General features: G+C 31.7%; 1 protein-coding gene and 1 pseudogene across 2 annotated transcripts; both read right to left on the bottom strand.

Moving 5' to 3' along the window:
* Positions 1 to 24,877: 24,877 nt before the first annotated feature.
* On the bottom strand, positions 24,878 to 48,947 carry LOC120090609 (annotated as a pseudogene).
* A 14,102-nt stretch (positions 48,948 to 63,049) lies between these two features.
* On the bottom strand, positions 63,050 to 67,894 carry LOC120091502 (probable sodium/metabolite cotransporter BASS1, chloroplastic). Of its 2 annotated transcripts, none has more exons than XM_039049570.1 (7): positions 67,379 to 67,894; positions 66,931 to 67,071; positions 65,743 to 65,898; positions 64,957 to 65,078; positions 64,695 to 64,856; positions 63,669 to 63,729; positions 63,050 to 63,580 (listed from the first exon to the last, which is right to left on the bottom strand). In XM_039049570.1, the coding sequence occupies exons 1-7, from the start codon at positions 67,787 to 67,789 to the stop codon at positions 63,392 to 63,394; spliced, it is 1,242 nt and encodes a 413-aa protein (XP_038905498.1). In that variant the 5' UTR covers positions 67,790 to 67,894; the 3' UTR covers positions 63,050 to 63,391. The 2 variants fall into 2 exon arrangements, with proteins under 2 accessions (XP_038905498.1, XP_038905499.1); XM_039049571.1 differs by having other exon boundaries at positions 66,931 to 67,047.
* Between the last annotated feature and the right edge of the window lie 4,195 nt (positions 67,895 to 72,089).

Genomic DNA, 72,089 nt, shown 5'->3' with positions numbered 1-72,089 from the left:
AAATTTCAAAATTAAATGGAGAGAGCTACAACTCCCTCCCCTTAATTTTCTCTCATCAGACGTGCGCGGTGGATTGATTTAGTTTTTTGGAGTTTTTTCATCATCTTCTTCACCGAAGATTGATAGAGCCCTCTCCCTAATGTGTGCTTCTTTTTCCCCGAGAAAATTCCCTCTCAAATTCACGCCCTCTCCCAAAAAGATCTCAGAGCCCACACACGCTTGAGGATTCTCTTCCCCTACAGAGAATAAGAGGGAACATTTGTGGTAGTGTCCTCTTTCACGACCTTTTGGTTCGTGGTAGATCAACTTAGAAAGGAGGATTTCGTGAACAAAGGTTTTGATTTCTTCAAGGGTAAGAATGATCCAAACTTTTCCTCTATAAATTAGCATGTTGTAATTTTAGTGTTTAATGCATAATTTTTCTGTACTGTAAATTTCTGATTCTAAGAAAAATATAAAATTGGGACAATCTCGCTTCTACTATGAACCTCGGTGTTCTTTCAGCAATGAGTTTACATAAGACCGGACTGCGAAACAATGACCACTAGATGTAACACTGTTGACTAGTTAGGTTTCTATTTCAATAAGATAACCTGGGAAATATAGTCTTAGTCCTGACTATATTATGAACTCCTATTCATGAGGGATTTACCTTGGATTTATATAGGTGAGAGTGGTCAGTTCGCCGACTCAATATGCCTACCATTTTAGAGATAAAATCAATTGGGGGAGTTACGAATATTGTAATACATGATAGATTTCACTTCTTCCCGACTTTATGGTAAGTAGATGAGTGTTCTCTTAAGTGGTGTCTCTGGGACTTGAACAAAGGGTCTTACCCTCTCACTGGCCCGAGAGGGGTTTCTATTTAATGGTTGGACCATAAACGAGTATCATTAGAGGAGCACTGGTACTTAAGGATATAGAGGTAATCTATGGGTAAAATGAAAATCGGATCCAGCTTGTGTTACAAACACTGATGAAGGATTAACTTGCTGTTATTGGTCTATATTGTGGAAACAGAAATATGTCTGCAGTGAGAAGAGTGCAATTGTGGGACTTTAGTAGAGTGTACCCATAATTAACGAATATTGATTAATTTGGTTAATGAGTTTAGTCAATTAAACTCATAATGTTGGAGCTTCTGATCTATAGGTCCATGAGGTCCTCTTCCTAGCTCATAAAGAGAATTGAGGTAACTATGTCTTGAATTGAGTTTAAAATTTTTAAATTCACTAGAAATAATATAATGTATATTGATATATTATAACATAAAGTTATTTAAACTTTATAATATAAATTTGATTTTGGATATGATTCAAAATTAATTATGGAAGAATTAAACATTTGAAGGAACTCAAATATTAATTTAATGTGAATTGAATTCATATTAAACTATAGGTTAAAATTAATGTGTATTTGATGCACATTAAAACTATAGGTTATGAGAGAAATACAATTGAATATGATTCAAATGGAGGTTAACTTAAATATTTGATATTTAATTTAGTAATTATTTACTTTGACAATTAAATAAGTATTTAGTTTGATTTAATTTAATCAAAGTGGGTCATACTCGTAGTGTCACCAGGATAAGGTACCCAGCCTTATCCATATACTACAGACCATTTAGGTTATCACTTAAAAATGATCCACCTATATGTCTCCATTACAACGATAACCTTGGATGTTAGTTTATTGGTTTGTGGTTAATGCAACTAAAATAACACATATTTCATAAACAAAATGAATAAAATATCAAATATTACTAATCACATAAGATTTTGTTCATACAAAGTTTACAAACTATAAGACCCTACGAGATTTAGGGCATCAACTCCAACAAGTTTATATATAGTTCCCAAAATTAAGAGGAACCTTATATCTATTTTTGTCTAATTGAACAATCATATTCCATTACTTATTTAATGAAGCGTTTATTATGAAAAATGGTGTGACTATTTGTTTAGCTAAACTAAAAAACTACTTATATGTGTTAAGACCAATTGAATCAAAAGCACTTTTAAATCATGAGATGTTTAAAACTGCAAATACTCAAACTAAAAGACAAAGAACTTCTCCAAGTAACAATAATACGTATCTTTGGCATTTGAGATTAGGTCACATAAAATCTCGATAGGATCGGGAGACTGGTAAAGAATGGACTTCTAAGCAAGTTAGAAGATGTTTCATTACTTCCATGTGAATCCTGTCTTGAAGGAAAAATGACTAAAAGACCTTTTAGTGGAAAAAGATTATAGAGCCAAAGAGCCCTTAGAACTCATACAATCAAACCTTTGTGATCCAATGAATGTAAAAGCTCGAGAAGGGTACAAATACTTCATCTCTTTCATAGATGATTATTCGAGGTATAATTACTTATACCTAAAAAGTTCAAGGAGTATAAAGCTGAAATTAAAACTGTTAGGCAAAACAATTAAAACACTTCAATCAGTTCGGGGTGGAGAATATATAGATTTAGCATTCCAAGACTATATGATAGAACATGGAATCCAATCCAAACTTCCGGCACCTTGTACGCCTCAGCAAAATGGTGTATCAAAAAGAAGAAATAGAATCTTGTTAGACATGATTCGTTCTATGATGAGCTATGCTTAATTGCCTAGCTCGTTTTTGGGGTATGCAGTAGAGATTTTAGTTCACATTTTGAATAGTGTTCTCTCAAAGAGTGTTTCTGAAACATGTTTCAAGTTATAGATGGGGTGTAAACCTAGTTTACGTTACTTCAGAATCTTAGATTGTCCTACACACGTGCTAGTGACAAATCCTAAGAAGTTGAAACTGAAGGGATCGAATCTCAAGTAGAAGCGTGTGATCGTCTTGCAATTTTATTTTCAATTTTATGTAAAAAAAAGGTATGGTATTAATATAATGGATAAACAATCAAGATTAGCATGCATTTAAAGGGAAGAAAATAGGGAAAAGTTAAACCTTACCTTTGTAGATTCCCAAATTCTTCACAATTCCCTCCACATCTTCTCTGTAATGTCTCTTCAATGATCAAAGGATATCACCGTAAATGAAAACTTGTTATTTTCTAGGATCCCAAGAATTGGATGTGTGGTCTCAAAGACTTGGAAGAGGAGAAAGAAGTAGAGAAAAGAATAAAGATTTTGAAAGAAGTAATAGGATACTAGGATTAAGAATTCCCAATTCAATTGTATCACAAACATGGGCCATGAAGACCTATTTATAGAGAGGAGAGGTGACCCCCTTCTCCTAATCTTTTCTGTTCCTACTCTAGTTCTAATTTTATTAAATAACTTTTATTAATTAATTAGTCCAATAATTATATATATCAAATCCAATTTAATATATATAATTAGTTAATTAATAAATAAACATCACATGTTTATTTATCTCTACTTCTAAAAAATTAATTGATTTATTAATCATTAATTAATCAATTAAACAGCTTAAATCATATTTAATATAGAATTAACCAACATATAATTATCACATATTCATATGTATACATCTCTTTAATATTTGAATCTTATTCAAATATTCTTCTCTCTTAATTATAGATCACATCTATAATTAACCATGTTATATTAATCTCATTAATATGCAACTGATTTGAACAATTCAAACCATTCCTCTCATATATCCTTTACTGAGCTAACAAGAAGACCTAATGGACCTACAGATTAGAAGCTCCAATTATATCAGATTAATTAATTAAACTCTTTAATTAAATTAATCAATTTTCATTAACTATCGGTCACTCCACTAAATAGCGATAGTTGCACTCTTTGTACTATGGATTTATTTCTGTGTCCACGGATATGACCAATCAATAATGAGTCGACCCTTCACAAATTGCTCATAACTATAGTTGCGTCAAAATTTTCATTTTACTCCTATAGTTACATATAACTCCTTAAAGACTACTGATCCTTCTAATGAGAAAACAGTTCAGGGTCCAACTATAAACTAACACCTCTCGGCCAGTGAGAGGTTGAGGCCTCAATGTTCAAGACTCAGGATCAGCTATTAAGGGAGTAAATTATCTACTTTCCCTAAGGTCGGAAAATGAGTGAATTCCATCTTGTGTAGTTGTATTCCCAACTCCCTACTCGAACAAGTCCCCAAAATGGTAAACTTGTTGAGTCGGCTAACAAAGCCACTTTCACTCATACAAATCAAAGGATTACCCTCATTGATAGGAATACACAACTCACTTAGGATTAAGGTCAAGTCACCTATGGTCATCCTAGTGACATGTAAATCTCTTCTAGCAAAGGTGTTATATAGAGAGTCTATTCATTTCACAATCTAGTCTTATACAAACTCTTTATACCTTCGCTCACATGTCTCCACATGGACGATCAAGATCAGATCATCTATAGCATTTTACAATAATTGTAACATTTATAAAGTCGGTCATATTCGTAGTATCACTAGAATAAAGTACCCAACCTTATCTATCTACTACAGACCATTTTGGTTATTACTTAAAAATGATTCACATGTATGTCTCTACATACATGTTTAAGTTGCTTAAAATAACCTTGGATCTTAGTTTATTGGATTCAATTAATGCAGTCTAAACATTTATAAAATAAATCTTATTTTATTAGGTATATAATTGGTCTTAACTACAGACCAAGGTGTTTGTATCAACAAACGTTACATTCGTGGAGGAAGACCACATGAGAGATCATAAACCATCGAGCAAATTAGTATTAAATGAAGCTACCAAAGAATCAACAGTTGTTGATGCAATTGGTCATTCATCAAGAGTTAATGAAAAATCCAACACATCAAGTCAGACTCGTCCTTCTCAATCGTGGAGAGTTCCTCGACGCAGTGGGAGGGTTATATCACAACCTAACCGTTACTTCGGTTTAACTTAAACTCAGGTTGTTGTTCCAGATGATAGCATTGAAGATCTATTGTCCTATAAATAGGCAATGAATGACGTAAACAAAGACCAATGAGTCAAAGCCATGGACCTCAAAATAGAGTCTATATACTTTAATTCAATATGAGAACATGTAGATCTACCTGAAAGGGTTAAACCCATAGAGTGTAAATGGATCTATAAAAGAATGAGAGATGTTACTGGGAAGGTATAGACCTTCAAAGCTAGACTTGTAGAAAGGATTATAGCCAGAAGAAAGGGGTTGAATATAAGGAAAATTTTTCTCCTATTGCTATGCTTAAGTCTATAAGAATTCTCTTATCTATAGCCACATATTATGAATATGAGATATGGCAAATGGATGTCAAGACTACCTTTTTGAATGAAAATCTTGAAGAGAACATCTTTATGTCTCAGTCTGAGGGGTTTATAGCCTAAGATCAGGAGCAAAAAGTTTGCAAGATGAATTGATCCATTTATGGGTTGAAGCAAGCGTCCATATCTTGGAACAATAGATTGGATACTATGATCAAATCTTATGGTTTTAATCAATGTTGATGAACCCTGTTTCTACAAGAAAATCATCAACTGTAAAGTAGCTTTTTTAGTACTTTATGTGGACGGTATCCTACTCATTATGACTAATGTAAAGTACCTTATTGATATTAAGAATTGGCTGGTAGCCCAATTCCAAATGAAAGATTCGAAAGAGGCACAATATGTACTTGGGATCCAAATTATTAGAGATCGCAATAATAGAACGATGGCTTTGTCTCAAGCAACTTATATCGAAAAAATGTTGAGTCAATGTTCTATGCAGAACTCTAAGAATGGTTTATTACCTTTCAGGCACGAAGTTCACTTATCTGAGAAACAATATCCTAAGATGTCTTAAGAAGTTGGGGATATGAGACGTATTCCCTATTCCTCAACTGTGGGCAGCTTAATGTATCATATGCTTTGCACTAGGCTAGACATTTGTTATGCAGTGGGAATAGTCAGTAGGTAGTAGTCCAATCCAGGGTTAGACCACTAGACAGCGGTTAAGAATATCCTCAAGTATCTTAGAAGAATGAAGGACTACAAGCTGGTGTATGGGTCTAAGGATTTGATCTTTATGGGATACACCAACTCTTATTTCCAAACAGACAAGGATTCTAGAAAATCCATGTCAGGATCAGTGGTTACCTCGAACGAGGGAGCTGTAGTATGGCATAGCATCAAGCAATGATGCATTGCAAACTCTACTATGGAGGCTGAATATGTAGTTGCTTGTGAAGCAGCAAAGGAAGCAATTTGGCCAAGGAAGTTCCTAGGTGATTTGGAAGTGATTCCAAACATGGACTTACCTATCACCTTATACTGTGACAACAGTGGGGCAGTAACCAACTCTGGAGAGCCTCGAAGCCACAAAAATGGAAAACATATTGAGAGAAAGTATCATTTGATACGAGAGATTGTGCAATGAGAAGATGTGATCACCACAAAGATCCTTCAGAGTACAACATTGTCGATCCATTTACGAAGGCTCTCTCGGCTGAAACTTTCGAGAGTCATTTAGAAAATCTAGATCTGCGAAACATGTACATTGTATAATCTAGTGCAAGTGGGAGATATGTAATGGGTATATGGATGCCCTAGTTTATTGTATTTGTTTACCATTCCTGTTGTTTTGAATAGTGATGTTAGGTACATCTCCACTAACTAAAGTTTTAGTTTAAGTGAGAGTTTGTTGGGTTTTATGCCCTAAAACTCCTAGATAGTAAATATAAATAATTGACCGTCATCAATAAAGAGTTATCAATGTTATTTCAAAAAGTGTTATTGATTGTGTTGTATTCTATTTTGTCTTCATAAACGTAAATTCAATAAACTAACATCCTATGTTATTTGATGAGTCTTGAATTTTATGTGGAGACATACAGGGATCAATGTTCAAGATACAACCTAAAGGGTCTATAGTATGGGGATAATGTTGGATATCTCATCTTGGTGATACTATGGATACGATTCCCTTTGTATTCGATACAAACACAATGATTCAATGTGTTTGTGTATGTGACATACGAGTCAAGGCATCCTATGCAATGCGTTTGCATAAGATCGGACTGCAAAATAGTGACTACTAGATGTAATATTGTTGACTAGTTGGGTTTCTATTTCAATCGAATAACCTAAACAACTTAATCAGAATCTTGAGTATATTATGAACTCATATTCACGAGGGATTGACCTTTGATTTGTATGGGTATGAGTGGCTAGTTCACTGACTCAATAAGCCTACCATTTTCAGGACAAGACCGTGAGGGGAGCTAAAAACATAATAATACAAGATGAATTTCACTTCTTCCTGACTTTAGAGTTAGTAGACGAGTGTTCCCTTAAGTGATATCTTCGAGACTTGAACAAAAGGCCCTACCCTCTCACTAGCCTGAAAGGGATTTCTGTTGAATGAGTGGACATTGAACAAATTGTTCATTAGAGGAGCACTGATGCTTAGGATACGAAGGTAATCCAAGGGTAAAATAGTAATTTGACCCAATTGGTATTACGAACACTCGTGAAGAACTAAATTATTGTTATTGGTCTATATTTGTGGACACAAAAATATGTTTGCAGTGAGAATAGTGCAGCTATAGACCTTTACTGAAGTGTATCCATAGTTAACGAAGATTGATTAGTTTTGTTGATGAGTTTAGCCAATTAATCTCATATCGTCAGAGCTTTTGATCTTTAGGTCCATAAGGTCTCCTTCCTAGCTCTTAAAGAGTATTGACGTAACTATGTCTTGAATTGAGTTTGAAATGTTCAAATTCATTAAGGAAAATGATATAATGTATAATGATACATTATAATATAAAGTTTATATTTTATTTAAACTTTATAATATAAATTTAATTTGGATATGATTCAAAATTAATTTATGGGAGAATTAAACATTTGAAGGAGTTCAAATATTAATTTAATGTGGATTAGATTAGATTCATATTAAAACTATAGGTTAAAATTAATGTGTATTTAAAGTACATTAAAATTATGGGTTATGAAAGAAATACAATTGAATATGATTCAAATGAGGTTAAATTAAATATTTGATATTTAATTTAGTAATTATTTAATTGGAGAATTAAATAATTATTTGATTTGATTTGATTTAATTAAATCATTGAATTAAAACCATAGGTTATGTGAGAGATGTTTTACTTAAATATGATTTAAATGAAATCATTAATAAATAAGATTTAATTTAATATTAATTTAATTTAATTTAATTTAATTTAATTTTAATTTTAAGTAAACTCTCATGTAGGGAGTAGCAGAAACATGGATTGTCTCCCACATTTCTCTCTCTCTCACTTCTTTGATAATAGACCTGTAAATCGTATGCAAGAGGTGTGGTTGATAAATCTGGAAAAAAAAAAAAAAAACACACACACACACACAAAAAGGTTCTGCGAATTTTACTCTCAAATTTCTTCATCTCTTTTCTCTAATTAATTTTGGTTTCCATAAAGTCACACCTCAAGTTTCTCAGAGGATAGGGAGGTAGCTTCTTGATGGTGTTAATTTCGATCCAAAGGACTTCTACAATTGGTTTTACAAAGGTAAAGGTTCCTCTTCCTTTCTTTGTAGAAATAATTTATGCATACTTAACCTAGGGCAATATTACAGTAGGCTAAACTTTGTTTATTTTGGTCTCTGTAATTTTTTCTACATTTGCCCAGTGTATGGGTATTTCAGAATTCCTAAATTAATAACGAGTTAGGATCTGTGTTTTCCACTATAATTGGGGCTTTCATCCCTACAAAGAGTATATGGATTTAAGTTTTCAGGACTATATGATAGATCATGGATTGCATCCCAACTCTCGACACCTGGTACACCTCAGCAAAATGGTGTATCAGAAAAGAGAAATAGAACCTTGTTGGGCACAGTTCGGTCTATAATGAGTTATGCTCAATTACCTTATTCATTTTGGGATTATGCAGTAGTGACTGCAGCTTATATTTTGAATAATCTTCCGTCCAAGAGTGTTTCTAAAACACCTTTGTAATTATGAAGAGGTTGTAAAGATAGTTTACATCACTTCAAAATTTACGGTTGTCCAGCACATATGCTTGAGACAAATCCTAAGAAATTGGAACCTCGTTCAAAATTGTGCCTATTTGTAGGCTATCCCAAAGAAACGAGGAGTGGTTACTTCTATGATCCTAAAGAAAATAAAGTATTTATGTCGACAAATATTATTTTTTTGGAAAATGACCACATCAGAGAGCATAAGCCACGTAGTAAGATTGTATTGAATGAACTTTCCAATGAAACTACTAAAACTTCAACCAGAGTATTTGAACATAATCGACTCATAAAGAGTTGAGAATAACAATGGCAAGTCAGAAAAGGGCAAGAAAATATGTTAAGTGTGGAATGTTGAGACTCGAGTGAAGTAGGAAGAAGTTAATGCTCAGAGAAACTAGAGGACTCCATGCATTGGAGCTATGAGGCATTATGCAGCCAGCTCTGTCGAACTGTGGGGCAGAAGATTATGCATTGAAAAGAGAAGACTTAAGTGACCACAAAGCCATACGATGAAGTTAAGTTGAGGAATTCAGCTTAATTAACAAGTAAGTAAGCCAGGTGGCAGACTTAACGTCGATGAAAGGATAAGCATGTAAGGTGACAATTAACTAAGCAAATATTCATGCACACTCAAGTATAAATCGGCTTAGCAATGAAAGAGACTCTTTTGCTTAATGTTTTCTAATGCCTAAGTGAGGAGTGTTTCTGCCATCTAAAAATTTTGAAAGTTGAAGAATTCTCAACAAATTAAAGGAAAATTTGAGGAATCTTCGATCAATTCCAGAGGAAAATAATGCTCAAATTCTAAGGTAAGTAAAAGTTAAGGTGTCTTTGAGCAATTTTCTTAAAGGGAGTTTAGTTTTTATGAATTATTGAATTAAGTTAAGAAATCTGGAAGATTAAATTTGAAAATGATGTTGTGGATGAATAAATAGACAACTGTATAAGAAGAACAAGCAAACAGCTGACCCAGTGATGTTATTCGTTGATGCATACAACATAGTCAATCCACAAAGAAGGTGCTTTGACTACGTTGTATAATAGACGTACGTCACATAGGCCAAAAATGTGTTTCAACACTTGTTTGATTGCATAAGGATTTTCAATTATTAGCCAAGTTATAAGGTAAGATGGTTAAGGATAGCTGATGCGGTGAAGATAATTTGATGCATCAAACTTGTTGTGATACGATGACTATTAATATGCAGTGAAGTTAAGTTATGCGTTAAGCTCAAAAGGGAGGTAAGTATACTGACCAAGGGACCTTTCCTTTTCAGGACAATTACAAATAGGAGATACGTACAACCGCTTGGATAAGTAGCTTAAGACAGTGAGTGACAAGTTTTAATAACTGTTTTTTCAATGTTAGATTTATGAATGGTTTTAATGCATAGGAATTTTACATGAGGTTTTTATACCATGATTTTCTTCAATGCATCCTTAAAATGAATGTTGATTGCATGATCCATGCTTTTCAATGATGAACTTATTTATGAGTTCAACATCATTTTTCAATAAGTCTATGCCATGTTTTACCGCATGATGAAATTGATCAAGGAAATGACACAAGTATACTCCATACAAGGCACTATGCATTGATATGAAACCATGAAGTATGATTATTTCAAATATGTATAATGTATATATTTCTATATGTTTAAATATTAGTGCCTTGTACAAACCTTACTCTAATGTTGGTATTGAAGGTATGGTAAGGTGCCCAGACTTCAGTGATGTTAGGGATCCTTGACACCGAAGGTATGGTAAGGTGATCAGCTTTGTGTGCACGTATGACTATATTAACAACGCTGATGAGATCGATTAAAAGAGCCCTCTCTCAACTAAGGTTATTAGAGATTGAGAAAAAAGGCTCTCTCACATGTTCGAGCAGTGGAGTAGTGGGGTTTTTCAAAAAGATGCTAATGAGTTTATTTCGATGTTTTCTTTTTATAAGATATATATATATTTTTAAGATTTCAATTCCATTTCCAAAACCCTAACCATGATTTTATAACTGTTTCCTTAATAAGCAATTTCATGTTATTTATGATTTAAAGTATGTTTTATTTAAGATAGTCACTCAGTAGGCTTTCCAGCTCACTCTTTAAAAATGTTTTCCTCCTCAGGTAGCGGTCGATGTTTCGAGGCCTAGCAGTTCTGCCAGTCAATCAGTTCTCAGACCCACAGAGAGCGGAAATTAGATGGCTCATCATGTTCTGTTATTTAGTTTTATGTCCATGATAGTGGAAAAGGGTAGAGTTGCATTGAACAAATGTTATGTATGGTTGTGGTTTATAAAAACTATTATGTATGTTGATGTTGATATTTCTGATTAACAGTAAATTATATGCTTAAGGTTGTTGCTGAAACTGTGTGTTAAGTTCTAGAGGATTATAAACTGCTAATCAGGTGCAACAAGTGCCAAGGATACAAGTATTCAGGAGTATGTTGGGCAATAGTTGTCATAAGAGGGTTGACAATTGCTATCTTCACATCCCTTCTCGGATTAAGAGGGTAATCTAGGGAGGGGTGAAAAAACACCACTCTCTCTCTCTTCAGATCCTTTGTCGCACCAGCAGCCCGCCACCCATCACGTCTACCTTGTTCCAGTCACCGGTTTGGTGATTTTCTTTTTAGTGAGTTTTGGGTTTTAGTGTTATTTATTTTTTTTTTTTTTTTGTTACCAATTGGGTATGGGTTTAAATTCAAGGTTTTATGGTAATCTTGAAGGTTGGATTAGAAGATTTGAGGTCAAAGGTCTACTGTTCAGCGGTATTGAAGGTTGATTTTTGCAAGATTTGATAAGTTCTATGCCTTGATGACCCTTTTGTAGATTAATTTTGGTTGCTGAAAAATTTGGGTAAAGGCATTTAGAGTGGTTTGGGTGAATTGATACATGAAATTAGGCTCAAATGTCTAACTTAACTTTTTGATCATGGCTTAGGTTTGCGTTCAAAGTTGTGAAGTTAGATAGAGGAGGTTATTTGTTTGCAGAATTATTATTTCAGCTTCATATTGAAGTAAGTGTCTTACTATCGGTTTACCCTTGAGCCACACACCCTAATCAAGTTGTTGATGATAACTAGAGATGTCCAATTTCCCCATGGGGCGGGGAATGGGAGAGAATGTGGGAGAAAAAATTCTTCGTGAGCTAAACGGGGTTCCCTGTCCCCTGCCTCGCCCCGATTTGCCTTTACATATTTATTTAGTATAGTTATTTAATGTTATTTATTATTATTATTATATAAATATTACATTTAAATTTCAAATTTGATTATTTATTGGGAAAGATAATGAATAGGTTTAAATTGAATGTTTAAATTTAGATTTAATATGTAAATAATTTGATTTATATTTATTTCTTTTTACTAAAAAATTAATTAGCTTTTTTAGGCCAAAATTTGAGTAATTTATCTTTAAATTCAAATTGGCATCTAAAACTAACCATAATAAACAATTTAGTGATAAAGTTAATTATTAATTAAAATTTGCTCGCACTAATGATTTAAATTAATTGACTTTTTGTAAAAAAAAAAAAAAAAAAAAAAAAAAAAAAAAAAAAAAACGGGAAAAAATTTCTCGCGGGGAACTCAATCCCTACGAATTTCCTGCAGAAAATCTCCACCCCGATCCCCGTGGGGAATTTCACGGGGATGGAGAATGAAATGGGGAACGAGGACGGGGATGGGGAATGACATCCCCGGCCCTGCCCCGCCCCACCCCATGGACATCTCTAATGATAACATTGAGCATATAAATGTTATGGAATGATTTTCCATGCTTCGATGATGTAAGGATTATGTGGGCATTCTGTTAATCTATGAGCTATGTTGTTATGAACATGACACAAGTTCTTATGTTTACAATCTGCATGCCAGAGGTCTATTGATTGATGCATGCATGCTAGATTAGATGGTGACTGTTAGCTTCCCTATTGGTTGTGTACATCTTATGCTTGTGAACCTTCGGGTTAACCACTAATGAATTATTTGTGTTCCTTCGAGTTCACCACTTATGACTGATTTGTGATCCTTCGGGTTCACCATTTATGACTGATTTGTATTCCTTCGGATTCACCACTCATGACTAACTTGTATTCATTTGGGATTCACCACTTATTGAGTAATTTGTGTTCCTTCAAATTCACCACTTATAACTGATTTGTATTTCTGCAGGTTCGCCAATTATGATTGATTTTTATTCCTTCGAGATCACCACGACTTTCATGTTATAAAATGTATACCGGTGTCCGGATAGGAAGGTTAACATGTTCACCTAGTGGATGCATTAGTGGATCATTTATTGAATATTTAATACTCATCATTTCTTATGATATGTTTTTCAGATTGGCACATGACAGGAAGAATCTATAACCATGCCAAGGGACTGCATATGACATTGGTTTTCCATGGTTATCATGTTTCTTTTAATCCAATTGTCTTTTGGATGAGATTTGTAATTATTATTAATTTTTTATTTCAACTTAAGTTTTTAAAGGGATCCAGAAAAGGTGTTTTTGTTATTGACCTTATGATTTTGGTTCTTTACCGGTACTAATAAAACTTTTGAAAGTTTAGAAGTATTTTTATTTTTATTTTTATTTACAAAGGTATTGTAATTAAAGTGTGGGGTGGGGGAATCAAACCTTTTAACTTTGAGGTTGATAGTACGAGCACTATGCCAATTAAACAAATCATTAACGGTTTTCATAAATAATTAAAGGTAGTTGTATTTTTTTCTATAAAATTTTAAGAGAATTAATAAAACTTTTGAAAATTCAAAACTATTTTTTAAACTTATTTTATATAATTTAGTCTTTCCAAAAGGGTATAATTGAAATATTTCCAAATTCATGGTAATTTGTATATGACCTATTGATTCTTTTTTGAAGATAACTTAGTTTTATTTTTTTAAAAGGAAATTTGTTTTTTTAAAAAAATGTTTAAAATTTTATTTCCTTATTTTATTTCTCACTTTTTTCTGCTTCAAATTTGTCTCCCTTTCTGAAGTTTTTTCACCATTTTTTTTCCATTTCAAGTTCACAAATATTCCGGACTAAATATATATTACAAAAAGAGATATCCAATGCATAGTCTTCTAAAAGTCATTTGTCACTCTTTCATCTCCTCGTGTCATTTTTCGTATTGTCCATGTGCCTTGTAATTATTCATGTTTGGTGTCCATGTAAGACCACATCTTAGTTACCAAATGGCCTATAAATAGTAGCATTTGATGGAATTTAAATAGCACACACATTGGTGAGAAATTTTCATAATTTTCTTTTCTAATTTCCTATAATTATTTTATTTTAGTTATTTATTTTAATATTATATTTTCTCCATATCCATGTTTCTGTTGTGTGCCGCTTTGCTCTCCATTTTTCACAATACATTATTAGCACGAGCTCCTATCATTTCTCCCGCTGAAGGTAAGTCCTTAAGATAGGTCTGGTTTTTTTCTCTTTATTTTAATTAATAAATTAAATGTTATTTTGCATATTTGGTACATGTTAAATTTTAAATATAAATACAATGTTTTGTGATAGTATTACCATGATAAACTTTACAAAATTAAAAGATACAACCCTTGACATTAATGATAATAATTATTTGTCATGGGTACTTGATGCTACAATTCACTAGAATGCTATGAACCTTGGATAGACTATTCAAAAAGGGAATACGACAAGGCAAAGCAAAAACTATGATATTCCTTCGTCATCATCTCCATGAGGGATTAAAAATGGAGTATCTTAAAATAAAAGATCCTCGTATCTTGTGGAATAATTTGAAAGAGAGGTATGATCACAATAATATATATATATATATATATTCTTCCTAAAGCTCGTTATGAATGGATGCACTTGAAGCTATAAGCTTTTAAATCAGTAAGTGATACAATTCCGAATTATTTAAAATCAGTTCAAAATTGTTGTTATACGGAGAAAAAATTATTGATCCCAATATGTTAGAGAAGACATTTTCTATTATTCATGTCTCCAATATGTTAAAAAATATTCTTAACTCATCTCATGTCTTCTTGTAGTCAAACAAAGTAATGAGTTATTGATGAAGAACCAAAAATCTCGATCAACCGGAGCAACATCATTCCCTGAAGTGAATGCTTGAATTTTAATAATCGTGGTCAGGGTCAGGGTCTTGGTCAAAGGTCGTGAAAATGACAAAGGAAGAAATAATTATTATCTTCGTGGTGGTCATTTTAATCATTCAGATTTCAAAAGAACCACTTGAAATGATGATCATAAAGAAAAGACTCCACAAGATAAGAATTCAAAAGATGAAGAACAAAAAATCTTTCAATATGGTATGACTGGGCATTGGTCACATATTTGTATCAAAACACTTAATTGATATCAAGCTTTCTAAATAAATAAAAGAAAAAGTAGGTGATTCAGTTTTGACTTTAGTTGGTGATGGTCTAATGTTAATTTACCTTAAAAGTAAGCATCACATGATAATTCATTAGATGAAGACTCTTATGGCTCTTCAATGGATGTCCATATGAATTCTCAATAATTCTTCTCATTATTATAGATCCTAGATAACCTAATCGACCATGCCAAATTGTAAATATGTATGGATTCATGAACTTTAGTTTCATTGTTTCATATGTTTCATTTACTTGTATATGAGTAACAAAATTTAGAAGATAAAGTAGGTAACTTTTCTACGTTTTTCATGTGAGACTGGAGAGATAATATATAGATATTTCACATTATTCTTACTATCAGTCTCAATATAACTATTGTAATGTATATCTTTAAAACTTAGAGGATTTCTCTTTGATTGACTAGAGTAAAATGCATTATCAATTGTGGATTTTATCCCTCTAGATAAAATAATATTTGCTTTTCCAAAACCTTCAATTAAGTTTGTCGAACCTGATATTGCATTTACTTTTGCTTTCAACATTATCAATTTAGAAAAGTATTTTTTACTTGTAAGTATTGTGTATGTAGTTACAATGTCTGTTAGACATAGATCTTTTTTGCTCATTTTTAATCAAGCGATATATGAAAATGATTCATGTTTCTTCCTTAAAAGAAAATAATTACAATAAGAAAAACAACACTTGGAAACAACATTAATTATAGATATTCTCAAAGTCAAAAGAAACACTTGTTGTTCCATTCACTGTATCGATTTGCAAGATTACTTGCTCAAATAATTAAGTTAAAAGTACAATTTCCTGACTATACAATTAAGACTATTCATCTTGATAATACTGGTGAACATACATCTCAAGCTTTTGATAATTATTATACATTGGGATAAGTGTTGAACATCTTGTAGCTCATATTCATACACAAAATGGTTTTGTAAAACCATTTATAAAACATTTGCAATTAATTATTAGACCATTGCTTATGAGAATTAAGCTTCCTACATCTATATAGGGTCATGCTATTTTGCATGCTGCATCACTTATATGTATTGGCCAGTAGATTATCATAAGTACTCACCATTACAGTTAGCTTATGGTCATGAGCCAAATATTTCCCATCTTAAATTTTTTGGATGTACAGTATATATTCCAATCGCTCCACCACAATGTACTAAGATGGGTCCTCAAAGAAGGTTAAGAATATATATTGGATTTGATTCCTGATCAGTTATTAAATATCTTGAACCCTTGAAAAGGTGATGTATTTACTGCATGATTTGCTGAGCCATTTTAAGGGACAAATTTTCCAACATTAGGAGGAGGAATTAAGAAGTTGGAAAAGAAATTACATGGAATGCATCATTATTATCTCATTTAGATCCTCGTAAATCAATGTAAACTTGAAGGTCAGAAAATAATTCATTTACAAAATATAGAAAATCATTTACCAGATGCATTTATAGATACAAAGAAAGCAAATAAGTCACATATACCAACTGTAAATATTCCATTGAAAATTGATATCTCAACACAGCAAGTTGTCAATAATGAGTCTGAAACACACCAGAAGCATAGTAGACTAGTGAGTTCCAAATATAAAAGTCCTCGAAAAAGTAAAATAACAATGTAAAAAAGACTTGGTTGAGGATGTAAATACTCATAAAGAAATCTTTGACATGACTTATGAGAAGGTGAAATACCTAATGATAATAATGAGATTTCAATAAACTATGTCATGACAAGAAAAAGATTGAACTAAACTAATATAGTTATTAACAATATTTTTGCGTACAATGTTGCTCTTGATATTATATCTGAAAGTGGGGATTCTGAACCAAAATCAGTTAAAATATGTCAACATGGAAAAGTTTTGCCTCAGTGGAAAGAAGCAATCAAGAAAGAATTAAACTCACTTTCAAACCATCAGGTTTTTGTACCAATGGTTCGAACACCAGAAGATGTCAAACTTGTGAGATACAAATGGATATTTGTGTGAAAAAGAAATAAAAATAATGAGGTCACAAGATAAAGCAAGACTAATTGCACAAGATTTTTTACAAAGACCTGTTATTGATTATAAAGAGACATATTCTCCAGTGGTGGACTTGATAATGATATTTATATGAAAATCTCAGAAAGATTTAAGATACTTGAAACATATAAATCAAGTTCTTGAGAATTGTATATTCAATAAAGTTACAGAGATCACTATATGGATTGAAACAATCAGGACGAATGTGGTACAATTGCTTGAGTAGATATTTGTTGAAAAAAGGATATCGAAACAATCCAATATGTTCGTGTGCTTTTTATAAAGAAATCACATTTAGGATTTTCATTATAATTGTATATGTTGATGATTTAAATATAACTGGAACTCATGAAGAGCTTTCAAAAGCAATAGAATATCTTAAAAAGAATTTGAGAAGTGATAGCATCGAAAATGTGCAATCTTCTTCTTCTTAATTCAGGGTCGTTACTATGTTTAATGTGTTTATTTAGTCTTTTTACAAGTTTCAGGTAGCTAGAAGGTAGAATGGACAATTACAAGTTGTTCGGGATTGATTTAGAGCAATTAGGAGCTAAATTGAGCATTCAAATTTCAAATGAAATAAAATGACGAAAATGCCCTTTGAGCCAGCGTAACTACCCTCTACCAAGTGTAAAATTACATTGCAAGGCAGTAGCTTCACATTTCATGCAGCGTAATTGCGCTACACCTAGCATAGTTACGCTACGTATTTTGACAGAAAACACAAAGAAACGCTTGCATCTGCCCAAATCACCTTAGAGTAACTATGTTACCTTACGCTTGAGACTTGTGCTCTGATTGTAGCGTAATTACTCTCCTACCAACGTCGTTACATTGTGATTGTTGTATAAATTCATTTCTTTCTCATTTAGGAAAAGGGGGGAGGGGAGTTAGGCCGATTTCCGAGCTTTAAGCTCGATTTTGGCCATTCTTGGCCAAAACCCATGAGATTTCATTGTATTTTGAAACTTACTTGTATATTTTGGCATCGAGATTCGGATTCGATATATGATTGAAGGCCCAAACGTCGATTTTGAGTTTTGTTGGGCGTTATGGATTTATGAGATTTTGATTAATTGTTTTGGTTTTTTTATGGCTTCTTCTTGTTTTCCTTTCTTCATTTGAATGCCTAGAATGAATGTATGAGTATATTAAATTGACAACTTAATCATTAATACTCATATGTTAATTTTCTTATGCTGTGTTTGTTTTAAATGTCTTGTTTTAAATGTCCGTAATTGCATCCGAAGTATGCTTAATTCAAGTAGCGATAGGTTTTAGTTATAACTGTGGTTCGATTACTAGGATTCTAGGGTTATCCGTAGCGAAAGATAACGAAACCTAAGGAATGGAAATACATTAGGTTAGATTTGGACAATTTAACTTAACGTAATATTCAATCCAAGAGCTTAATGCGATTACCTAAGTAAATAGTCTTGTGTGAGACTACTTAGTTAATTTAGGAATCGATACCATGTTAGTTTTCCCTAGGGAGTTTATCCGGATTTCCGTTCATTCAACTGGGCTTGAGAAGTAGATAATCCATGAATAATGGCATGATTAATCAATGAATTGGTCTATAGATAGCCCGAAAGTCTCTTAATTGGAGAAGGTAATCTCGTATTTGCTCTCTTTCTTTCTCAATTTATCTTACTTTCCACACTTAAAATTTCCGCATTTAGTTTTCCTGCCGAACCAAACAACCAACCCCCCCTCCCTCCCCGCGCATTTTTACTTCTTTCCAAAGACTAATTTAGCTTATGGAGATTTTATCTTAGGCTTCTTGTGGTTCGACCCCGCCTTTACTACTGATTACTTGTTAGTTGAAGTTCTTGATTAGTGAGATTATAAATTTATTTGATTTGTGGTCTTTCAGGAGCGATACCAAAAAGTCTGCTATCAAGATGAAAGATCTCAGGAAAACAAAATTTTGTTTTGACTTGCAAACTAAGCATTTAGTATATGGGATATTTGTTCATCAGTTAACTTACACAAGAAAAGTTTTGAAAAGATTCTATATGGACAAAACATATCCATTAAACATTCCAATGGACGTTCGTTCACGGGATATAAAGAAAGATATATTTCGACCTCAAAATGATAATGAAAAACTTCTTGATCTCAAAGTACCATATTTTAGTGCAATTGATGCACTTATATATCTTGTTTTAATACTAAAATATCAGATATTGCATTTTCAGTAAATTTATTAGCTAGATACAGTTCTTCTCCAACAAAAAGATATTGGAATGAAATTAAGTATATTCTCTGTTATCTCTGAGCAATCATTGATATGGGTTTATTTTATTCAAATAAATCAGATTTTTATCTAGTTGGTTATGTAGATTTTGGATATTTATCTTATCTAAAAAATGCTAGATCTCAAACATGTTATTTATTCACATGCAGAGGAATTGTTATATCCTGGCAATCAATAAAACAAATCATAACCACTTACTCAATTCATGTTGAAATTCTTGTAATTCACAAGACTAGTCGAGAATTTGTATGGTTAAGATCAATGATTCAACATATTTGTGATACATGTGGCTTGTCTTCTAGTAAAAATATTCCAACGATATCATACGCAACATGTATAGCCCAAATCAAAAGAGGATATATATGAAAAAAAATAGAACAAAACATATTTCACAAAAGTTTTTCTACACTCATGATCTCGAAGAAAATCGTGACATCATTGTGCAATAAATTTGTTTGAATGATAACCTAGCTGACTTATTTACAAAGTCATTACCTACCGCAACCTTTGAAAAATTGGTACATAAAATTGGAATGTGGCGATTCAAAGATCTCAAGTGATATTTCCATAAGAGGAGAAAATATATTGTATTCTTTTAGGATTATTAAATTATATGAAATATGTACTTTTTTTCCTTCACTAGGATTTTTTCCATTGAAAATTTTCCTATTAAAATTTTAATGAGGCATATTTCATATATAATGAGCATCTAAAGGGGAGTATTATATATATATATATATTACAAAAATAGATGTTTAAGCTTAGTATCTTAAAAGCCATTTGTCACTCTTCCATCTCCCCATATATCATTCTTCATATTGTCCATGTGTTTTGTAATTTTTCATGTTTGATGTCCATGTAAGACCACATCCTAGTTACCAAATGGCCTATAAATAGTGACATTTGGTGGAATTTAAATAGCACACCAATTGATGAGAAATTTCCATAAATTTCATAATTTTCCTTACTTATTTTATTTTAATTATTTATTCTAATATTATATTTTTCTATATTCATCTTTTATAACATTGTGAACATTTAAATTGATATTCTATAGATTTTTTGTTTTTTTAAAATTGAGTTGTCACTTTCAAACCTTTTATTTCTCTAATATATTTGTCTATATTCTCTTATTTTGTCCCTGTCCCAATGCACTAGGCTGCTATAATTGAAGGTTATATATAATTTAACTAAAGTATTATTTGTCTCTCTTTGTCTCTTTTTCATTACCATTAGAATTCAAAGAAAAAGATCAGGCATATAGTGGCGATCCAGGAATTTCATATAGAGGCACACTGTCCGATATATATGCTGACCACTAATAAAAATATTTTTACAAGTACATGAACTTCATCTTGAATATTATAATTATAATAAGAAGTTTTAGTTTTTAGGCCAAGTCCTAAATTGATTTTTTTATATGACAATTCTATAGTCTTTATAGATTCTTGGTTTTTCTTCTGAAATATATCTCTATATTGATTTAAAGTACTCACAATAAAAATATTAGAATTTATTATATGGATTTAAAAATATAAAAACTAAAAGACTTAAAAATATAAAAAACTATTATAAATATTATAGAAAATAGATGCTCATTAAATGCTCATATTTAGTGTCCATTGACCATGTGTGATGCCCTCATTTTCCAAAGTATTACCCATGTGTCTTGCAAATACTCATTCTTAGTGTCCATAAAATCCATCTCCTACTTGGTATAAATAGTGGCCTTTGGTGGGTTTTGAAAGACACACATTGGGAAATTCCATACAAATTGGATAAAGTGGAGAAATTTGAGATTTTCTCATTTCTTATTTTGTTAATTTATTTATTTATTTTATTTATATATTATGTTTTATTTATTTTAATATTTAATTATGATATTATTATATTATATTTATTTTAATATTATATTGTATTATCATCCGTGTTCTCGTTGTACTCCTCAAATTCACAACACGTTATCAGCATGAGCTCCTGTCGTCTTCTCCGCTAAAGTTAGGTCCTAAAGAAACCTGGATCATTTTCATATGTTGGATGATTCAAAAATGAGTAAAGAAGATCTATGTCTAGCAGACAGTGCAACTATACATACAATACTTACAAGTAAAAAAATATTTTAACAAACAGACAATACTGGAAGCAAAAGTCAATACAATATCAGTTCTACAAACCTGATCGATGGTTTTGGAAAAGAAAATATTATTTTGCCTAGAGGAATAAAATTTACAATTGACGATGCATTGTTCTCTAGTCAATCAAGGAGAAATCTTCTAAGTTTTAAAGATATACATTGCAATGGTTATCATATTGAGACTGATAGTAAGAATAATGTGGAATATCTATATATTACATCCACCGTCCCAAATGAAAAACATATATTGGAAAAGTTGTCTGTTTTATCTTATGGATTATATTATACTCATATACGAATAATTGAAACATATGTAACACTGAACCTAAAGTTCATGAATCCAAACATATTTACAATTTTGTATGACCGATTGAGTCATCCAGGATCTATAATGATGAGAAGATTTATTGAGAATTCAAATGGACATCCATTGAAAAGCCAGCAGATTCTTCAATTTAATGAATTATCATGTAATGCTTGCTCTCAAGGAAAATTGATAATTAGACCATCACCAGCTAAAGTGGGGACTGAATCACCTGCATTTTTTTGAAAGAATTTATGGTGATATATATGGACCTATTAACCCACAAAGTGGACCACTTAGATATTTTATAGTATTAATAGATGCATCCAGTAGATGGTCACACGTATGCCTATTATCAAGTCGAAATCTTGCATTTGCAAGATTACTTGCTCAAATAATTAAATTAAGAGCATAATTTTCTAATTATACAATTAAGACCATTCTTCTTAATAATACTGGTGAATTTACATCCCAAACTTTTGATAATTATTGTATGTCAAGTGGGATAACTATTAAACATCCTATAGCTCATGGTCATACACAAAATGGTTTAGCATAATCATTTATAAAACATTTGCAATTAATTAGAAGACCATTATTTATGAGAGCTAAGCTTCCTTCATCTGTACGAGGATATGCTCTTTTGCATGCAGCATCACTTGTACACATTAGGTCAATAGCTTATCTTAAGTACTCGCCATTAAAATTAGCTTATGGTCATGAGCCAAATATTTTCCATCTGAGAATTTTTGTATGTGTGGTATATGTTCCAATTTATCCACCATAACGCACTAAGGTGGGTCTTCAAAGGAGGTTAGGAATTGTTGGATATGATTCCCCATCAATTATTACATATCTTGAATCCCTGACGGGTGATGTATTTACTGCATGATTTGCTGATTGTCATTTTAATGAGACAAAATTTTCAAATGAGACAAATTTTCCAACTTTAGGGGGAGGAATTAAGAAATTGGAAAAAGAAATTACATGGAATGCATCGGTATTGTCTCATTTAGATACCCATACAGATCATTGTGAACTTAAAGTTCAGAAAATAATCATTAGCAAAATATAGCAAATCAATTACCAGATGCATTTATAGATGCAAAGAAAATAACTAAGTCAAATATATCAACTGCAAATATTCAATCAAAAATTGATATCCCAATACAAGAAGTTGTCATTAATGAATCTGGAACATGCTAGAAGCGTGGTAGACCAGTGGGTTCCAAAGATAAAAATCTTAAAAAACAAAAAATAATTAATAGTGAAAAAAACTTGGTTGAGGATGTAAATACACATGAAGAAATCCTCGACATGACTAGTGAGGAAGGTGAAATACCTAAAGATAATAATGAGATTTCAATAAACTATGTCATGACAGGAAAAAGATGGAATCGAACTAATGTAATTATGACAAAATTTTTGCATATAATGTTGCTCTTGATATTATATATGAAAATGAGGATCCTAAACCGAAATTTGTTGAAGAATGTCGACATAGAAAAGATCGACTTCAGTGAAAAGAAGCAATCGAGGTAGAATTAAACTCGCTTTCAAAACTTCAGATTTTTGGACAATAGTCCGAACACCAGAAGATGTTAAACCTGTGGGATACAAATGGGTATTTGTGAGGAAAAGAAATGAAAATAATGAGATCACAAGATATAAAGCAAGACTAGTTGCACAAGGTTTTTCACAAAGGCCTGGTATTGTTATGAGGAGACGTATTTTCTGGTGGTGGATGTAATTACATTTGGATGTAATTACATTAAGATATTTAATTGGTTTGACTATGTATGAAAGTCGGATATGCATCTTATAGACGTAGTCACAACATATTTATATGGATCTCTTCATAATGATATTTATATAAGAATCCCAGAAGGATGTAAGGTACCTGAAACATATACATCAAATTCTCGAGAATGGTATTCAATAAAGTTACATAGATCACTATATGGATTAAAACAATCAGGACGGATGTGCTACAATTACCTGAGTGGATATTTATTGAAAGAAGGATATCAAAATAATCCTTCTGTATTTTTATAAAAAAAAAAAATCACAATCAGGATTTGCTTTTATAACTGTATATCTTGATGACTTGAATATAATTAGAACTCTTGAAGATCTTTCTGATAAGCACCCGCGATGCTTGTTGGATGCAAAGCTAGAGGTCATTCTAGGATCATTGCAAACACTCACAAAGAAAGCTACTTAGATCGAACTTAGAATCTATGATGGTCACTCTTAGATCCTAAGACAACTCACTCCAGAATTAGCTTGATCAAGACTAATCCAATGAATTGATTTAAATATCAAATTTAAAGCAAGATTTGAAAGAAAAAGACAACACCAAAGGGTTGAATAAGCACAAGCTTTTTACTATTCATAATATGAGTTTTGAAGAATATTAAAAGCCATTTTATAGGCCAAATGGTCGTGGATAAACCAAGAAACTCAAAAGTCATTCAAATACAATTAATTGTAAATTGTAGAAAATAACACCTAGAAACTTGAAACTTAATTGCATACTAAATTATAAGTCAAAATGCAAAACTAGGAATGTAGAAAGTCTTCAAATTGCCTTAAATATATCCTCTAGAAGGCGGCAAAGTAGTTATGCATGTTTGACAAGGTTTGACATCACATTTTCCCATGCAGTGCATACTTGAAAGCATTTTCTTCACAAAATCTGCACACTTTTTTTTACCACCATGTCATCTTCCAAACTATAGGGCTTTTCCCTTGCCATCTTCATGTCATTCTCTTCTTTACTCATCGAATTGATATAAAACTTTGGTCTTAAAATTATTTGTCGGTTCTTGTGAATTTGCTAGTTTTTGAAGATGTAATGTGAATGCCTCTTGAATCTTCTTTGTTTTGCTTCTTGTAATTAGTCCTTTAGGTACATGCAATGGTTCAATGGTTGAATTCACATCATCCCCCCTTTCTTTAAAAGGATTTGTCCTCAAATCAAGGTCTTCATTCCCTACATCAAAAGGAGTCAAATCAGCCACATTGAATGTAGAACTTACGTTGTACTCACCTCGAAGATCCAATTTGTAGACATTATCATTGATCCGCTCTATCATTTGAAATGGACCATCTCCTCTTGGTTGAAGTTTAGACATCCTTTGATCTGGAAACCTTTCCTTTTGTAGATGAACCCAAACCCAATCACCGGGTAAAAAAAATCATTTTCTTTCTCCCTTGGTTCTTGCTATTGATAAGCTTTTGATTCTTCTTTTCAATCCTTTCTTTGACTTCTTTATGCAAATTTTTTATTTATTCTACTCTTGAAACAGCTGCGTCACTAGTAAACATATTAGGTGGCAAGGGTGACAAATCTAACGGAGTTAATGGATTAAAGCCATACACAACCTCAAAAGGTGAACAATGAGTGGTGTTATGTATTGCTCTATTGTACAAGCAAACTCTACAAAAGGTAGAGTATCCTCCCAAGACTTGAGATTTTTAGACATTAATGACCTAAGCAAAGTTCCCAAGGTTCTATTAACCACCTCAGTTTGCCCATCGGTTTTTGGGTGACAAGTTGTTGAAAACAAAAGCTTAGTTCCCAATTTACCCCTCAAAACTTTCCAAAAATGACTTAGGGTGTGTTTGGTGCGTGATAAAAGTAGAAAGTTGAGTTGAGTTGAGTTGGTAATTATTATCTGGAGAGTAAATTATTTGGGAGTTAGATTGTCTGTGTTTGTTTGCAGAGTTGAGTTGAGTTGATAATTATTGTCTGCGTTTGTTGTGCAGAGTTGAGTTGAGTTAAGTTGGGGATCTGATGCAGTTTTTTATGAATGGGATTAGTTCTATTTTTTTCTGTTTGTTTTTTATTTCAGTTCTATTTTTTTCAGTTTGTTTTTTGTTTCATTCTTTTATTTTTTTTAGTTTTATGCTTTGCTATTGTTGATTAATTTTCAAATATACACGTATTTTCTCAAATCATTTATGACATAAACTAGACAATCTCAATTTTTTCTCAATTTGTAGAACATAATAGATTATTTTTCATATATTCTTTTCAAAAACTGTAATAATTCTAATTCTCTTCAATCGGTAAAATATACCAACAAAATATATTTCATCTTGCTGCTCAATTAATTGGTATATTGTATATTATATGTATATATATTGAATGTATGTATATATATTGAAGGTAATTATCCCAATTACTAATTGGTATATTGTATGTATATATATTGAATCTTGCTAACTTAACATTATTATTTCACATATCATACAATTTATTTTTATATAATATGGATAGTATATTTGTAATTGAAATTGTACATAGGATAATTACCTTTCATTTGATTATGATGGTGAGAATGTAATGTAGTACAGTAACATTTTTCATAAGATCACAAAAATAATATGAACTGACCAAATATGTGGCCATTTCCAAAAAAAATTCACAAAATATATGTTCTTTTTGATACTTATAATATCCGTGTCATAATATAAACACAAAAATTGCATGTCATGACGTATGCAAAAGTTATCATTCTTTTCGACATGATAGTCCATTGTCCATTTGCTGTTATCCAAAAGAACTATAAATAAAATACAGGGGTGTGATCAGTCTACATGTTTCTTCCTAATAGACGGAGGCAGTACCTCTTCCGTGCATGTTCTGGTACTACAAGGAAGCAATCTGTCTTTTGAATGTCTATGACAAGGAGGTCAATAAGGGTGACCTGATCATCCTCATCCAAGCCATCAATGTTGTATATGGAATTTACTACTTCCTTCTGACACCCAAACTCCAGCTCATACTTCTCCTTTTGCTACGATACAAGTCTACCCATGTGTGTGTTCTGCATTTCAACAGTCGATCTCATGATGTCGACCATTTCAGCTTGGAATGATGACCTCATCTTCTTGCTACCTCAAGATGACTCGGCAGGTACACTCGTTCTGCCTGTAGATTGCTCTGCTGGCTCTTCATCTATTCCATCTTGATTTAATGGTGATTCTGTCTGGCGAACCTAGGTGTGTGACAGTCCTGTGATCAAGTCGAATCTCATTTTCAAACTCTCTGAATGCATTCGTCGCTAATCACGTATGGGTCCTCATTTGATTGTTCTCCCTACTACATCTGGTTCTTTCTCAAATACAGTGAGAGTTCTCTCATAATGTGCGGAATGGCTTGTTCCAACATTCCTTTCATATTGGATGACTCTGCATTGATACACATACACATTATTAATATTTATTATTATAAACATGTACCCGCAAATTTTTTTTTCTAGAATCTACCCGAACCCAAAGATAAAAAATCTCCCTTCGAGCTGGAACACATTTGACTCCTCTTTACAAGCAGAACGCCCGACTGACTTAACAATCCTAATACTGCGTTGATATTGTTTCTTCAGACTCCTCATCTTGCACTCAATTGGTGTTCTGATTCAGTGCGCACCCGCAGCACTTTCTCATACAGAATTCACTCCAAGTGTTGTAGGTATCCTGGTCGAAAACGCTCCCATTATCTCAGAACCTCCAACGGTCTCCACCAAATACAATAGGGCTTCACCAACTTAGTTTCCTCACCTTCGACCATACGTGTTTAGACCTCTTATCATTACCTGTCATTATGTTGCATGCATACGTTTGTTGAATGAAAAGATGCTATAAATTAAACACACGCACAAATGAAGGATAAACTGCTGAAATTATATGTTCCAATTTAACTTGTTCACACAGAGTCTTGGCACAAAACATTTTTCACAACATACTTGAAATGTTCCATAATTAAAATTCCATTCAGTAGTAAAAGAAAAGTAAGCAATGAACATTGAATAAATCAGGCTCTTTTGCCATTGAGTAAACATTTCGACCGCTAAGTCATTTCCTGGACTTGGTCCATTCCTCGATGATTCAACAAATTTCGATATAATTCCCCATCAAGACCAACTGATGCAGAATTCTCCTCATCGGGCACGTCAAGCATTGCACCGATTCCCATCTCCCTTGTGATCAAGTTTGTGAATAAGGCAACATGCAGTTATTGTTCGACATTGGACTTGTATTGGGTAGAATGATTTTCCCCTAAGAATAGCCCACCGCCCCTTTTAGCACCCAAACGCTTCGCTCGTAACATTCCTTGCTAAAGAATGTTTCATGTTGAAAAATTCTCTTGCAGTTGTCAGTGTGTTTCCTGCTCCACGCAAATCGGAGAAATGGTTACGTTCCCCTCTGTACGACATCAATAATCTTCAGCGTTGGGGTATCCAGCATCACATAGTAATAGTATCCTTGTACACGTTTCGAAATTCATGCACATAGTGTTGTGGCATGTACGCATATTTAAATAATGTATAAGGTTATTATAATACCCTTTGGAACCCTCAATCTATATGGTCGCGAAACCACATCCCTAAGAACCCTTGAATCGGCTGCAGACTCTTCCCACCCTGGCAAAACGAAGACGAACTCCCCATTTTGATCACACACCGCAAGAACATTTGTGGCAATCTCTCCCTTTCTCTTCCTATATCGAGGTCGATCGACAACACTAATATTCACTTTAATGTATGTGTCGTCTAGTGCACCTAGATAATTCTATTTCTCTCAAGTGATCAGAATGAATTAAAAAAAATCTATCGTTGCATGCATATTTATGACGTATTCATATAAAAAACTGAGTACATTTTGTACCTGAAACCACTTCCATCTTCCATCGGTGCATGTATTTGTGATCGGTTCTGGGTTTCTTAACAAAACAGTGTGAAGTTGTAAGACTGCCCTAAGAACTGCGTTGAAATATCTCGAAACTGTCTCATCAGACCTCGAAAAGTTTCTATGTACCACTCGATTCTTGATATCGTGTGCAAGAATGTGTAGGAATATCACAACCATCTCTTCGATGACCATACATCTTGTTGGTTCCAAACAACTTATCGACTGTAGAATATTACATAGAATCATAAAGGTACGTCTATCCATTCGTGTGCTTTCACAACATGCCAAGCCACTCTCGTAAATGAGGCGAAAGAAGGTCAACTGTCTAATGCAGTGCCTAGCATATGTCGGTTGTCTCTCTATCCTTCGGTAGTTGTTCAATAACGTGGTTAGTGTTATGAACAACTGTATTTGAGAGTGCAAAATAATTCTCATGATCGAAAAGAGGTTTTCAACAGTATCCATCTTTATAGGGAAAGGGATACACAAGTTGTTCCTAAAAGGATAAGGTACTTGGCGGATTATGTTTCATGATTAAGAAAGAATAGCAAATGATGTCAAGCATCGGTACTGGGTATATTGGGTTATAATTTAGATTTATGGTGTTATTTCCCAATGTACCTATAATAATCTAAAAATACATGTTTTCAAGGGCTTAATGGGTTTTTTTTCCCCTAAGGATAGGGTTAAGGGTATTTTAGTTAAGTCTTTTTAAGGGCTTAATGGGATTTTTTTTTCCTCTCTTTCTTATTCTTCTTATTTTTTTTTCCTAGATTGGTTTATGAACAATTTGTATCAGCTTCTAAAAACATTGTTGTCATACTCCTAGTTCTTAGGACAACAAATTTTCACCGAAAGATGTGTTAAAACGATGTATATAGAAAGAAATCTGCATTTTTCCATACTTTCAAAACTTGGTGAACCGATTGTATGAATATTGGTACAATATTTTTTTAATTCTTATGTCACTAATTAGAAACTATATTTTTCAAAAATTAAACATTGGTTATAATATTAATACCATCGTTTTATTACAGTTACATAATTTCAAAAAAAATTCAATTTTGATTGTGAAACGATAGTAAGACGTACTAAAATTAATCCTGAAACTAGCTTGATAATAACACACAAAAATGTATAGAATATGTTCTTATTGAAGCTGAAAAAAAAAAAAGAATTGAAATGAACATATTATTAGATAAAAAAAATTACATAACAGTACTATTTCACCAATAATTCATCAAAAATTTGAGAAGTATCAGATTAAAAAATATAATGTCGCCAACAATTAATAAAAAATTTGTGAACTAATATTCCAAAAAAATGTGACTAACAATTAACAAATAACATATTTTCATAAAAAAGAATAAAAAAAAGAACTCCCCAACTTCAGTAAAAAAGGAGATACTTCGAACGTGAAAATAACAAACCTCCTCAAACTAATTAGGAATGATTTGTGCAACTAGTTTGGACCCTACAAGAAACACAAAATAATGATAGTTAGATTAGAAATAAATAAAATAAATTGAACTAAGGAGTAATCAACAAAATAAATGAACTAAAGAGTAACACTAAAAAGCATACATTTTTTTAAGGTTTAGCATCAACAGCACTATATCAAAGAAAGACAGTGGAGAGAGAAGATAGTGGAAAAATATAAAAAAGTATGAGTGGGAAGTCGTCATAAATAGAAGAGGGAGAAAGAAGTGATTGTTGGAGAGATTGGGTGCATTTAAACAAATCATTAATTAAAGAGTGAAATTAATTAAAATTATGTCAGTTGAAAGTAAGTAGCAGTCATTAGTAAAGTCAGGGTGGTTCAGCCAGAGTAAAGTCAAGGTGGTTCAGCCAGAATAAAGTCAAGTAAATACAAAATACTAAAAAAACAATGAACCAAATATGAACAAATACATGATAGATGAACCAATCATACCAAAATATGACAGTAGAATGAAACCAACAAAAATGACAAGAATGAATGACTTTGAACATAAATAAAGATAGATCGTCCTTGGAAGAAATCCAACAAAACAATGAACCAAATCATTCAATATCAAATTTTGTAAAACTAAAAGTAAACTATGAACGAAAAAAAATATTTATATAATATAACAAAAAAATATAAATTGGCTACAAATTTGAAATGAAAATCATATTAGAGGATAAAGAAAAAATACATGTAAACAAAGAACAAGATAAATATGAAAACATGAGGGAAGAAATCAAAATAGAACAAAAATCCGAAAAAAAAAATAGTAGCAGAAAGAAAATGGAAGAAGATTAAGAAACCGAACAGCAGGGAATGGCGTAAAAAACACCCGAACGGCGAATCCAAACTGATCTGGGCGAATCCTCTAAACTTGTCTGAGCGAAACTTAACACCCGAATGGCGAATCCAACTGATCTGGGCAAATCAAAGGTTTGACGATAAAAAAAAAAAAAAAAAAAAAAAAAAAAAAAGAAAAAGAATCAAATCTGGATTAAACAAAAAGTGAGGGAAGAGAGAAAGAAATGAAAATAGAAACCAAAGGTTTAAAAAAAAAATTAGACCTGGATCCAAACGACAAAGATGAGGAAAGAGAAAAAAAAATGAAAATATATTGATTTTTAAGGTTAGTTTTGAGTGGGTAAAAAAGGGAGTTTTAAGTGGGTAAAAAAGGGTCTTAATAACCCATAGGTTTTCTTTATGGGTTTAACAAACATGGGTAATAAATACCCACCCAACCCAACAACTCATACCCATTTATCAAACACCTCCTTAAAAATTTTGCATCTCTATCACTAACAATGATCTTAGGAATTTCATGTAATCTAACCACGTCCCTAAAGAAAAGATTAGCTATATTAATAGCATCATCTGTTTTATTACATGGCATGAAATGTGTCATTTTACTAAACCTATCAACTACCACAAAAATGCTATCATGATGTCTCCTAGTCTTTGGTAGTCCTAAAATAAAATCCATGCTAATGTCAACCCAAGGTTCACTAGAAACATCTAAAGGTGTATAAAGACCATGTGGTTGTGTCTTAGACTTAGCCTCCTTACATTTGAAACATTGTTTGCACACTTTATTCACATCCTTTCTCATTTTCAACCAATAAAAATGTTCAGCCAACATGTTATATGTTTTAAATTCCCCAAAATGCCCCATTAATCCTCCCCCAGGAGCTTCCTTCACAAGCAACTCTCGAATGGAACACTTAGGAATACAATTTTTTCCTTTCCTAAAAAGCATTTCATCAAACACAATATAATCATGCACGTTTTTCCCTTCTAAACATTGAATATACACATCATGAAATTCAGATGTCTCTACTTTGTACAAATCAATCATGTGTTTAAAACCAAGAATTTTTGCACTAAGGGAAGAAAATAATGCATACCTTCTTGATAATGCATCAACCACCACATTATCCTTACCTTTCTTGTGATGAATGACATATGGAAATGTCTCAATGAACTCTACCCATTTGCATGCCTCTTGTTCAACTTTTTTTGGCTTTTGAGGTACTTCAAGCTTTCATGATTCGTGTGGATGACAAACTCTTTTGGCCACAAGTAATGTTGCCAAACTTGCAAAGCCCTTACAAGTGCATGTAATTCCTTATCATATGTGGGGTAGCTAAGTTGTGCTCCATTTAGCTTCTCACTAAAGAACATGATTGGCCTTTTTTCTTGCATCAAAACAGCTCCAATCCCTATCCCACTTGCATCACATTCAATTTCAAAAGATTAGTCAAAGTTAGGTAAAGCAAGGCAAGGTGCATAGTCAATTTATCTTTCAATTCATGAATGCATTTTCTTGCTTTTCTTTCCATTCAAATTTCACATTGCTACTGAAATCCTTAATAAACCTTCTATAAAAACTAGCCAAACCAGATCTCACCTTGGTTGCATTGGTGGGTGTTGGCCACTCTCGAATAGCCTTGACCTTTTCTTCATCAACTTTCACCCCATCCTTTCCAACAATGAATCCTAAGAAATTGACTTGGTCTAGACAAAAACTACACTTTTTGAAATTGGTATAAAGCTTTTCTTCTTTAAGTTTAAGCAAAATTATCTTGACATGCAACATATGTTCATTCAAATTTTTAGAGTAAACAAGAATATCATCAAAGTATACCACAAAAAATTTTCCACTATATTCTCTCAAATATGATTCATTAGCCTCATAAATGTACTTGGTGCATTGGTAAGACCAAATGGCATAACAAGCCACTCATAAAGACCAAATTTTGTTTTGAAAGTTGTTTTCCACTCATCTCCCACATGCATTTGAATTTGATGGTAACCACTTTTAAGATCAATTTTTGAAAACAAGTCTGCACCATGTAATTCATCTAGCATGTCATCCAATCTAGGAATAGGATGTCGATACTTTACCATTATTTTGTTGATGGCTCGACAATCAACACACATCCTCCATGTTCTATCTTTCTTGGGTACTAAAATGATTAGAACCGAACAAGGACTCATGCTTTCTCGAACATAACCTTTATCCATGAGTTCTTCTACTTGCCTTTGGATTTCCTTGGCCTCAATTGGATTGTTCCTGTAGGCTGCCATATTTGGAAGCGTTGCCCCGGGTATGAAGTCAATTTTGTGCTCAATTCCTCTTAAAGGAGGTAAACCCGTAGGCGCATCTTCATTTGGAAACATGTCATTAAATTCCTGCAAAAGAGATTTAAATGCACTGGGCAAACCATCATTAAAGTTAGGTTCAATTACTAAACACATTCCTTTGCACATAAGTACAAAGTTTAGTGCTTCGAATGAAAACATATTCCTCTCTTCCCCCCTTCTCATAACCAAATTCACACTCTTTCTTTTTCCTCAAAATCACTCTTTTTTCTCTCTTGGTTTTCACTCACCTTTTGCCCCTCACTTTTCTCCTTTTTTTCCGCTCTTCTCCTTTAAATTACTTTCTTCTCGCCTCTCTTGATCCTCAAATTATTTTCTTTTCTTTTCTAATTTCACTTGATCACATTATACTTCATATGGAGATAATGGAAGCAAAGTAAACTTCTTCCCATTCCAAGTAAATGTGTACTTGTTCAACAAACCATCATATATGATTTCTCTATCATATTGCCAAGGTCGGCCCAGTAACATATCACTCTCATGCATAGGTACTACATCGCAAAGAACCTCATCCTTATATCTTCTCAAAGTATAAGAAATAAGAACTTGGGAGTTTACCTTCAATTCTCCTTTATTTGTTAACCATTGAAGTTTATATAGTTTTGGATGTGGACGAGTAGTGAGCTGCAATCTTTTTACAAGAAAACTACTTACTACATTTGTACAACTCCCACTATCAATCACCAAGCTACATGAGGTTCCTTCAATCAAGCACCTTGTGTGAAATAAGCTCTCCCTTTGATCTTCAACCTTCTCCTCCTTGATTTTCACATTAAGTACTCTTCTTGCAACTAAGGATATGGAGTTACCTTCTTCAATGTATTCATCATCAAAGGCTTCGGATTCTTCCTCAAGGCTGCCACCTTGTTCATCACATTCATCTTCTGAATCAATAATTCCATTTGTTATGACCATGACTTTTTTATTGACACAATCTTTGCTCATATGCCCAAATCCTTTGCACTTCCAACATTGAATGGAGCTAGATTTCTCTCTTTCCTCTTCTGAAGCTTCATTCCTTTTAGTATAGGTGCTTCCGACTTCCACTCTTTTAGGAGCCACAAACTTCCCTTTTGCTTCACCCTTATTCACAAAACTATCATTGTTCCAAACATTAGAATTTGAAAAGGTATTAGCTTTAGAATTATACCTCTTTGAATGTTCCTTTTCTTCTCTCAATTGTTCTTCAATTTTGATTGCATAATGATACATATCTTCCAAGTATAGTTGTTGATATCTATCAACGATATGAGCAATTTCTCGATTTAAACCTCCAAGGAATCTAGACATGGTGTCTTCTTCTTCTTCTCGAATATTTGCTCTTTCTATCAAAGTTTCCATCTCTTGATAATATTCAGCTACACTTTTTGTTCCTTGCCTCAAAACTTGCAATTTAGTTCTCAAATCTCTTTCATAATGTTTTGGAACATACCTCTTTCTCATGGCTTCTTTAAGTTCTTCCTAAGTTTCAATGGGATTGTCACACCCCGCACCAGATTATCCTCCTAACCTAGACGGAATAGTGACTGCAGCAGTTACCAACTTTTTTGCTGGCACTTACTGCCTATTTTACCTGTTAAAGATTGCTCAAAACCCTGAATACATACAAATGAACTCAGAACTTAACACATTTATATTACAGGGTTTCACATCATTATTCATACATGAATATTACAACTTAGTGAGCCCCATCTAGAATACTAGTCACTAGTCAGACACATGTGTACTAACTAACACCGATCTTCAATTACGCTTCCTTTAACCTGTTTCTTTGAGTGGCAGAGCAGCAACAGAAAAGTTTTCTAGGAACTGACCGCTACCTGGAAAGGAAAACATTTGAAAATGTGAGCTAGAAGCCCAGTGAGTGACTTAATAAAACGTAAAACTCATGCTTAAACTGAAAGCTTGAAAACATAATACTGGAACTTAAAATACACCAAGAAAACGTGTACATAAAACCTTTTAAACCATTGTATCTGCATCCTGAATCTTAGTTGAGAATGAATATTCACTGCTCTAATTCCCAACGTCAAGCCATGGCCAGATGAGACCTCTACTTCGACCTGTTCATGTTAAACTATGGCTAGAAGAGATTTCTACGTCGATCTCTTTAAATATACTGATGGCATCTCAAGCAACATCTTTAAAACATAAACGTTGTTAACAACTCTTAAACATCAATAATCATCATTATTCCCTAGTTGAGAACGAGCATACACTGCTCTAGCTCCCAACGTCTATTATCGGCCAAGAGACCCATACCTCGACCTCTCATTCAGACCTACCTACATACACATGGAGTTTGCTATATACCGTCAACACCTTAGGTACATTTATTCAGATACCTACTCTACCTTCAGTATCCCTATTCATTATGTTTAGAAATACCAACGCATGTACCTTGGCAACCTTAGGTATTTAAAACATAGTTCATCAAGCTTCATTCAACCTTAGCTTTAACCATAACGCATGCTCCATACTTTGTGAAATAAGTTGGCTTAAAACATATTGAACTAGCTTGTAAAACCACTAGTACGCGTTAGACATGGAAAACATACTTGAGAAAACTCATACATTAGTAAACATCATGCATTGATAAACATTCATAAGCATTAGCAATTCCAAACTATCCTTCTAGTCTATGAGAAGATACAACTGTCTTTATCCTTAGTTGAGAGTGAACTACTAAATCTAACCCTCAATGTCAACCTTAGTTGGGGAGAACTCTTTTGCTCAATCCCTCGATGTCATATTACCTACGTGTACGTGGTTATAACTGAGTACCGTTGTACCTTATGTACCTGACTAGGATACCTTTTCATTGTCCTTTAGTATCCTCAGGTACTTGACTAGGATACCTTCTCATTGTCCTTCAGTATCCTTAGGTACTTCTGCTCAGATACCTTCTCAAATGTCCTTCAGTATCGAGATGTTAAGAAACCTTCTCAACGTTCTTCGATATCAAATTGGTCGGATACCTTCTCAAAAGTCCTTCGGTATCAAATTGGCCAGGTACCTTCTCAAGTGTCCTTCGGTACCTAATTAGTGAGATACTTTCTCAACGTCCTTCGGTATCAATTATGTATTTTATAACAACAAATTAAGTTCTATAGCCTAGTATTACACAAGAGCTATTCCATTGTCACTCATTTACACAAGAATTCGTCCTCCCGTAACCTTCCTTTAGAAAGCATATATCAAATCAGAACATAGCTTTTGTAACGGTTACACAACATACCTTGGCCTGTGTTACACACATACAATCCGGGAGATATGCACTAAATTATTCTTCAACAATTTGTTACTTGAAGAAATGTAAATACATTGTTAATGTCATTGTGCTTTACTTGATCATATACGTGTGAATATTAAAAAACTTAAAGTTTACTTAGTCACTCACAGTTCGTTGGCCTCTTAACGTGTTATACACCTCTCCTAGCTCTTCTTTGCCTGAAAGAACATAATCCCCAGTTAAACTACTTAGAATTCTTAGCAAAATGCCTCAAATAGTTCATTTACTAATGCAACATTTATCAACAAAAACAATATTTCTAGCGAGAAAATCATCAGGAGCTGTCTCTTATACACATCTAGATGTGTATAAGAGACAGCTCTCGCTCACTCTCGCTCTTGAGCTGCCTGCTTAATCTTCCTAAGCAGTTGTCTGCTTATGCCCAGATCCTCTGTTATAACTTCAAAAATTCATAACTCAAAATCCAGCCCTCTTTTGAAGAAACTTCCTTCTACAAACATGTTTAGAATTGAGTTAGAAACATTACCTTAAAATTTTAGCTCAAAATGCCTCGTCATTTAATCTAGAGATTAAAAAATTTATCATTGGTCCAAATTCAAGCAGTTGCCTGCTTGTTCAACAATTCCCAGTTCAACCTTCAAAATTATATAACTCGACTTCCACACTTCATCTTAAAAAGTTTCATTCTACAAAATTGTTTATAACTACAATATTACCTCAAAATTTTAGCTCAAAACGCTTTGTAATTCGTCCTGGAGCTTCAATTCTTCACTGATAGCCTAGATTCACCCAAGAAACGAACCCTTCGTCTTTATTTTGCCTCTCTGGCTTTATTCCGGCGAGTTTTCCTTCCAACAGCCCAGCCACAGAAAATAGACACACAGAGCTTTCGAATACCACTAAAATTACACAAATAAATTAAGTAATCTGTCCAAACCGACCCAATGAATTCAACCTTCTTGCTTATATTACCGCCCAAAATCCAGCATGAACCCTCCTTGTGCCACCTGGCCCACTATTGGTGATGAAGGGCTAGGATTTAGCAAATTTCCTTTTGTAACTTCACTCATAATATTATTTCAGCACTACTCCTCATTAGATGACATGGTCCCATTCATATGCTTATTATGCATTCCATCTTCTATCCTTTCTGAGACATGGCATTATTTAGCTCATTAAGAGACATCACATTACTTAAAGTAATTAGGATTTGGGTTTTACAGGGATTCCCCTCTTTCCTTCTCTTGGATTTGAGATGTTAATACCAATTTCCTGCATGGTTAGTGAATTCGGAAATGGCAAGTCTCATCTTCTTATTCTCATTGAATGTGTTGCAATCAAACACATGTTCTATCTTCCTTTCCCATTCCAAGTATGCCTCCGCATCCGACGTTCCACAAAATGGTGGGATTTTGAGCTTGACTCCACTATCTCTATCTTCATGGATTCTTTCTCCTCGTCTAGGGTGCATATTATTTCTTCCTCTTCCTCTCATGTTTCCTCTTCCTCCAATTTGTCTTTCTTGTTCAACTAAGTCAATTACTCCCTCGTCTTCTTGTAAGACTCGTGCCTTTCTTTCTTACCTATCTTCCCTCATCATTTCCATCATGCCTTGAATGGCTTGAAGAATAGCCATACTAGTATCTTGTACTTGTGGTACTCCTTCACCCTGTGACATTTTAAAGTTAGTAATAAAAGGACCTCACCATACTTCTCACCAATTTCACTCAAGGACACTCATGTTTATCACTCAAGGGTAGGCTTTTGGTACTAGGTCAAAGATGTAAGGGTTGGCTTATATTTTTTATGCAATCTCACTAAAAGTTTGATAAAAACCAATTCAAAATGATCAACTCTCACAAGCTAAGACTAGAGTAACTAAACTTAGGCTAAAAATAAAACAAATCAGGATTTTTTTTTTCAAATGAATGACAAGAAACTTTCATGTGCTTTGGATCTTTGATTTCTTTTCTTCTTTTTTCTTTCTACTGCTTTTTTTCTTTTTTCTTTTTTTCTTGCTGACTTCTTTTTTTCCCTTATGCTTCAAGAGCTGATTTGAAGAAGTTTTCAAGATAAGTTGTAGTATTTCTTGTTACAAGATGTAAGCAATTGCTATGGAGAAAAAAAATTGAAATAAAGTAAAGATAACACCTCTAAAGTCGGCCAAGAACGATGAACAAATGCTTTGATACCAAATGATAAGCGCCCACGATGCTTGTTAGATGCAAAGCTAGAGGTCCTAAGATCCTTGCAAACACTCACAAAGAAAGCTACTTAGATCAAACTTAGAATCTATGATGGTCACTCTTAGATCCTAAGACAACTCAATCCAGAATTAGCTTGATCAAGACTAATCCAATGAATTGATTTAAATATCAAATCTAACGCAAGATTTGAAAGAAAAAGACAACACCAAAGGGTTGAATAAGCACAAGCTTTTTACTATTCATAATCTGAGTTTTGAAGAACATTACAAGCCATTTTATAGGCCAAATGGTCGTGGATAAACCAAGAAACTCAAAAGTCATTCAAATACAATTAATTGCAAATAGTAGAAAATAACACCTAGAAACTTGAAACTTAATTACATACTAAATTATAAGTCAAAATGCAAAACTAGGAATGTAGAAAGTCTTCAAATTGCCTTAAATATCTCATCTAGAAGGCGACAAAGTAGTTATGCACGTTTGACAAGGTTTGACATCACATTTCCCCATGCAGTGCACACTTGACAGCATTTTCTTCACAAAATCTGCACACTTTTTTTGACCACCGTGTCATCTTCTAAACTATAGGACTTTTCCCATGTCATCTTCATGTCATTCTCTTCTTGACTCATCGAACTAATATTATATAAAAATTTGGTCTCAAAATTATTTTTCGGTTCTTATGAATTTGCTAGTTTTTTAAGATGTACTGTGAATGCCTCTTGAATCTTCTTTGCCTTGCTTCTTGTAATTGGTCCTTTAGGTACATGCAATGGTTCAATGGTTACATTCACATCACTTTCAAAAGCAATAGAATATCTTAAGAAAGAATTTGAGATGAAAGATCTCGAAAAAAAAATTTGCCTTGGTTTGCAAATTGAGCATTTAGCAGATGGAATATTTATTCATCAATCAACTTGTACAGGAAAAATTTTGAAAATATTTTATATGGACAAAGCACGTCCATTAAATATTCCAATGGAAGTCTGTTCATTGGATATAAAGAAAAATATATTTCGACCTCAAGAAGATGATGACGAACTTCTTGGTTCTGAAGTATCATATCTCAATGCAATTGATGCACTTATGTATCTTGCTAATAATACAATACCAGATATTGCATTTTCAGTAAATTTATTAGCAAGATATAGTTCTTCTCCAACAAAAAGACATTGGAACGAAATCAAGTGTATACTTCGTTATCTTCGAGGAACAACTGATATGAGTTTGTTTTATTCAAATAAATTAAATTTTGATCTAGTTGGTTATGCAAATTCTGGATATTTATCTGATCCACACAAAGCTAAATCTCAAACTAGTTATTTATTCACATATGGAGGAACTGCTATATCATGGCGATCGGTGAAACAAACCATAATGGTCACTTCCTCAAATCATGTTGAAATTCTTACAACTCACGAGGCTAGTCGAGAATGTGTATGGCTAAGGTCAATGACTCAGCACATTCGTAAAACATGTGGCTTGTCTTCTAATAAAAATCCTCAAACAATATTATACGAAGACAACACAACTTGTATAGCCTAAATCAAAAGATGATATATTAAAGAAGATAGAACAAAACATATTTCACCGAAGCTTTTCTACACTCATGATCTTGAAGAAAATCGTGACATCACTGTACAATAAATTTATTTTAAGGATAATCTGACAGACTTATTTACAAAGGCATTACCAATCGCAACTTTTGAAAAATTGGTATACAACATTGGAATGCGGTGACTTATAGATCTTAAGTCATATTTTCGTGAGGGGAGCAAATATATTGTATTTTTTTAGGAGTATGTATTATATGAAATATATACTCTTTATTATATGAAATATCTCTTTTTCCTTCACTAGGGTTTTTTTCCCATTGGGTTTTTAGGTTTTAACGAGGCATATTTCATATATATATAATGGGTATCTAAAGGGGAGTATTAAAAATATTATAGAAAATAGATGCCCATTAGATGTTCATGTTTAGTGTCCGTTGATCATGTGTCATGCCCTCATTTTCCAAAGTATTATCCATGTGTCTTGTAAATACTCATTCTTAGTGTCTATGTAAACCACCTCCTACTTGCCTGCATATAAATAGCTACCTTTGGTGGATTTTGAAATATACACATTGGGCAAATTCCATATAAATTGGAGAAAGTGGAGAAATTTGAGAATTTTCTCTTTTCTTATTTTGTTAATTTATTATATTTACTTATTTATATATTATGTTTTATTTATTTTAATATTTATTTATTTTATTATTATATTATATTTTATTACCATCCATATTCCCATTGTGCTCCTCAAATTCACAACAAAAACTAAAAAGGCATAAGAAGAATTTAAAGTTACTTGTCAATGGTATGCGTAATCTTGATGAGTGACAAATCATTTTGTAGCTTTAACTCTAAAATTAATGTATGTATATGTATATATGTATATGTGTGGGTGTGAAAGTGAAAATTAAGTAAAAAAAAAAAGTTACTTTTTTTAATAGAATATCATTGAGGTTGAAAATTTATGTAAATGTTGACAGAGAAAAACCTTTCAATAGGTGTAGACTAATGCACTGCTTTTTTTTTTTTTTAATGTGCAATCTAAAACATAGTTTCCATTTGTATTTAATATTTTGAAATAGTAAAATTTTTTTTTTAGTTTTGCTCGTGTATTACCACATGCATTTGTTCGTATATTTTTTATTTTAAAAAATTAATTTTAAATGATTTGGGTGAAAAAATTAAACAAGATGTATTTAGAAACATTATATATATATTTTTTTAAAATGTTAAAATTATGTGAAAATTTATTAAATACTGAACAATAAATTTTTATTTGTCAATTTTGATTTTGAACAATAAATTTTTATTTGTCAATTTTGATTTTTTTAATCACTTAACATTTTAATAATTCAGGTTCAAATCAAAATATTTTAATAATTCATGGATGTATTTGTTCGCACGAGGTTTCCGGGGAAACTTAATTTGTGGAGTTAAACTTGAGTTGGTATTGATGTAAATGTTGACTTGATGCATTGTGGCTCAATCACTAACACTTATCCTCTGATTCTCTCTTGGCTGAATGGATGCGCTTGACTTGAAGAAGCGAAGCGCCGAACGTTCTTGAAGTAGAAGTCTTGGAAATCTTAGTGGAAAAGTCTTTATATCTTTAGGAGACTTGTGTCTTCAAGGAGTGTGCAGCTTTAGGAGTTTAGGAGTCTTCTACTTGTTGGTGAATTCTCTCTAGGTTCTTAGGAATGTAGAATTGCTCCCACACAAATGAGGGGAGCTCCTCTATTTATAAAATTCTCTAGTAGACTTCATGGGCTTGGGTTTGGTTGGTCTATGGGCCTGGTCCATGGACTCGATTAGTTGGATTTGAGTTTGATTTGACATTTAGGTCAAATTCAACCTATTTTTGGGCTTATTTAGACTTTAACCCCAATAATAATATCAAATTGGGACAAATTAATCTTACCTGATTCAGCGGTCATAATGAAACCACGTGGCATCATTAGAATTTGTCTTCAACTTCAATTTGGGACACATGTCAACTCTTGATTGGTCCTAAATTTGATGATTTGGAACTTTGTCATGAATAACGTGGCAATTTGTGATTGGTCCAAAAATTTCTCATGATATCCCTTTTCAAGATTTATGCACATATATGGGTGGATGAATCTCGAAAAATATAAAATTGGAATCGAAATTCAAATATATCTGTTCTTGAATTTCATCTCAATTATTGTGTCAGTCAAACTATGAATTTAGTACATAAGTTTAACTTGCATTTGGGACAAAATTTGGAATATAGCCAAATTTTAATTTGAGATTTTACCGCCCAATTTGATTTGAAAATAGGGATAAGAACCTAAATTTGGATTAATTTGATATAAAATTTGGAAGTTGCCCAAATTTGAATTTTACATCAATTTGAGATTTTATCCTCAATTTAATTTGACTTGAGGATAAAAGTCTAAATTTGGATGATTTAGATTTGGGATAAATTTTGGAATATGGCCAAATATTATTTTGAAATAAATTTGAGATTTTGCCTTGAATTTGACTTGGATAAAGGATAAAAACTAAATTTGATTTTAATATGAGATGAAATTTGGAATATGACCAAATTTTAACTTGACATTCTATTCACAATTTAATATCAAAGTTGAACAATTTAAGGTTGGATAAGATCTGAAATGTGGCAAAATTTTAATTTAAAATAAATTTGAGATTCTACCCTCAATTTGGTTTGGATGGAGGATAAAAGCTAAATTTGATTTGAATATGAGATAAAATTTGGAATACGGCCAAATTTTAATTTGAAATAAATTTGAGATTTTACCCTCAATTTGATTTGGGGAGGATAAAACCTAAATTTGATTTGAATATGAGATAAAATTTGGAATATGATCAAATTTTAATTTGAGATGAATTTGAGATAGAATTTGGAATATGCCCAAATTTAAAATTGATGTAAATGGATTTTGATATCATTTGATTTAAGGCTAATCCATTCAAACCCACCAAGTGTTAAATCTCATAGGGTGCTATAGTTTGTAAACATTATTGAACAAACTCATTGTGTATTTAATAAAATGTATGATATTTTATTAATTGTCTATAAAATATTTGATATTTTATTAATTATCTATAAAACATTATATATTAGTTGCATTAACCACAAATCAATAAACTAACATTCAAGGTTATCTTTGTAACTTAAACATGTATGTAGAGATATACGGGTGGATCTGTTGGCTTTTTGGCCCTTAATCTCAAATTAATTAATTAATCAATATTTTGATGATAACAAACTCAATTTTTAATTACTGAAAATCTTAGTGTTTTAATTTGTCCATAGCGTAGAACTCGGAACAACGATTCCAACACCTCTTGAATCACTCAAATCGGAGCTAAAACGAAGATGATATGACCGAAACAAGTCTATAGAGAAAATATCGTGACGTGGCATAACGAGACCATTTGCATATAGACATGTGGCAGCATATTGGTTGAATGGTGGATCATTAAAAGATTAACATATGATGGACTTTTGATTTTTGGATTGATTTAAAATTAAAAAGAATGAATTTAAAAAGAAATTTAAAAGGAAAATAAATTTAATATTATTTTATGTTTGTGTCTAACGGCTAGTTTTTTACACATGGTATATTTTTTTATTTTTGGATTGACTTTAAAGAGAATAAATTTAAAAAGAAAATGAATTAATAATTATTATTTGTTTTGTGTCTAACGGCAATTTTTGACACATGGTATGTTTTTTTTATTTTTTGGATTAATTTTAAAAAAGAAAATGAATTTCAAAAGAAAAGGAATTTAATATTATATTTCTAACGACTAGTTTAGTTTAAAATCTCCACCATTGATTTTTCTTTTCCAAAATCTAATGGTCCAAATTAAGTGTGGTTTCTAAAAATTTTTCCATCTCTATATAAACCATCTTCCTCTCCAAATTTTAAACCAACAAATTTTACATTTCATAATCTTCCAAAACTCAAAAGTTTCATTGTTGCTCTCTCTAAGTTCCCAATTTTTTTTTCTTTTCATCTTATTCTTGAGGGAGTATTATTGTATTGTGAGGATAAATATGTTGAGTGCTTAAAGTTGTAAATCCACTCTAGTGAGAGTTGTATTGTGTTCTTCAAAAATTCCAACATTTGTAACGGTTTGATCTTAAACCGTGGAAAGGATCGGATTTGCTCTTGAACTTATAAAAGGAGCGGTGGTGTAACGGTTGGGCTCTAATCCGTGGAAAGAGTCAGAAAGATTTTATTCAAGTTCCCAAGAGGCGCTTGAGGAGTGGAGTAGGTCGAGTTTGACCGAACCACTATAAAAATTATGGTGTCTTCTTCTCTAACTCTTTTTTTTATTATTATTTTTGCAATTAATTTAAGCAATTTATTGTATGTTTTAGTTTGTTCTTATTTATTTGCTAAATTTTGATAGAATTAAATTATTACACTTTTTGTCATCTTATTTGTTGCATAAATTAAAATTTTCTTATTATTTATAAAAAATGTATTAATTAGTTTAATTGGGTTAATTTAGAAAAAAAAGTTTAATTAAACCCTATTCACCCCCTCCTCTAGGGTTGTCATATCGATTCAACAGGATCATGTTTAAGTGATAACCTAAATAGTCTGTAGTAGATGGATAAGACTGAGTACCTTATCCTAGTGACACTACGAGTATGGCACGCTTAGTAGGTGTTACAATTATTGTAAAGTGCTACAAATTATCTGATCCTGATCATTCATGTATAGACATGTGAGTAGGGATATTCTATACAAAGGAGTTTTTATAAGATCGAACCATGAAATTTTCAGTCTCATTATATAACGTCGTCCATAATAGAGATTTACATTTCACTAGGACGACCATAGGTAACATGACCTGAATCCTAAGTGAGTTGTGAACTACTGCCTATGAGAGCTGTCCTTTGATTTGTTTGGGTAAAAGTGGTCAGATCGCCGACTCAACAAGCCTACCATTTTGGGATTCGTTTGATTGGGGAGCTGGAAACACAGCTACACAAGATGGAATTCACTCCTTCTCCGAGGCAGGGATAAGTAGATAAATTACTCCCTTAAGGGCTAATTCCGGGTCTTGAACAATGTGGCGCCACACCCTCTCCTGGCTCAAGAGGGGTTTAGTCATAGTTGGACTATGATCTATTGTTTATCAGAGGGATCAGTGGTACTTAAGAATTCTAACTACAAGGCAAAATGGTAATTTGACCTAGCTGTACTTATGAGCAATTTGTGAAGGGTTATCGTACTGTTGATTGGTTATATCCAATGGACATAGAAATATATCTATAGTGCGAAGAGTGCAGTTGTCGGTCTTTAGTGGAGTGTTCGACAGTTAATGGATGGTGAATAATGTAATTAAAGAGTTTAATTAATTATTCATGTATTGTTGGAGCTTTAAGCTACAGGTCCATGAGTTGCTCTTGGTAGCTCAATATGATTATTGATAATAAGTTTTTGAATTAATTTGAATTGTTCAAATTAAAAGAGGGTTTTAATTATATATGATATAATTAAGTTGTTTCAATTATATGTGATATAATTGTCATAATGTATTTGATACATTATAGCTTAATGGGAGGAAACAAATATTCAAATGAGATTCAAATATAGTTTCTGTGAATTGGATTCGTAGTTGTTAAATTTAATATAAATATGATTTATATTAAATGACATATAAAAGAGAAAAGAAACTATAGTTTATATTGTATGTGATACAATATTAACACTATAGGTTATATGTTATATTTGATATAACATATAATTTAATATAAATAAGATATNTATATATATATATATATATATATAATATGATAAGTTAGTTATCATATTTATATTTATATTATTATTATTATTTTAATAATAAGGGAAAGAGTTACAACTCCCTTCCCCTTTTTTTCTCTCCACCCACATAATTGGGTGGTGGTTATTTTTGGCAAGTAGAAAAGAAAATGTTTCTTCTTCTTCTTACTAAGGCTATTGATCGAATTAGACACTAAAGAAAAAACAACAGAAGAGTTCTGTGTGTTTGAGTTTTTAAGAGAGTTCTCAATCCTTCCTCCTAAACATTAAGTTTTCCCTCAAATCTAAAATAGTCAGAGCCCACCACTCCTGGGTTTTCACCCTAAGAATACCCCTGAAAGTACTAAGAAACATTTTTGGTAGTGTTCATTTGTGCTCGAGGTTAATCTTGAAGAAAGTCTTCAAGTTGTTCGTGAACTGTTTGAGGGAAAACGTGAAGAAAGATCTTCAAATGTGAGGTTTATTGAAACCCTTTTTAAAGCATGTTGTAATTTGGAATTAAATGCATATCTTGTTTATTGTTTACTGTAAAATTTATATTAAATGAAAATGGAATTTGGTCAATTCACTTCCGCTCAAGGTTCTCTTCTCTAAAGAGTTCCTTCACCAAGAATCTTAAATTCAAATTTAAAATATAAGATATTTTGATTCAAATCTTATCAAAATCTTTTAGAGATAAGATTCTAGTAGGAAATCCAAATTAAATTAAGAATTTGAGTCTATCTTGGCCTCTATAAATAGGGCTCACCACATACATCTTTCTCATTGTCATCTTCCATTCCTACTCCATTATCTTCTTTCTGTTCTTCTTTCTCTGTTTTTTTTTCTTCCTTATTTTTTTTTTCTTTTTCTCCTTTCTTTTCTTTTTCTTTTCTTCTTCTTCTTCTTTTTTTTTTCCTCTTTTCTTTTCCTTTTCACCTATGTTATTTTTTGTTTCTTTTTTCTTTTGTTTTGTTTCTATTTTTTTTTTCTTCTTTTCTGTTTAACTAACTTGCCCTCTTGCCTTTTTGACATGAGTTAGAATTACTACCAACTTGCATTTTAAAGAGCCAAAAGGTGGGCCCTTTTTCCGTTATTTTTTCATATATATATGTACATATATTCATATATTAGTAGGGGCATTTGATATGTGACTATCAGCTCCGCCAGCAACAATTTGACTCCTGCTAGACGCAGCCTCTATGTGGGCGACTATGTAGCCTACATGGGTGGTCGCCAGCTCGACCAACAACAATTTGACTCCTGCTACACACAGTCCCTATGTGGGTGACTGTGTAGCCTACAAGGGTGGTCACCAGCTTCGCCAACAACGATCTGACTCCTGCTAGATACAGCCCCTATATGGGCGACTGTTTAGCCTGTAGGGGTGGTCGCCAGCTTTGCCAACAACGATCTGGCTCCTGCTAAACATATCCCCTATGTGGGCGACTGTATAGCTTGTAGGGGTGGTCGTCAGTTCCACCAACAATGATCTGACTCCTGCTAGACACAAACCCTATGTGGGCGACTATGTAGCCTGCAGTGGTGGTTACCAGCTCTGCCAACAACGATCTGACTTCTACTAGACATAGCCCCTATGTGGGCGATTGTGTAGCCTGTAGAGGTGGTCGCCAGCTCTGCCAACAACGATATGACTCTTGCTAGACACAACCCCTATGTGGCGACTGTGTAGCTTGCAGGGGTTTTCACGAACCCTACCAATAACGATCTGACTCCTGCTAGACACAACCCTATATGGGTGACTATGTAGCCTGCAAGGGTGGTCGCTAGCTCCGCCAACAACGATCTGACTTCTATTAGACATAGGCTCGATGTGGGCAACTATGTAGCCTACAATGGTCAAGTCATGACGTAGTTCAACAAAATATTTATTTTTCATGTGACTGAACTTAAATTTCTTTAAGTTGCCTACGTACCCTTTATAATGACAGGGATCAAGTCATAACGTAGTTCATACAACGTTTTTTTTTTAGGGTCGTTCACCTTTTAAGCTCATGCGGGCCAGGAGCAGCATGCAATTTACGCTCTTGTGATGAGAAGCTTCTACATTTAAATTTCAGAAGCTTTAATTTCATCATTGCTTTGATCATCCACTTCATTTGTAGGATTCGTCAATATGATGAGTTTTGGCTTCACCATCAAGAAACTTTTTGCATTTACATCAACAGACAACTTCCTTTTCATGCATGAAAAGACACGATGGTGAATCTTCTCATCGTTGTTTTCTTCATGAAATGATGTTGCCTTCAAAATTTTCATTCTTCTTTTATGTCGATTGCTTGTTGTCTTGAGACGATCAAAAGAAGATGTTGAAAGTTGATCTTTCTTTGATGTGAAAATACTTAGCCTCTTGAAAGCTGAAACTTGAGTTACAGTAGACGTTGGACATTGGTTTTCTTCTTTTATCGTGGCCATACTCAATCTTTGGAAGATTGAAGATCGAGTAGTTGAAGGCTTGATACGATCTAAGAATTCTTTGCTTAATTTATTTTGAATCATCAACTTCTTTAGTAGTTATATGATTGTTGTCAACTTTCGTTATGCTGACAGTGTGACCTACAATAACTTCTGATACTTCATCTGGATGATTATCAAGGAAGCTTATTGGGAGAAATTCTGTTAAAGTTACTGGTTGTCGAAGTTTAGGGAAGTCCTTGTCTTCTTCTTTATCAAACTTAGGCTTCAATGCCATCTTTTTTCCTTTCTTTTTATGAGTCTTGTTCCTTCTTCTATAGTTTTTATAGGAGCGCAATTCTTTTTGGGTGGAATTTGGTTGTCTTCTCTTTCAACGAGTCATGAGGATTCACCCTTTGTCGTTATCTTCAACAAGCTCATCTTTCTTCTGAGAGTCTGTCGTTTGAATCTCTTGTTGGAACCGAACAACTATAGGCTCGAAGGTTCTAAACTGAATCATGCTTTCTCTTTGATCATGAGACGCATATGGCATTGGAACACTTGAAGTTGTCACTATTATAGTGTGATTTGTTTGAGCTACTTCATCCAAATCTAGCTCAATCTTCTTTTCATGAGCCAACTTCAGAATTAGCTCTTTCAACACGAAACACTTTTCCACTAGGTGGCTAATGACCCAATGATACTTGCAGTAGTTAGGATCATCTACTTTTCCTACTTATTCCAGTTGCGTGCATTCTAGTAGCTGAATAAGTTTCTTCTTTAGTAGTTGCTTCAGCATGTCTGCAACATCAAAATCAAGGAATGGCCGTCATCATACTTTCTTTCAAACTTTGTTTCTTTTTCTTTGGAGAAAAATTCCAGCGGGGTCGTATTTATGACCATAGATTCTGTTATGGAACTATTCAAAATCTTTTCAGTGCCTTTGATTTCTTTCTTATCCTTTCTCTCTTCAAAGAGTAGGAAATATTTAGTTCCCCTATTGCCGATGCTCAGCTTCATATCATGAGCGTGTGTTGCCAGCTCCTCAAATATACAAGGCTTTATCCCTTGTAGAATGTAGAGAAGTTCCCAGTACATGCCTTGGGTGCATATTTCCACTACAGATAATTCAGTGAGTCTATCTCTTTGCAATCTAGACTCAAAGCTCTCCATCATTTAATGTAATCGATGACTGGCTCTCCCTTCCACTGTTTGGTGTTCGTCAACTTCATCATGCTAACAGTGCTCCTTGTGCTATAGAAGTAGTTCAGGAACTCCCTTTCTACTGTTCCCAACTGTCAATCACTTCTGGTTCTAAATCAATGTACTAGTCAAAAGCGTTCCCTTTTAAGGTTCTGATAAATTTCTTGACTAGCAAGTCTCCTTTAGTTCCTGTGTTTTTGCAAGTTTCAATGAAATGAGCAACATGTTATTTTGGATTTCCTTTTCCATCGAACTGCTGGAACTTTGGAGGTTGGTACCCAGCTGACATTCTCAAGTTATTGATTCTTTTGGTGTACGGCTCGGAGTACAAAAAAGAAGTTTGCAACGGTCCTCGGTACTAAGCTCTTATGAAGTTTGTGATCATACCCTGCAGCTATTGAACTGACAGGGAAGTAATAGACGTGGATTGTGGTTACTGACTTTCTTGCAAGACACTATTTCCTTTATCATTGGCTTTGGCAGCAGGAGTTTAACTTGTCTCTGCAATTTTTCGAGCCTTCATTTGATCTCTTAAGGTGGCGATTTCTTGATCTCGCTCCTCAATAACTTTCACTAGGAGATATATTTTCTTTTCCATCTCTACCATGGCTGACTCAGCCGTTACGTCAATCATCATGATAAACACTACATCAAAGTGTGATTCTTTCTCTGATGGACCAAAAGTAGAAACATAGTTGTCAAGCAAGAGATTTTCTCTGATGACAATCCCGCCTTTAAGAGATTCCATCAGTTGTTCCCAGAGTTTCCCCGAATAACAGAGCATATGTAAATGTCGCTTGCGATGATAACTTTGGATCTAGCTTTTTTTGATGCCATTGATTTGTTTGGATGTTGAGAGAAAGATGAGAGGTAGAGAAGTCCTAACCAAGCGTACCAATTTGTTCGCACGAGGTTTTTGAAAAAACTTAATTTGTGGAGTTGAACTTGAGTTGGTGTTGATGTAAATGTTGACTTGATGTGTTGTGGCTTAATCTCTAACACTTGATCTTCTGATTCTCTCTTTGTTGAATGGATGCACTTGAAGAAGTAAAGCATCGAACATTCTTGAAGTATAAGTCGGAAGAGTCTTTATATTTTCAAGAGACTTGTGTCTTCAAGGAATGTGCAGCTTCAGAAGTTTAGGAGTTTTCTGCTTGTTGGTGAATTCTCTCTAGGCTCTCTGGAATGTAGAATTGCTCCCCACAAATGAGGAGAGCTCTTCTATTTATAGAGTTCTCTGGTGGACTTCGTGGGCTTGGGTTTGGTTGGTCCATGAGCCTGACCTTTGGGCCTGATTAGTTGGATTTTGGCTTGATTTAACCTTTGGGACACACGTCAACTTCTGATTGATCCCAAATTTGATGATTTGGAACTTCGTCATGAATGATGTGATAATTTGTGATTGGTCCAAAATTTTTCATTCAACAATATTTATTATAATTTTTTTCGTATTTCAAAAAATATATTTTAAAGAAAATTGAACTACATTTTTTTTAATAAGAACTAAAAACATATTTATTCAACTATATTTTTTGGGAAAAGAATATATCTTTAGAAAAAAAAATTATATAGTTTAAAAAGAAAAAATATAAAATATTTTTTGTTGTCTTTATTAATATTAGAAAATAAATTAAAAAATCATACTAGAATAAAATAAAATTAGCATGGGAAAAATAAAATCGCAAGAATATATTCAAAATACTATAAAAACAAATATTATTATCAAATATATATTAAAGAAACAAATGCAGTAGTATGGAAAAGAAAGAAAAAAATAATAATACAATAAGTAAAAAAATATTGCCAAAAAACTTATAACTTCTAATTTTGTTTCTTCGAATTATTTTTGTAAAAAAACGTTTCTTACAACATTGTTATAAGGGTAATAGGAAATAATTTAATAAACATATTAAATTTTTTATAGAATTTGAATCTTCTGAAAATTAATTTAATTAATTAAAGTGGGACAAATATCTTGAAGTGAAAAAATAACAAAAAAAAAAAAAAAAAAAAAAAAAAAAAAAAGAAAAAAAAAAGAAGCAATACAAAGAAAAGCAAGATATACACAATTTTCTTAAAAGATATTTATATTTTTACTTGACTGAAACTTAAAACTTAAAATATGATTATGAGTGATTTGACACATGTATTTTATATGCTTTCTCTAAATGTATCTTCTAATATTTTGAAGTATTTTCAAGATAAAATAAATTGACATGTAATAAAAGAACTCAAAGTAGAAAAATTAAGGGAAAAAAGAACTCAACTCTAACCTTTATTTTCTAATTTTTGGAATACAACAAAACAGAAATAATAATTGAAAACAAAAAACAGAAGTAAATTAACAATGTTGGAGCTTATTTTGTGGAAGCTCTCAGAAATAATTTCTAGTTAGTCATGTTAGATTCAATCTTTGTTCCATCTTTCCATCTCCACTTAAACAACTGGTCAACTTTCAATTTCTACTTTGGTTTGTATTGTTTGGAGTCAAGTTGATTTGATATATTTTTACATCAACTAACAATGAATTTTAAGTTGGTAATGAGAAAATTGTGGAAAAAACTTCATTTTTATAATGGAAGGTGGAAATATCATTAAGACCTTATAATTAATTATAATTAAAAGAAAAATATTAATTAAATATTTTAGAAAAGGAAAAGACAAAAGTTGTATCAATCATATTTTGTTTATTTAAATTAATTAAAAGTGTATTTAAAAAACAAATCTGAATAATTAACTAAGAGAAAGAAGTAACAATTTAGATACTCACCATATAATTAATATAAATAATTTAATTTTTTTGGTTCCATTAACTTTTTTTTATATTTATTAATTAGTTTTTTCATCTCATATTACCACTTTTTTTTGTTATTATATTTTGTTAATATTTACAATTAGTCAAAAAAAAAAAAAGAAAAAAGTTACACCATTTTTCATAGGACGTTACACTTTTAATAATTAAAATATTATTATTGAAATGTTTTTTTTATAAAAAGTTACACTTTTAGTAAAATAATTAATAATATTTAACTTTATTTTTAAATATAGAAATTAAAGTATGAATATAATTGTTCAAAAAAAAATTGGAGTTGGTGACTTTTTAATAGATTATAGATATAGATAATATATTTTAGATAAGAGATTGGAATTGATGCATTATTTAAAAAGGAAACGTACCTCTATTATTACCATATGAAGAGATGTATAAACTGAGTCAGACCAATCAAATAAATTCAGTCATGTAATCATCTTCGTCCATTCAAATTTTACTAAATCATTTAAAGACAATTATTAAATTAAATTGAATACAACTAAATTCAATTTAAAATAAAAAGAAAACTCACGACTAAATTCTAGGGTAAATTGCAATTGTTTTCGAAATCTTAATTTTAATGGCGACATACTTTATTCTTCTCAAATACTCTTTTGACCTTAAAATAATCTTACTGTTAAGAGCCGAAGAGTATTTATATCTCTAATCATGCTCTTTCATCTTCTTTCGTTTGTTATTTTTAATACAATGTGTGTCGTTGTCACCATTTGTTTAATGACGTCATCGTCGTTCACTATATACGTTGATGTTGTCATAATTTGATTTTTCATTATTGGTTAGGATGATTTGATCTAGAACGACGGTGTTAAACTCATGTATATTATTTGACCGTAAGAAAATTGTTATTCTTATTAGAATTTTGAGTGATATAGGTTAAAAATAAGTGTTAGTAGTGTTATTGAATCTAAAAAAGTGTGAATAATGTATTCTACATGTATTATCCATTAGTAAAAAATCAAGAATAAAATAATTAAAATTAAAATTAAAAAAATGAACGATGCATGCCTTATTAGTTTTTCTTATTCTTTTTTATGTACAAATCCAATTTTTTTGTTTTAGATTATTTCCACTTTTCAAGATGGTGTATTTATACCTTTTACATGTAATTTTAACCATTCTTCTATTATTTTAATTATTATTATTATTAACGACACTTCAAAATTAATTTGTAACTGTCACTGATATTATTATTATTTTAGTATGTAACTAACAATATTTAATCCAATGGTTTTTCTTAGGTAGAATTTTAATAGTTATTTGTTTTCTTTGAAGTAATATGAAAATAATAAGTAAATTTGTATCTATAAAAAAATAAAAATAAAAAGTAATTCTGTTCATTTTAAGTGGCTGTAATTAATGACGAATTATTTAATTTTCCGTTTATTTGTTAATGAAATTAAAAAATTTCAATAATCCAATTACTAACAATAAAATAAAATATTTTTTTAAGAAGGAATAAAACAAAATGATTAATTAAAAAGTCTTTGAAGATGACATTTTTGTATTTCAATAAAAATAACAATGTCTTCGTTTAATTAAATTAATATATTGGAATGTATTCTTTAATTAAATTAATATAATTAGAGCTAATAATTATATAAACAAAGGTGAACTTTTTAAATATAAAAAAATATTGAAAAATATTTACATTTTATAATAAAAAGTTGTAAAAATACCAATATTTTTAAAACCTTTTGGTATAAAATCTAAATATTTTTAGAAATTAAATTTTTAAAGATCAACATTACATATTGTAGTCTTTTAAAAAATATTAATAATGTATAGTTCCTAATTATTAACGGCATACTTTGTAAATTAAGCTAAAACAGACCAGAAAAGTTTTTCAAACATCATACACTTTTTAATATATATTACACGGCAGGAAAAGAGTCACGGTACAAGGCTACCTACATAAAAATAAGAGAAAAAACAGGAATTGAACCCCGGGCGCTTGCAAGCAAGGCAAATTGCAACACAAAGCTTTTAATAAATATAATGATTTTTTACACTAGCAATTTATATTAAAAATACATATATATATATATATATATATAAAGATAATTTGAGGAGGGTACGTACCCTTGACCTCTACGTGGATCCATCATTATAGGTATATTACAAAATATGATTTCATGGAAAAAAAAATATATATAAATGTGTATGCATTCATGATCCAAAAATGAACTTGAGCATGATGGCTTAAGTAATTAAGACATTCTATGACCAAAGCAAATATAACTCAATTCGCATTTGAATGTGCTAGTAACTATGAGATCTATGGTTTAAACCTCCACCCCCAATTGTTGTACTAAAAAAGTACATTATAACATTAATCAAAATATTAAGGCCTCATTTGATTCTTGATTATCAGATTCCTTTTCTATGTTTGCAAACATAAAAATAAAAAGAAAACAAGGAAAACATGTTTTTCAAAAATTATTAAAAAATAACAAGGGTCATTTGGTTGAAGAGTTTTCTAAATGAAAATTGACACCAACATTCAAAATTTATGTTTGTTTCACAGTTTCAACAATTTTTCTGGGATAAGCTATTTCCAGGTATCATCTTTTCTCATAGACAAAGGTTTTACACCCCCCTCCCCCCATTTTTATTTTATATATAATTCTATTTTGAATAGTTAATTTATTTTTACAATAAAAACTTGTTTATTTTTAGTATACTTGAAAATTTATTAAGTAAATGCAATTACTTATTTAAATAAATTATTAATTAATTAGCTAAGAAATATCTTAAATGTATTAAATTAGTAGACTAAGATTAGTTAAAGCCCAGGGCCATTGTGAAAATTATAAATTGGACCCGATCGAGTAATTAAAGTCGCTCGAGCCCAATCCAATTCAAAGTCCATGGTGAAAATTTGGGTCAAATTAAAGACAAAACCCAAGCTCAATATTTAGGTGCAAGAGCAACTACGCCTAAACCCATATAAGGCCCATGGAAATTCTTTATAAATAGAGGGCTTACCCCTTCATTTGAGAGAGGGAGAAAAAACTTAAAGTTGAAGCTCTAAAAATTAAAATTTTAAAACTCTAAAGATCCAAAGGTTGAAGCTTTAAAGATCTTAATAACACAATTCCCCTAAAACTTTGAAGATTAGAAGACATACTAATGTTTTGAAGATTGAAACTCCCAAGATCCAAATGAACAAAACTCTGAAGCTCTCAAATGCTGAAGATTGAAGCCTCTCAAGTTTGAAAAACTGGAAATTGAAACTATTAGAAACTTCAAAAAATTGTTGATTTCCACAAATTGACTGTATCTTCAATACCTACAAACCGAAGATTCAATCTCCTCAAACTGAAGAAAAAGCTCACAAGTCAATCAACAAGTCAAAGGGCGATCCGAGTTGATCAAGAAGCTAGAGGCTGATCAACAAGCCAGAGGACAATCCAAGCTGATCAACAAGCCAAAGATTGATCTGAATTAATCAACAAGCCAAATGTCGGTCCAAGAAGATCATCAAGCTCAAACATCGATCCTCCAAAGAAGATCATTAAGCCCAACGGCTAATCATCCAAGAAGATTGCTTAAGTATTAAAGTTTACTTTTCGAGAGAAAACATCCAAGGATTATGTATTAGAGATCGTACTCACTATGCAGAAAGTAATACAAAATACAGAGTTCAAATTCTACGAATTAAAGTTTTTAGAAATCTCATTGAACACTAATTAAATAACTATTTAAATTATTAATTGAGATTAGTTTTAATTTGATCATTCATAATGAACATATGATCATTATTGATTATTTATGAACAATTAATTATTTATTTTCATTCATTTTTAGGGATGTTTTTAAATATATCAAAAGGAATCAACTTATTTATAAATAGGTTTAAATACTACTTTAGTCCCTATAATTTTGATTTTGGTTCATTTTGATCTTTATACTTCAAATTGTTCATTTTGGTCCCCATACTTTCAACTTTTGTTCATTTTGATCCTCATACTTTAAGAATGTTCATTTTAGACCTTGTCCTTTTTAACTTTTATTCATTTTGGTTCTTATACTTTTAAAAAGTTGTCATTTTGGTCCCTTTATTTTCACTTTTAAAGGATGAAAATGGTTACATCTTAAAAATTCAACAACTAAAATAAACCAAAGTTGAAACTACAAAGATTAAAATGAATATTTTTAAAATATAGAGACTAAAATGAACCAAATTTGAAAGTATAGGGACTAAAATGTGTTGGGTTTTATGTCCTAAAACTCGTGGTTTGTAAATAATAAAACTTATTTTGAAAATTCAATAAGTTGTTATTGAATATATGTATTGTTTATTAGAAATCCAATAAACATAAAAGACTTATGACTATTACATGAGTACTTGAACTTTATGTGGAGACATAAAAGTGGATCAGGTTCGAGTAAATAGTCAAAATGATCTATAGTATATAAATAAAGTTGAGTACCTTATTTTGGTAACACTATTAGGTGCGACCTACTCTGTAGTTGTTACAAAGAGTTGTAAAGTGCTACAAACGAAGTGATCCTAATTCGTACGTGTTATGACATGAGGAGTGGGGGCGTCCTGTACAAATGGGTTTGTACGAGATCGGACCACGAAATCAGTCACTCTTACTTTATAACGTTATTTACTGTTTAAGAGTGACTATTTCAAAGCGATGACCCAGGTAACTTGACCTTAATCTTGAGCTAACTATGAGCTCCTGTTTATTTGGGATTATTCTTAGATTTGCATAGGTGAGGGTTGGCTCAACAACGCCGGCACAATAAACCTTCATTTCAGGGATAAGACCGGGTAGATAACTGGGAACATAGGGTGCAAGAAGGAATTCACTCCTACCCGCTTTTAGGGATAGTAGAGAGGTTGTTCCCTTAAGTGCTAATTTTGGGTCTTGAACAAGGGGCCCAACCCTCTCATTGGCCCGGAGGGACTCGGTTTGTTGATTGGATCACAAATCAATTGTTCATTAGAGGATCAGTGGGACTTAAGGAACAAGAGGTAATCTCGGGGGTAAAACAGACATTTGACCTAATCGTTATTACGAACAACTTGTGAAGGGTTAACTTACCCATCATGGTTATATCGAGTGGATATAATATATCTACAGTGAGGGGAGTTCAACTATGGGCTTTAGTGGAGTGACCTATTAGTGAACGAATGAGGTTTAATTCGGTGTAATGAGTTTAGCCAATTAATCTCGGATCGTTAGAGCGTATGATCTGTAGGTCTACGAGGTCCCCCAACAAGCTCGTAAATGGATTAGTTTTAGAGTAGTGTGATAAGTAATTTGAAACGTTCAAATTAGAATTAAAGGAATTAGTAATTATATGAGATATAATTACACATTTAATTCTAAGAATTAAACGAAATAGGAGAATTAATATTTAAATATGATTTAAATATATGAAGGTGTATTTGTGTAAAATTAATTTAATATTTGATATTAAATTTATTAGAATTAATTAAATTGTTTAAATAATTATTTATTAATTTTATTAGAAAAATTAATTTTGCAAAATTAATAATATTTTCAATTTTAGAAATCAAATTGATTTTTGAAATCATTTTGGTAAGAATTGAAAAGTTTAAAAACACAAAATGGAATGTTGGTTTTTTCCAATCACACCTTAACTAGTTCACACAAAACCCACCTATTTTGGCTTCAATAACTCCAAATATGAGTTGCATCTCATGCAGCGATCTTCTTTGCATGAAAATTCTACAATATATTGAGAAGATTGGAGTGGAATTGAGGCATGCATCTATAGAATTTTTGCTGAAAAAAATCGTGTTGAAAAAGTTGTTCTTCAAGTGGGTTGTAGCAATGAGTTCTTCTCCAAGTTCCCTTCATTCAAACTTATTTTGAGCTTTAAAACTCAATCTAAAGCTCCAAGAGAATAGCGGGGAAGATCTTGAGGTGGTCTACAACAAGATTTGGAGAAATTTGCAGCTGAGAATCAAGATTTCAAGGAGTTCTACAAAAGTATGGCTTGAAACCCTTTTGTTTTAGTATGAGCATGCTTTTGTTATTACCAAAATTAATGAATTAGAGTGCTTATTGATCCTTGTTTCTTTTGCTGCTTACTGATATACTCCAATAATTGGTATCAGAGCATCATTTAAGCACTCAATTTGGTTTAATTTTGGTGTGGTGGGTGTTTTTCATGAGTTATATGAACATGGTGCACTTATATGGTTTTCTAAGATTTGACATTTATTTTCTCTTTGATTTCTTGATTAAATTTGTAATTGGCTCTTGATTCATGAGCTTATATGTGTTCTCAAGAGTCTGTAATTTTTTTGGAGTCATTAGAGTTGAAATTAAGATGTAATTGAAGAAACAAGTGAAGAAGGCCGAGCTGCAGATTCCAGTTCTTTAGCTTCCACTCAAATCTAGGCGTTGAAGTGTTGTGCGCTAAACGATCGTATAGCTACGAGCGGTGAACGATGTGTAGATATGCTATACGATAGCACTACATGATCGTGTAGCTTTGTGTGGGCGCTGAATGATGTGTAGATCTATACGATAGCACTACACGATTGTGTAGCTTTGCGTGGGCACTGAACGATGTGTAGAGACATTATACGATAGCACTACACGATCGTGTAGTTTTGTTCGATGCTAGAAAATGGCGATACACGATAGTTGGAAGACGCTAAACGATCGTGTAGCTTTGTCCGACGCTAAACGATGGTAATATACGATAATTAGAAGACGCAAGGCGATGGCGCTACACGATCAGGCAGACACTACATGATCGCGCTAGACGATAGTCGTCAGTGCTACACGATGAGCCTTAGCGAGATTTCTTGCATGGAGCAAGAGTAGCCGGTTTGACCGATTTTCTTGAGGTCCTGTCCGGTTCAGCCTCAAAAGGTTTTTGGCTGGTCCGATTCAGGCTATTTTGGTTTGGTTTAAGTTGTTTGGGTTCGGTTTGAAGTGGTTCGAGCGGTCCGAAAGCAGTTTTGAAGTTGTCACCGGCTGTTTTGTAATAATTAGCTTTTTGTTTGCTTGCTCATGCCAAAACTAAAACCATATGAGCTTGTGTTTAATTATTTATGCATTTGATGTATGTTATAATTAAATAAATCTTGTATGAGCATACAGTATGCCATGTAGATTTAAATTCCCACCATATGAAGCATGTTACATGCATTGAAAGTATGTTATAAAATGTTATAATATATAGTATGCATAGTAGGGTTTCTTTTATTTAATATAATTGTTATATTAAATATTGAATGCCTTTGATGTATGTTGTGGATGTTTAGCATGTCTAAAATTTTGTAAGTTGTTATAAAATTGGGTTAGACATTTAAAATCCATAACAAAAAATAGTTGCATGCTCACGTAGGATAACCACTCGTTTTAATAGTTAAAATAGATCACTAAACTTGTAAAACTTGGGTTACAAACTCAACTGGTATATAATTCTGTCTAAGGCTGGGGGTACTTAAGTTGACGATCTACGGAACATCTCCTACCTGGGGACTATGGCCAAATTATTGAGCGGCGTTAACTGATTTTATGAGCGTACGTGAGCGATCTGAGGTAATAAAACGATTTATCACCTAGACATCATAGGTTTAAATCCCTTTATAAGTGTTATACTTGGATAAACCACTTAGACTTAGGGTAATTTATTTAGCCAAAATGAATTTAAGTATAAATTTACCCAATTAATAAAACACTTTAGTGAGAGTTTAATAACTTCTATATGATAAAGTTATTAGAACACTTCAATGGGAGATTAATAACATATACAATATGTTATTTTTAGCTCTCACATCCCTAAGAGTTCACAATCCATATTTAAGCGGTAATTCGTGTCACCCTGGGAGTGACCTCCATATGAAAAGTATTTTTAGCATAAATCTAAGTTTCGGTGAATAAGGGAAGTTGTTCAAACATAAATCAATTATATGATATATAGATTTCAACTGCCACGTCTCCACATAGTTTACAACGTGAGATTCATATGATGCTTTGTGTCACCCTGGGAGTGGCCTCCATACCGAAAGTGTTTGTATGAGTCAATAACAAGGTAAACGGGGGAAGTTGTTTATAGTAAGTGAGTGAAAGATATGTGTCAACATATCCTGCGGTCTCTTCCGTTAGTTTAGACCCTGAGATTCCTATGTTGCACCTACTGGTTTGCTTTAAGCAGCCCTTGCTAGTCGTTTAACGACGACTATCCCCACGGATGGTTGTAATATAGGATTCGAAACAACTCAAACTCCAGAAATGGATAAGATTTCTTAGGTCCATTCCCAACCTTGACTCTCCAATTCGGTAGCATAGTTGGGGCCGACCTCTGACGTTTAAAAATGGAGGGTTACACTTACAGAATTATTAAAGTGTCAGTAATTTCTGACCAAAAGCGATAGCTAAATGACTATCTGATATGAATTATTCTGAAGATAGTATTTAGTAAAAAATGTCTTGTTATAGTATCGTTGCAAAAGAATAAATCTTGGGTATATTATTACTTTGCTAAAACTTGATTGGATTTAAAAACAATTCACTTATAGAATTTGTTTATAATTTCAGAATGACGAGTTCACTAGTATAATTGTTGATGTCTGATAAATTGATAGGGGATAATTATGCAACCTGGAAATCAAATTTGAATACTATACTAGTGATAGACGATTTACGGTTCGTCTTAACAGAAGATTGTCCTCTTGTTCCGAGCTCTAACACAAACCGAACTATTTGGGATGCGTATGATAGACAGATCATGGAAAATAATAAAGCCCGTGCTTATATCCTCGCCAACATATCTGATGTTTTGGCAAAGAAACATGAGGATATAGGTACTGCCAAAGAGAATATGGAATCTCTACGAGGGATGTTCGGACAACCGTCCTTCTCCCTAAGGCATGATGCTATAAAGTACGTTTAAACTACCGCATGAAAGAGGGGGCATCTGTTCGTGAACATCTCCTAGACATGATGGTCCACTTTAATGTGGAGGAAGAAAACGACGTTGTTGTTGACGAGAGAAGTCAAGTCGGTTTTATTCTAGAATCTCTTCCAAAGAGTTTTCTGCAGTTCTGCACAAATGCACTAATGAATCAAATTGAATACAGTTTGACTACTTTGCCGAATGAGCTATAGGCTTACTAGACTATGTTGAGAACTAAAGGTCTGGAATCAGAAGTAAACGTTACTATCGCTGAAAAGAGAGGAACATCCTCCAAAAAGCCTGATGTTGCTTCCTCTTTACAGAGTAAGAGTATTCCTACTAAGAAGAGCAAAGGGAAAGGGAAGAAGAAACTCGCTGAAAGAAAGGCCAGAACAATGCTGCAGACAAAGGAAAGTGTACTATTTTGGTTTACCGTATTTATTATTTACTATCTAAACCAAAATAGTCTGTAGTCAAACATAGATGATTATAACCTAGACTAAAATAATTTATACTCCATACACAAATTATTGTAATTTACAGACTATTATAACCCACATAATAAACAACTTAATGCCCAAAACATACTCTAAGATGTTATTTCCACTATTTTATAAATTATGTTTTCAAATTTAGAAAAAAAAGTACACAACCTTTAAAAAAAAAATCATCTCTCTCAAATTAATCACACCTCATTATTAATTATATTTAAGTAACTTTAGTCTCAAAAATTAGAGTTTGCCAAATACATTAATCTTTTCATGCATTTTGAACCTAACCAAACACAAATTTCAATTTTCAATTTAAAAACTTCAAATTAGATCCAAGCGTGTTTTTAGCAAAAATTTTAAAAAATATATATATATTTTTTCGCTTACAATAAAATTCTCTTTTTTCAAAAATAAAATTTTAGATCACGAATCCAACAAAGCCTAAAGATTTTAAACTAAAAAAATGGTTAAACTATCATTTTGATCATTTCACGTTGAGTTCAATCCAATTTTATCTTGTACTTTCAAATTTTCAATTTTAGTTTTTATAATTTAATAAATCTTATTTGTCTCTACTATAGTTTATTATCATAAGTAATGTTCTCTATAAATTTTTAAGATATATTTACATATAGTCTTACACAAAAGTTATTATTACTATTATTTTAAAACAAAATTTATACAGATGAAGATCAAACCTTCCACCTCTAAAAAAGAAAATCATGTCAATTATTGTTGAATTGAACTCAGATTGACTGTTATTATTATTATTATTATTTAACCATTACAATTAAAAAAACAAAGGAATAACTAAATTAAAAATTATTAAAAACACCTGAGTAAACATATTTTTAGTACAATGATAGAATGAAGAATTGAACTTTCGATCTTAAAAGAGAAAAGTAATATCAATTACCATTGAACTAAACTCACTTTTTCAATATATTATTAAATTTAAGTGTCATTAAAAGTACACCAACTAAGTTTAAACAACTAAAAACACAGACTAAACTAAAGAACAAAAATCATATTGCAACTAAAAAAGGAAAGGAAAAAAAACATATATTCAAGAGAGAGAGAGAGATGTAAGGAATCCTTTTTTGGTAGCCATCAGATGTCAGTGCACAACTCTGATGAAGGAATCACAGCCGTCAAATTCTGATCATCAATCAAATCAGTACTCCCAGGTAGGCCCCACCTTACAATTTGTCCTTTCAGAATACTGTAAATTAAATTTTACCGAGGGGAGGGAATCCTAAAATTGAGATATAAAAGTTTTTAATTTAATTTTTTTATATTAAAAAAAATAATTTGTTTTTAGTGGGCAGGAGATGTAAGAGTAGGTGTTTGTGAATCAGAAGGCTGAAAATTTCTCCAAAAAGATCCAAGACTACTTCCCATCATGTTCATTATCACAGCTGACATTGCTGCTGGCAATGCCACCATTGCTGAACTGAAATGTGCTGTTGCCAAAACTACTCCTAGCGATGAATTTTGCATCCCAACCTGAAATTTCATATCATATCTTATCATATTTTCTCTATTTTCATTTCACTCTAGAAACAAAATGTCCTTTGAGTTTTGATCCATCTACCTCAAGGGATATAGCTCTTCGTTCTCGTTCCCGAAACCCTCCGATAGCCGCTATTATGTAGCTGCAAAATAGAATAATATAATGTTTAAAATTTCATAGTTTCCATTAGATTTAAGGAGGTGGTTGGGAGAAGGAGTTCGTTATTATAGCCTTAGATTATTATGGTTGAGTTATAATAATTTACATTTGGAATGTATATGTGTTTGATCTATAAACTATGTTAGTTTTATAAGGAAATAGTAAACATTATAGTAAAAAATAAAAAAAAAATGATGAATGTAAAATAATTAATACGGTAGCAAATGAGAGTTTTAAAATAATGTTAACAGTAGATCATTGAAGAATGTAAAATAGTATTTACTTTATCAAGATGTTATTATCATAATGTTAGGATAGTCTTGCTTCAAATACATCTTATATAGACGGTGAGACCCATTAAATGAAAATAACACGTGCATGTAGCTTAATTAATCCTTTCTTTCATAGGCATGGACGGTTTTATGGTCAAATATAGCCTGAATTGTGTTTCCCAAGAAGCCTATGAATTTTGGCTTCTAGTTAATCAAGATCTTATTCCTTTTCGAGTTACACTTCAAACTCAATCAATGTCCCTTGTTTTTTTTGATCCCATCTTGGGTTTTTGGTCAATTTTATGTAGAATCTATATGACCAATTGATACTTAAATAGGAGAGTATGAATTAAAATTACATCCCAATTAAAAGAATTATAATTAAAGATATGTGAGCATGATAAAAAACTACTCAAAATAATGGATGTTATAATCTATATTAATAAAAGTACACCTTCCTTTTTTTTGTAGTTTAATTATAAAACTAACATATTTTTGATGATCAACTACTATCTTTTCTACTCAATTCCCATTTTACCCTCTCTTGATGAGTACTACAAGTTTCAACTAGTTAACTTGTCTAACTCTTCATCTATATAAGTTGTTACAATCGAAGGTTTTAATCATTCAAGAAACCAAAGTCATGTCGATAAAGGAAGAAAGAGATGCAACTTACCCAACGAAGAAACCAGTGAGGTGTAATAAAAACACGGCAAGTATTACAACTCCCAACTCTCCAGATAACATCGTTTTAAAACCAATCCATGGTGATGCGTTGGAACTTAACGCTGAACTAACAAGTGATGATTTGAGACGAACTATATTCTCTGAAAAGACACTGATGAACCCAATACAACAATCAGTATAAAAAAAATGTATAGAAATAACATCTTCATGAAGTCTAGCAATAATTTAACAAATATTTTAATAGAAAAAACCTGCAAGCAAGGAGTGAGGAAGTTAACACTGCAAAAAGGGGTGAAAATGGTATGATTCGTTTCACCAGCTCGGGACAAGCTTTCTGCAAGTAAGAACCTACCAAAATAGGAACTACCACCACCTAAGCCAAGAAAGAAGACAATCATCGAAAATCACTTTAGGGTAATTTGCCATTCATGAAATCACTTTCGAAAATTTATCACAAGTAATTTTAAAAAGTTTTCATATTTCACAACTAGCACATTTTTAGAGAATTTGTTGAAATAATTTTTCTCTCGGTCCTCTTGAACTGAGGTCAATCTTGAATTCGAATAAAAATTTAACTTTTTTTTTTCTTCGTACATCCAGACTATCAATTTTTCTAACTTTTTTTGTGGAATGATAGTAAGACCAAGATCGTATTGTGATCTTTTTAAAATTTAAAAATCACACTCATCCTGAGATCCATTTGAATAATTGGCAAGTTTAGTTAGAAATAATTCTGGAAATAGAAATTAGGGGAATTTGAATAAAGTTTGAAAAGATTACGTAAGATCTAATATATGATTTGAAAAAATTACATGATATTTGAAATTTTGGTGTTCATCTTGGGCTAAAGTTTACTGAGAAAGTAAAAAAAAAAAAAACAAAAACAATAGTTTGAGTATTAGATGAAAAAGTTAAAATTTTATTTGAATCTCAATAATCGATGTAGATGAAAATGAATGATGCTAGCTGTGAAAGATGAAAATGACAACTATTTGTCATAAATATTTTCTAATCACGTTTAGTTTTATTTGTTTGACCTGAAGGGTGCTGAGAGAGAGCTTTACAGCATCGACGGGAATGAAAGCTCCGACCAATGTTTTCGTGAGAAATGGAGTGAGAAATACGGCTTCGAGAGTGGTGCATACAGTCATTATAATAGACAAAGGAACGTCGCCTCGAGCAATTAAAGTCACCTGAAATACTATTTAGTATTTAATTGGAAGCAATGATGAAGACTCATTGTAAAGTTGGAGATTTAAATTCTCATACTTTATTTAAGAAAATAAATTTTATTTTCTCTATAGAGATGAATACCTTTAATGTGTTGGTTGAAATTTTAAAAAAACCACATGAAAATTTTTAAACACTATTTCAAATTTCTATAAGATTTAGACGATCTTTTTTATTTAATTTAATCATTCAAAATTATTTTATTGTTTGATTTTACATGTTTAAAACATGGTTTACACATAATAAAAAACTGAATTTAAATATTTCAAAATCAATCTCAAACAAAGAGCGATTTCGGAATAATAAAATCACTTTTATCATGATTAGAAATTCATTCTAAAACATAGATTTAAATGATGTGAAATCAATTTAATATTTTAATTTATGTTAATAAAACATTTTTTTTACGAATTTATCTTCATCGTTGAATCATCCCAACTTAGCCCAACTCTATAAAATATGAGCTCAATCTCAACCCATATCCAAACTCATGGAAAAGAACTTTGAGTCCAGACATGATTGTTTAAACCTTCACTAGTTAAATCCATAATCTAACTCCGACCTTATCCAATTTGATCAAAATTTAGGTCGACCATAAAATACTAATTATATAATATTTTTTTTTAAAAAGTATATTTTTAAATTTTTATCTATCATCAATAGCTTTTAAACTTTATTACTACTATTATTTTACCTAATTTTGTTTTAAACCTTCAATTGTTTTTTTTTTTATTACATTTATTAAATGTTCTTATTATATTTAAATTTTTTTTCAAAACTTTTTATTATCTAACAACTATGATACATCTCCTACAAAAAGTATGATTTGAAAAGATAATATTAAAAAAATATATATATATAAAAACAATAATAATAACATAAGGAAACAAACATATATGCCAACAAACCAACCCCAACCTTCGAGAATTGAGCAGGGAGGAAAGAGAAATAAATAAAAGAATAAAAACAAAACAAAAAAGATGAAAGCAAATTACCACACTCGAAGCAATCCCTCCCGGGCAACATCCAAGCAAAATCAATCCCACCGAAAGCGGCGGCGGTAGCCCAAGAAACTTTCCGATGAGAGCTCCGACCACTGGCATAATTGCGTACTGAGCTACACATACATATAATATCTGACCACCAAAAATCTCGTAATATTATTTCTATTGTTAATTGATTTTGAGTTGAAATCTCGTGCTATATAACTCATGAAATTCAAGAAGATACCAAGTCAGGAAATATATTAAAAGATTTATATTGAAAAATTTAAGAAATCTCCCCATCTTTATAAAATATAGGTAAAGTTTCATGTTATATAATATGATGAAAGAGGACAGAAAAAGATAACACAGGTTGAAGATTTCAAATCTTCACATTCTCGGTAAGATATTTGAGTATTTTTGTGGTATTTAATTTAATAAATCAAAGGAAAAAACTCACAGAAAGTGGCCTCTGCATGAAGAGATTGAACAAATCCTTGAGTTGGAGAGTGAGTCCCATGGCCAACATAACCAAACCAAGAGCCAAGCTATACGAACCCGGCCCTCTCTGCACAAACCACGAGAACGTAGATGGTTTCAGGCAAGCCACAATGCCGCCGCCCGTTATATACAGAGGGAACAACCCCGCCGCTGTCGAAACAAATTTCGTCAAACGGCTAGTTCGCTTTTGCGGTGGCCGTGGCAACGACGGAAGCTCGGTATCTCGTTGAAGTGATCGAACTGTAGCGAGGTATCCAGGCGGCTTCGGCGGTGGGAGACGACGGAGGTTGAGCCTGAGAGGTGGGTAATAATGGCGCTGCTGCAAAGCCGGGGAAATCAAAGGGGTAAATTGCAGAGAGATTGAAGACATTTCGTGAATAGAATTATAAGATGAAGAAGACAATAGTTTTGGTTTGTGTGTTTTCCCAAAATGAAGGATCAAATAAATAAGTACATATCAATCTCTGGGTGCCAACTGCCATCGTGGCCTTGCTTGCCTTTAATAGTTTTTTTCTACAAAATTATTGGAGAGCTTTATTATATCTCAGTTTAATCTACTCACCTATATTATCTATGACGCATAGATACTTCATATGAAATAAAAAATTCATAAAAAATTCTTATAGATACGTATCGGATATAGATATTTTCCAGATACATATCTGACATGTGATTTGACGTATTTATTTCTACGCGTACATTTTTAAAAGAAAAAAGACAAGCAACTCATCTAATCTTTTCCAATCTAAAACTAGGTCATCTATTTAAAAAGTTCACTACTTAAGTCCAAAACTAAAAGAAAAAAAATAAATAAAGAACCAAACCCTAGAATCATCTAATCCTCTTCTTCACATTTGAGTCCCCACAAAGTCCACTAAAATATAAACCATTTGGATATTTTCAATAATTCAATGAAGAAGTTCTTCGTTTATCTTCATACTTTTCCCTCTAACCTTCTTCTTCTTTGTAATATGAGTCACTTTTCTATTATATTTTATTAATTATTGTACTTCAACATCTTAGATATTCTTTTTTTATATTGTATTTCAGTGTTTGTATTATATTTTGTGCTATTGTTATTAACTTGTATGCTAAATTTATCTATATCCTAGACTATTTTAAGAAAAAAAATGTATCTTCAATGTATCAGTATCTTCGTTTTTTTTAGAAATATATATATTAAAAAAATATATAAAAAAATGATGTATCCTTACTATCAGTATCTTAGTTTTTTAGAAACTGACGAATCGCCGTATCCGATCATATCCGTATCGTGTAACCGTATCCATATATGTGCTTCATAAATAATTATCTTTATCCATCAAAATATTGCTTTTACTGACTAATTATTGAATTCTTAAAAGAAAAATTTACTGCATTCAACTTCTGTGCAGCCCAAATTTTATCCAATAACACGTGGTCATTTTATTTTCTTCTAAAAAATATATTTTTTTTATATTTTTTTCTTTTATCTGATGAAAGAAAGAGAATAAAAGAGTTAGACGGTACCTAATCATTACTCTTCTTAAAAAGGAAAATTTCTTTTAGATATGGATGCCAAAATATATCTTATCTACCTAACTAACTTTTTTCCTCTTTCTTTCAAGTTAAAATATCACTTCAGTCTCTCTACTCTGTATCCCATTTCACTTTCGTTTGTGTATTTTTTTTTAAGGATTCGTGGGTATATTTTTAAATGCTTAAATTTTATCTTCTTGTTTTCGTTATATCATAAAATTAGTTTTTCTCGTTAGTTTAAAGTTAGTTTTTATCTAATTGAGAATTAAAAGTAATAATTATGATAAATTACAAATTTGATCTCTATAATTCGAAGAAAATTAGTATTTAGTCTCTATATTTTGATAAAATCTTATACGTAGTTCTTATGGTTTGATAAAAATTTTCATAAAAAAAGAGCATCTTGTCAAACTATATAAACTAAATTCTAATTTATAAACGGTATAGATTAACTTCTAATTTATATAAATCCTAGAGATCAAACTTGTAATTTAACTAGATACTTTCCATTCATTATAACACATTGAATACAAAGAAGGTTAATGCAAATAATTATTATTATATTTTTTTGAAAAAAAATTAAGAATAAAATTAACCACAGTTGAGATTTATTGAAAGTATGAAAATTAAGTTTGAATATTTGAAAATTTCCATAATAAAATAGATCAAGTCCTAAATTAAGGCTAAACTTGCATTTTAACATTTATAATAATTTTTTTATACATCATTTAGAATAATATTACAATACATGTGGAATGAAATATTAGAATCTATAATCCCTTAAAGAGTAGAAATGCATTAACCATTCAACCATATCACTATATTGTTATTTATATTCCAAGTTAACTTTTATATATACAATTGTGGTAACTGATATACACAATAATACGTATACCAATCACCTGATATATTTTATCGTTGATATATTAGTAAGTAAATTGATATATTTCTTTATAAAGTATATCATTTATGCAACTAATGATTTTAGTTGTGTCATGGTGGAAATTGTTTTTGTTTTTATTAATTTTTCCCTTTTTAGTGAAATTTTCCGTTGATGGTATGATTTAGATTTTGACGTTAATTTTCTTATATTTTCAAATTTATTATCTGAATTTGATGGTATAACTTACTTACAACTGTGTCAACTAATGTAACAAATATAAGTATATCATGTTAGTTTTTTATATTTTCAAAATTTTGATATGATTTTAATGGCATGTAAGTTATATTTAATTTGATATATTAATTATAGAATGTATATATACTTCATATTTCATATATTAATAGATCGATATATTAGATAAATAGGAAGAAAAACATATCAACAATATTGTTTACACTAAATATGAAGCATATCATTCAAAATTATATACTTAAAGTATAACGTTGGTATTTCAATTTATATATGTACAAATTAAATATACACTTCAAGTATATCATTAGTGTATCAATAGTATATATGTCATAGTTTATTCAAAATCCAATAATAAATATTACATTGGTGTATTAATAGTTTATCAACGGCTCATTCAAAATTCATTTAAAATTTAATAATGATGTATCAATAATATATTATTAGTTATTAAAAATTAATTGAAAGCACATCATTGGTGCATCAATTATATATCACCACTCATTCTGAATATATTTCAAGTATAAAATTGGTGTATTAATAGTATATCAATTACATTTATTCTAAACTAAATTCAAGTACAACGTTGGTCTATTAGTAGTATATCAATGTCAATTTGAAATTCATTTCAAGTATAATATTGGTTTATCATTAGTATATCACCATTCTTAAAAATATATTTGTTCCAGTAGATAATCATCTATTCAAAATTTAATTTCAAGCATAAGATTGGTGTAACAATAATTTATTAACAAACATTCAAAATAGTCACCAATAGAACAATTTGAACCATAATATAAGTTGATGATGATGTACTCAAAAACCAATACCCTAAAACAAATGTATAATGATTCAAATTTAGTCAACGAATAATAACAAGTGCATGAGCACTTGTTCACGAGTAAATTTAGTAATAACAATGCATAATACTCTAAAACAAAAGCATTAGCACTTGTTGATTGGTAAATTTGGCATATCAGTACTTCTTAAAAATATATTTGTTTTAGTATATTAGTAGTAGATAACAATTTATTCAAAATTCAATTTCAAGCATAACATTGGTGTAACAATAATTTATTCATATACATTCAAAATAGTTTCCAACAGAACGAAATGAACCATATTATAAGTTGATGATGATGTACTAAAAAAACAATACTCTAAAACAAATGCATAATGATTTAAATTAAGTCCACGAGTAATAATAAATGTATAAACACTTGTTGACCGGTAAATTTGGTATAATGAAAGTTAAAATTGATATACCAATAGTATAATTGTCCAATCTATTAAACATAAAGTATATCAGTTATACCGATATACCAAATATATAGTATATCAGTTAATCGATATACCAAACATAAAGTAAATAAGGGATATTAGTGATACACATCCTGATACATCAAATAGTGTAAAATTGAAATAAAAAAAAAAACGAAAATGAGATATGAGATATTTTTTTCTACATAAAATTTTTTTTAAAAAAAGCATTACTAAATTAAATTTTTTTAATTATTCTTACAAGTGGTCCATTTTAAATGTGTTTTTGTGGCGAATTATAAATTTAATCTTTGGTTTATTGATGATCTCTTGGTATTAAAAAAATTACACTAGATTGATTATTATTCTGATGGATTGTTTTTTTATTAAATTATTTGACGGAAACAATAAATTTAAAGTGACAAAATGAATGGTTTGTACTCCCGTGATCTAGGCGAATGTTTGAGAACGTGGAAAACGTTATTTTGTTTCATTTTTATTTTTAAAAACTTGTCCACCGAACACGTATTTTCTAATCTATTTGTTTTTTTAACTGTTTAATTTAATTATTTACCAAACAACCCCACCAACCCCCTTTCTCACATGACCCACTTGGTTTTGTACTACTAAAAAGTAGATTTAGTAGCTAAATTTTAAGTTTTTTTTTTGTACTTTTTGCTAGGGACAAACAAAAAAAATTAGATAATTTTAGAGGAAAAAAAAAAAAAAGCTACGAAAAGACTTAGGCTCAAATGGACCT

This window comes from Benincasa hispida, chromosome 11 (genome assembly GCF_009727055.1).
Source record: "Benincasa hispida cultivar B227 chromosome 11, ASM972705v1, whole genome shotgun sequence".
Taxonomy (NCBI): domain Eukaryota; kingdom Viridiplantae; phylum Streptophyta; class Magnoliopsida; order Cucurbitales; family Cucurbitaceae; genus Benincasa; species Benincasa hispida.
This window is presented reverse-complemented; position numbering and strand designations above follow the sequence as displayed.

What these genes read in the sequence shown, in the direction of transcription:
- LOC120091502 (XM_039049570.1), bottom strand. Translation starts at nt 67,789, where the DNA reads ATGTCTTCAATCTCTCTGCAATTTACCCCTTTGATTTCCCCGGCTTTG. An exon ending in TCTCTCTCAGCACCCTTCAG is followed by an intron (nt 65,079 to 65,742) that starts GTCAAACAAATA and finishes TTCTTGGCTTAG; the next exon opens with GTGGTGGTAGTTCCTATTTT. An exon ending in TCCTCACTCCTTGCTTGCAG is followed by an intron (nt 64,857 to 64,956) that starts GTTTTTTCTATT and finishes TGGGTTCATCAG; the next exon opens with TGTCTTTTCAGAGAATATAG.